Source organism: Dipodomys spectabilis, unplaced genomic scaffold, assembly GCF_019054845.1.
Source record: "Dipodomys spectabilis isolate Male_0828 unplaced genomic scaffold, ASM1905484v1 ptg000436l, whole genome shotgun sequence".
Classification (NCBI taxonomy): Eukaryota; Metazoa; Chordata; class Mammalia; order Rodentia; family Heteromyidae; genus Dipodomys; species Dipodomys spectabilis.
This window is the reverse complement of record NW_024871113.1, coordinates 10435497-10507585: the sequence shown is the minus strand read 5'-3', so window position 1 is coordinate 10507585 and position 72089 is coordinate 10435497.

The following is a 72089-nucleotide window of genomic DNA, read 5'->3' as shown; positions in this document are numbered from 1 at the left end:
AGCACAAACAAAAATAATTTCAGAAATAAAAGAAAACAAGACCCTAAATGAAATTGTTATAGGAACATATATTTTTCCTCAAAGCCTCTTATGATTAGATTAATGAAGGGCCATATTTTCAGAGGGCATTTGGTCTTTTATTTTGAAATTCTCAAGAATTTCTTTCTCAGATATTTATATGTATCTGTTTCCTGACAGGAAGCCCAAAGCTAACCCCTAAAGAGGTGCACATTCTCAAAATACTGTTAGATTTATTACTAATAGCATTCTCTTTCATTGTCTGTCTTAAATACTACAGCTGCTACAATGTAAATGTAGTACTTTTGTAAGAATTCCAACAGTGATTCCTTCACTCTTCCTACAATCTCTGTTTCAGTTTTGAATTGCCTGCTGACACTGGATATGCAAATTTCTGTCTCATTTCTTCTAAGAGTAACTTTCAAGCTATCTTCTCATAAAGGTAAAGTGTAGATAGAATCATTCATAACACTCATCAATTATATAAGGTGAGTGGATTATTCAAATCTCACCATTAGTTTTCTCTTTTCTTGCTCCACAATCCACCAAAACTTGAGAGACTTGCTAATGTCAAGACTTAAAAGTGATAGTCATGTGGGTAAAGCAAAAGATGAAAAGCAGTAAATTTACACTTAATGCTATCCCAGTTTTTCATATGTGATATGTATCTATTACATATGGTTTTATGCAAACACTAGGAATATAAAAATCCCAGGAAAATTGACTGATGTTCTCTGCATTTTGCTGAAATATTCCAATAATATCGCATTACAGTTTTCAAACCTTTTTTTACCCAGTCAGATTTAAAATATTGCTCTTGTCTGCCTTTATTTATCTTAAGTGACACCTCGAAAGTGCTGCTATGTGTATTATTAGAGATGAGCTAAAAGTAGATTCAATAAACTGTCTAATTTCAGCTCACAAAGCATAATCTGAGGAAGGTAAAAGGAGAAAGTAGCCTGGCTCCTGGCTACAGTATGTTAGCTATTTGTGTCTCAGCTTCAGAAACTTGCTAGATTTTAAGTCTCTCCCTTATCTCCTACAACTTCTAGTGTACTACCAAATTCTCCTTAGAATATCGGCTATTAAATGTTAACTAGATTACTTCCCAATTTTTATATATGTCATGGATTTAGTAAACAACTTACTTTTTTCTCTTTTTAACATAGCATCCTCTATAATTATTGTTTTACTTTTTTTACCCAAATCACTTTCCAAGCTGGGTCCTGGTGCCTAACTTAGGAGGCAGAGATATGAGGATTACAATTCAAAGCCAGATGGAACAGGAAGAGTCTGTGAGAATTTATCTTCAATTAGTCAACAAAAAAGCTAGAAGTGGAGCTGTGGCTTATGTGGGTGAACACTAGCCCTGAGTAAATATCTAAGGGACAGTGCCCCGCAGATGTAATTTCTTTGAAAGGTTAACAAAATGATTACTAGAAAGCTTAAACCTACATTTGGGGATGATAATATGAGTTGAGTAGAGAGATGGAGTGAAGAAAGGTGAGCAAATATATGCATAATATTCAAAGAAACAGGTAACTTGTGTGGTTGGGCATGCTTTGGAAAGATGAAGAATAATGGAAGTGGCAACAATAATCAAGACATAATGTACTTATAAACTTAAAAACCTTTGTACAATTACTTAATGATAATAAAACAAAAAATAAATCACTGGTTATTCCTAACTCCTTAATCCTCTCAACAACATGTACTGATTCCAACCTTAGGGAAAGAATATTAGAAGGTTGTGACTAGTTAAGGTTAGTATAACCTACTAAGTAACAAAGGCATTTACAAAATAATTTCAGGCCAGCCACTAGTGGCTCACACCTATAATCCTAACTGCTCAAGAAAATGAGATCTGAAAATCTTAATTCAAAGTCAGCCAGGACCAAAAAAGTCAGTAAGACTCTTATCTCCAACAAAGCACTACAAAAATTCCAGAAGTGGAGCTGTGGTTCATGTGATAGAGGACTCACCTTGAGCAAAAATTCAGAGACACTTGGCCCTGAGTTCAAGCCCCAGGACTGGCATCCACACAATAATAATAATAATTTCAAGAAGGAATTCAGCTAAATACTTGGCATTTGTTTCCTGAGCATATTAATTAAACAAATATACATAGCAAAAATAATGAAAATATAAAGTAACAAACTATTGTAAAAGTATTAATATTTTATTGAGACATACACTCTTTACACAAATGAAATGCTACATTTTCAACTAGAATGCCATCAAGCAATTTTGATCTTTGTTTAATATTTAGATTACAAAGAATCTAATATGTAAAGAGTATATTCCTTGGTATTTCAGGGATTTACATTGAGTTATAAATCTGCCCTTTCTGTTTGGATGAGAAATGCTTTATGATGTTCATTTTCACCTTCTGATACCTGAGCTGAAGCCATAAAATGGAATAGAACCTTAGCCCTCCAGTAAATGTCATATTTCATGGCCACATTTTCAGATGATAGTAAAGATACTGCAAAGCAAATGGTACAAAATGTTAAGGACTACACTTAGTTTCATAATAAGCTTAAACCATGATTCAGTGTTGTGCTCTTTAACTGAGACACCAATCAAAGATAGAGCAAAATTGAAAATATCTTAAATATGCATCCATATCTCTAGGGAAAGAAAAATATTTCTAAAATGTTCTAAAAATAAAATTCCCTTAGAAATTGACTTATTGAAACTGAATTAAACTATGTATCAATTTATTATTTTTACAAAATTAATGAGTGCTTAAATTTTTTAAATTTCAAGTCAAGATCTCAGCTGAGTGTGGTTGCTCATAGCTATAGTCCCAGACTTTGGTGGGCCAGCCTTAACTATAAAGCATGATCATGTCTGAAACTCATAGACATACACACATGCACACATGCATACATACTTACACATATGAACACATACTCACATTGAACATACATATCTCACTGACCTAATTTTTCTTTTTGTCGGTTGTGGGGGCTGAACTCAGCCTAAGCGCTGTCCCTCAGCTCTTCAGCTCAAGGCTAGCTCCCTACCACTTGAGCCACAATCCACTTCCGGTTATTTTCTGCTTATGTGGTGCTGAGAAATCGATTCCAGGGCCTCATGCATGCAAGGCAAGCACTCTACCACTGAGCTAACTTCCCAGCCCTGACCTAAACATTCTGAACTAACCTTCATAAAAATAATGCAACTTTATGAATGCCATAGGATTAATTTTATCTGATATAGTCCCTTCTACCCTAATGATGATGAGGTCTTTCCCTGGTTTTGAAGTAAATCAGTTGAAGCTACTGTCAGCTTGTTGTAAATGGAATAGTATAGAAACATAGATTTTTTTTTTTTTCCTCTTTGGATGGTAATGTGGCTTGAACTCAGGATCTTATACTCTCACTTGACTTTTTCACTCAAGGCAGGTGCTCTGCCATTTGAGCTACACCTCCAGTCTATGCTGGTGGTTCTTTGCAATCACTATTAAGGAATGTCCCATGTCTCAATTTCTCTCTTTGTTATTGCTTGCAACTAGCAAAGCATAATTGTGGCTCAGCACAATTTGTTTTTTTTTTTTAATTTTAATTTTAAATTTTTGTGAACATACTGTACAGAGGGGTTACAATTACATGGGCAAGATAATGAGTACATTTCTTATCAAGCATTGCAGCCTCCTCCTTTGTTTACCCTTCACATCCCTTCCCATCCCCCCCCCCCCCCCCGCCCCCACCTAATCCTCCCTGCCCCCCCTCCGCACCAAAGTTGTAAAGTTCGTTTTCGACATGACAACTTGTACTTCTCATTGTTGCAACAGGTCCACCTGTATGGCTATGTAGTAAATTGAATTCTGGGACATGTAGTCGCAGCAACCAAAGTGAACTCAAATCTGGAACAGTAAGTTATTGTCTATTGTGGGCATTCAACATTTACACTCCTTCCAGAGCAATAATATATGAGGAAGTTCTCTGTTCATGAGATATAGCACATTTTCTTATATTTATGCTCTGAACTCAGGATTTCTTTTGAATCAGAAACTAGTGACATTTTATTAGCTATCTTTCCTTCACTATAACAATATATCTGAGATAATCAGTTTATTAAGAGCAAATGTATATTTTGGCTCATATTTTTGGATGGTCCCAGACCTTGATAAGTTAGGTCACAGCTTTAGGGTATAGTTATGTTACAGTGCTTCATGGTGGAAGTGCATCATGAAGGAAGCATCTTACCACATTCCCAGCAAACAAGAAAAGATCAATGATCTACAAATCCCAAAATTTCTAAAAGGACACACCCCTAATGACCTTAGGTCATTACACCAATCCCCATCTATCAAAGACTCCACCACCTGATAGTATCTTGATAGGGTATCTATGAGCTGAGTAAAGACATTCCTGGAATGGAAAGAACAGAGTGAATCATCAAGAACCTGACTAATTTATTGGACCTTGCAGTAGCAACAATTAAAACAACATATTTTGCTGCCAAGAGTTCCATGTTTATAACAGCAGAAATAAAATATGCTGGTGTTTTTATCAAACACCAGCATATTTTCATGCAACCTGCTTTCACTGAGAAATCAAAACCAATTCTAAGAACCACAAGCACATACAAAAGGCTATGAGTATGATTATTCCTTCAGTAGGTACTATCAGCTCTGAATAGCAGAACATGGAGGAGCCCAAGCTTGTAACACACTGGCTTTTTATATAAAGATGTAAATTATTGCAACTGATACTTGTGACATTTTTCTTTATCTTTCTCCACAGAGGATGAGAATGTTATTCTCACTTCTCTTGATGTTCAAATTTGCTAATATAGGTATCTAGATATATATTATTTATTTATTATATTGTATAAATTATTTATATTCTTCATTTCTAAAATAACATATTACAGTTTATGACATCATAGAAATCATTGTATATAAAATCTTTAGAAGCTCATGTGATTATATATGTTTTTTTGTTCTACAAATATTTATTAGATGACTGAATACATGCATACAAATCACTACATGTATGACAACAGTATCTTCAAACATTAAAATTTTTCTAATCAGATATATTTTAGAAGCCACTAAATGAACAATAATGTTAATAGATATGTGGAAGAAATGAATGGTACATATACTTTAATAAGATCTTCTAAAGTTACCTGAAAACAATTTCTTTTTTTTTTTTTTTTTTTTTAATTTAATTTTATTTTATTTGAGAACATACTGTACAGAGGGGTTACAATTACATGGGCAGGATAATGCATACATTTCTTACCAAGCATTGCAGCCTCCTCCTTTGTTTACCCTTCACCTCCCTTCCCAGCCTCCCCCCTCCCCCCCACCCAATCATACCCCCCCACCCCCCACCGACATTGTAAAGCTGGTTTTGACATGACATTTTGTACTTCTCATTGTTGCAATAGGTCCACCTGAATCCTTAAATGACTTGTTTGTCCCCATCTCCTCCACATGTTATACTGACATCAAATATAGTGAAAGCAGGGGTTACACTGTGGGGGAGGGACATACAAAGCAACAAAGAAATAATCTTATAAATGCGTTAGAAACACATGCATGAAAGAAACAAAAACATTAAAATATATATTTGAGGTTTCGTTTTCCTAACATCACATTATCTGTCTTTTTCCGCTTGACTCATACCTATACTAGATATTGCAAAAAAGGGAAACCATGGGACCTATGTTTCTTTGGGCCTGGCTTACTTCACTTAATATAATTTTTTCCAAACCTTTCCATTTCCTAACAAATGGGGAAATGTCATTCTTTCTGATGGAGGCATAGAATTCCATTGTGTATATATACCACATCTTCTTGATCCATTCATCTACTGAGGGGCATCTGGGTTGGTTCCATGTCTTAGCTATGGTAAATAATGCTGCAATAAACATAGTTGTGCTGGTAGCTTTAGTGTGGCCTTGTTTGTGATCATTTGGGTAAATGCCCAAAAGTGGGATTGCTGGGTCATTGGGGAGCTCTATGTGGAGTCTTTTGAGGAACCTCCATACTGCTTTCCAAAGTGGTTGAACAAGTTTACATTCCCACCAACAATGAAGTAAGGTTCCTTTCTGTCCACATCCCCTCCAGCATCTGTTGTTGTTAGAGTTCTTGATTTTTGCTGTTCTAACTGGAGTGAGGTGATATCTCAATGTTGTTTTGATTTGCATTTCTTTTATGGCTAGGGATGTTGAACATTTCTTCATGTGTCTATTGGCCATCCTTCTTTCTTCTTCAGAGAAGCTTCTCTTTAAGTCTTTCGCCCACTTACTTATTGGGCAGTTGTTTCTTTGAGGATTTGTTGTTGGGTGGTTTAATTTTTTGAGTTCCAAGTATATTTTAGATATGAGACCCTTGTCCGTTGTATGGCTAGTAAAGATCTTCTCCCAGTCCGTGGGCTTTCTATTGATCTTGCTAGCTATGTCATTTGCCCTGCAAAAGCTCTGCAACCTTATACAATCCCATTTGTCCAGCCATTCTTTGATTTGTTGTGTTTCCGGGTCTCTATTCAGAAAATTTCGGCCTGAGCCAAGGAGACCCAGGGTTTCTCCTATTCCATCCTGTAATGTTTTCAGAGTGTCTGCTTTGACTTCAAGGTCTTTGATCCATTTGGAGTTGATTCTGGTGCAGGGTGATATATAAGGATCTAGCTTTAGTTTTCTACATGTAGTTAACCAGTTTTGCCAGCACCATTTACTGAAGAGGCTGTCTGTCTTCCATTCTATTGTTTTAGCTCCCTTATCGAAGATTAGATGGCTATAGGTCTGTAGGTTCATTTCTGGGTTTTCAATTCTATTCCATTGGTCCTGAGGTCTGTTCTTATGCCAATACCAAGCTATTTTGATTACTATGGCTTTATAGTAGAGTTTGAAATTTGGTATTGATATTCCTCCAGCAGTGTTCTTTCCGTTGAGGAGCATTTTTGCTATTCTGGGTCTTTTATTGTTCCATATGAATTTTTGGATTGCCTCTTCTATTTCCTTGAAGAATGAGGGTGGAATTTTGATAGGTATTGCGTTGAATTTGTAGATAGCCTTGGGAAGTATTGCCATTTTCACGATGTTAATCTTTCCAATCCAGGAGCATGGGAGGTTTTGCCATTTTTTAAGTTCTGTGTTGATTTCCTTTTTCAGGATTTTAAAGTTTTCATCATAGAGGTCCTTCACTTCTTTAGTTAAGTTAATTCCGAGGTATTTTATTTTTTGTGGGGCTATTACAAATGGAGTTGCTTTCCTAATTTCAGCCACACTTTTCTCATTGTTGGCATACAGAAAAGCCATTGATTTTTGGGGGTTAATTTTATAACCTGCTACTTTGCCAAAGTTTTGAATCAGCTTGAGTAATTTGGGAGTGGAGTCTATGGGATTCTTTAAATACAAGATCATGTCATCTGCAAAGAGGGAGAGTTTTATTTCTTCTTTCCCTATTTGGATCCCCTTTATGTCTGCATCTTGTCTTATTGCTGTAGCTAGGCATTCTAATACTAGATTGAAGAGAAGTGGAGAGAGTGGGCATCCTTGTCTTGTTCCTGAGTTAAGAGGAAATGGCTTTAGTTTTTCACCATTGAGTATAATGCTGGCTGTAGGGTTGTCATATACAGACTTTATTGTATTGAGGAATGTTCCATGGATTCCTAATTTTTCCAAAACCTTCATCATAAAGGGGTGTTGGATCTTGTCGAATGCTTTTTCTGCGTCTATTGAGATAACCATGTGGTTCTTATTCTTGCTCCTGTTGATGTGATGAATAATATTAATTGATTTGCGTATATTGAAACAGCTTTGCATCCCTGAAATGAATCCTGTTTGATCGTGGTGTATGATTTTTTGGATGAATTGTTGAAGTCGGTTGGCCAAAATTTTGTTGAGAAGTTTTGCATCAATGTTCATCAAAGAAATGGGTCTATAGTTCTCTTTCTTTGATGAGTCCCTGCCTGGTTTTGGGATGAGGGTTATGATGGCTTCATAGAATGTGTTCGGTAGTGAGCTTTCTCTTTCAATTTCATTGAAGAGTTGGAGGAGAATTGGTGTGAGCTCTGCTTTGAAGGCCTTGTAAAATTCCTCTGTGAAACCATCTGGTCCTGGACTTTTCTTAGCTGGGAGGTCTCTTATTGCTGTTTCTATTTCAATGCTTGATATGGGCCTGTTAAGATAGTTTGCCTCATCTTGGTTTAGTTTTGGCATGTCAATATTTGCTAGGAAGAGGTCCATTTCTGTCAAGTTCTCAAACTTATTAGCATAAAGTTTTGAGAAGTATTCCCTTATAATTTTCTGAATCTTGGTTGTTTCCGTGGTGATGTTTCCATTCTCATCTCTGAGTTTATTAATTTGGGTGTGTTCTCTTCTTTTTCTGATAAGATTTGCTAAGGGTCTGTCAATTTTGTTAAGTTTTTCGAAGAACCAACTCTTTGTTTTGTTGATTCTTTCTATAGTTTTTTTGGATTCTAATTCATTTAATTCTGATTTAATTTTGATTATTTCTTTCCGTCTACTGGATTGTGGTTTATCTTGCTGCTCTTTTTCAAGGAGGTTTAGATGTGTCATTAAATTGTTAGTTTCAGATCTCTACAATTTGTTGATGTAGGAGCTCAGAGCTATAAACTTGCCTCTGCGTACTGCCTTTGCTGTGTCCCAGAGGAGCTGGTATTTTGTGTGTTCATTTTTGTTGAATAGCATGAACATTTGAATTTCCTTTCTAATCTCTTCCATGACCCACTCATGATTCAGCAGTGTGTTGTTCAGCCTCCATGTGATACCGGACTTTCTTTGGTGGCTTTTGGTGTTGAGTTCTAACTTTATTCCCTTGTGGTCAGAGAGAATGCAAGGTATAACTTCAATGTTTCTGAATTTAGACAAGTTTGCTTTGTGGCCTAAAATGTGGTCTATTTTAGAAAACGTTCCATGTGCTGCTGAGAAAAACGTGTATTCTGATGCTGCTGGGTGAAATGTTCGGTAAATGTCTGTTAAGTCTAGTTGATCTATGCAGCTGTTTAGATCTGCGGTTTCTCTGTTGAGTTTTTGCCGAGTTGATCTATCTAGTGGGGAGAGTGGTGTGTTAAAATCACCAACAATTAATGTCTTTGGATCTATATGGGATTTGAGGGAAAGTAGTGTTTCTTTGATAAATTTGGGTGCTCCATTGTTTGGCGAATAGATATTTAGAATTGTAATATCCTCCTGAAGGAGAGATCCTTTAATTAGTATGTAGCGACCTTCTTTATCTCTTTTCACGAATTTTAATTTGAAGTCTATTTTATCTGATATTAGGATTGCAACTCCCGCCTGTTTATGGGGACCGTTTGCTTGGTAGATTTTGTTCCAGCCTTTAACATTGAAAATGTGTTTGTTTTTACGGGCAAGATGTGACTCCTGCAGGCAGCAGATAGAAGGGTCTTGTTTTTTAATCCAACTAGACAGTCTATGTCGCTTAATTGGAGAGTTCAGTCCGTTCACATTAAGAGATAGGACTGAGAGGTATTTGGGAGTTCCTGCCATGTTATCTACCTTCTTGGGGGCTGCGAAAACTGGGTTCTTCCTATGGTTCTTGAATTCTCAGTTTGGGTGCAGTTTCTTGGCCTTTATTGCGGTCTTGTTGGTTTTCTATGTGTAGGACATCTTTAAGAACCTTTTGTAGGGCTGGTTTGGTGGAGATGTATTGTTTCAATTTTTCTTTGCTATGGAAGGTTTTTATTTGGCCTTCAGTTATGAAGGAGAGTTTATCTGGGTACAGTATTCTTGGTTGATAGTTGTTTGTTTTTAGGGCATGGCATACATCATTCCATGCTCTTCTTGCTTTGATTGTCTCTGCTGAGAAATCTGAGGTGATTCTAATTGGTTTCCCTTTATAAGTGATTACCCTTTTCTCTCTGACAGCTTTAAGGATCTTTTCCTTGTTCTGAGTTGATCCTGTGTGGATTATAATGTGACGGTGGGATGTCCTATTCTGGTATGGTCTATTTGGGGTTCTAAAGGCTTCTTGTATCTGGACAGGCCTATCTTTTTGCATGTTTGGGAAGTTCTCTGCTAGGATCCTGTTAAACAGATTTCCTAGACCATTAACTTCTGTTTCTAGGTGCTCCTCTACACCCATAATCCTTAGATTAGGCCTTCTGATGGTGTCTTCCAGGTGTTGGATAGATCTATCATATTTCTTGGACTTGTCTTGGATGGTTGTATGTTCTTTCTCTATAATATCTAGGCTGTCTTCAATCCCTGAGATTCGATCTTCTGCATGGTCTAACCTGCTGTCAAGACTCTCTACTTTGTTTTTTATCTCTTTTCCTTCTAGTTGGTCAGCTTTGATGGCTTCAAGTTCTTTGTTGAAGCTCTGTTTTAGGTCTTGTATGAATTTCTTTACTTCCTTAATTTGGTGTTCAGTGTTTGTCCTCAAATCACTTAGTTGATTGGTTATGGTTTCTTTGGGCTCCCATTCCTTCTGTTGGGTTCCATTCAGCATTCCCTTTGTGGTCTCCCTGACTTCCTTCAGCTCTTTGTTAATGGATTCCATGAATGCCTTTAGTGATCTTTGTGTGTTCTCTACCTGGTCTCTCAATTCCTGTATTACTCTTTGATTAGCTTCCTCCCGTTCGTGGGATTCCTGCAGATCTCTTTGAGTGTTCTCAGCCTGCTCACGCCATTCCTCTCTTTCTCTTTGAGTATTCTCAAGTTGTTCACGCAAATCCTGTATCAGTTTTTGAGTAGCTTCCTCACGCTTATGATATTCCTGTATAAACTTCTGGGATGCCTCCTCTCTCTCCCTATCACGCTCATACAGAGTCCTTTGTACGTTGTCAAACTTTTCATTTATCATGTTTGCCAGCAGTGTTTGTAGAGCTGTTTGGGAACTCTCCTCTGGATTATTCATTATCTGTTCTAACCCCTGATTATCAGGATTGGGAATTGAGATACCCGAATTTGCCATTTTTCTTGTGTTTTTCCGGCTTACTCTGCCCATTTGAGATGAAGATAGCACCAGTTTTGTGCTAGAACACTATCTTAAGGCAACCATCAACCAAAGTTTGCATTTGTACAGTCAATAGTCTACAGATACAATCTAGTTCAACAGATACATCTATTCGACTTCAAACAACTTTATGTTAAAGGACTTCGAACCGCAGAGAAGAATTTGGAAAATCAGAAATTATTAGGGTTAGGGAGAGATGTGGGTAAAAAATAGGAATAGATTGGTGTGGGGAGGCACAGGGAGAGTTAACTATGTCCTAATCACAATGCAGGAAATAGGTTGGGTAGGATGTAAGTAGAGAGAGAGAGAAAAAGAAGAAAGGGAAAGGGGAATGAAAAGAGACCAGAAAATAAGATAGAAACGTAAAAATTAATGTTATTTTAGAGATTAAAGGACCATCTATTTATAGAGGAATATGAATATGTTGAGAGAAAGGGAGGGACATAGAGGAGATCAGAAAAACTTTAAAAAAATGCTTAAAATATTACATAGGTATAAAGAGGTAGTACTGCTATTAATGAATTTAAGTCTCAGAGGTTTTGAATTGAGTAATAAGTTTGTGGATTAAGTGTGTACACAATGGGGGATAGGGTCTACTGGTTAACTACGGGTTTATCTGAGGATGTGCAGGACAAGAGTTAAGTCACATAAAGATGAACAAAGAGGAAAAGATGGAAAGGATAGGAAAGTGAGAAGAAAAGATCAGAAGTTCAGTAGAGCTAGAAAAAAAACAAAAAGATAATTAAGAATGAAAGAAAAAGAGAAAGAAGACAAGGAAAGAAAAGAAAACACACATTCACGTATTCCTAAAATAAAAATTATAAGAGGAGAAAAAAAAAAAAGTTAATGGAAAACAATTATTTTTTCAGAAGAGGCAAAAATTAAAGATTAATAAAAGTTTTAGAAAAGCAAAAAAAAATTTTATATATATATAAGGTAACAAAAAAATGAAAAAAAAAAACAAAACAATAAAAAGAAAAAAAAGAAAAGAAGAAGAAGAAAAAAAAAGTTCTTTGATTTTTTTTTTTTTTTTTTTTTTTTTTGGGAGGGGTGGGAAGAGTCCTGTATCTCCCTTTTGTCTGTAATCAGAGTCTGGTTGGAGTCTCTGGTCAGCTTGAGGTCCTGTGGCTTGATTGGTTTCTTAAGTCAGTTTGTTGGAACAGGCAGAAAAATGCTCTGCTTTACCCAAGATTTTGAGATCCCCCTCCCAGGTTAGTTTACTGGGAGGGTGATCTGCTTTGAGAATCACAAAAGAGGGGGATGCAGTGATGAGGCTAGGTTCTGGGTAGAGTTGAGGCCTTTCAAGGAAAGGCCCAGCTTTTCCCTGGGGCTATTTTGTGAAAAAAAAACTCACAGCACCCAGCCTGGAGCCATTCTCAGGGTTTCTGTTTTTCAATTGATTGTGGTGTCTGCTAGAGGGCGGGGCAGCCTCTGGCTCTGGTTACCAGGTGAGGAGAGCCACTCCAATGGCTGGCGCCTGAGCTGGGTGACTTTTCCCTGGATGGAACTGAGTCTGTGAGTTCACTTCGCCGTTAAGTTCTTGTGACCTGCTAAATGATTCGTTTTATTCCAAGGCCTGAGCTGGAGCTAGCCGCTCCTCTGAGCTTTGTCGGTATCCAAGATGGAGATCACCGGTGCTGGGGGGGGAGGGGTGGCCTTCCCTCCTCTGCTCGCAGAGAAGGAGTGAGGAAGTGGGGCCTCTACTCACGCGGAGTCTTGGATACCGGGTTGCCTCTGGTCTGCAAAGTGCAGGATGAAGTTGTCCGCTCCTTGTCGGTTCTTGCTGGTGTTGAGTAGAATCCGCTTGTCCGCTACGTCTGGCTCCTTCGTCCCGGACTGCGTCTCAGGTATGCCTCCGCGGCGGTGGTCGCCGCTGCGACCCTGCCGCCGCAGCGGCAGCTGCTCAGATGTGTCTGCTTGGCTTCCCCTCTCTTGACTAACTCTCTGTCCTGTGATGGCACACTTGGTGTGATTCTCTGGCTTGGAACTGTTCACTGGAACTCTGAAACTGTTTTCTATGCAAGAGCTTGTTCAGATTCCAGCTTCTCCTCCGCCATCTTCCCGGAACTCCAACAATTTCTTTTTTAATTAAGTTTTTATTGTGAAATGCTGTACAAAGTGGTTACAGTTACATGAGCAAGGTAATGAGTACATTTCTTATCCAGCATTGTTGCCTCCTCCTTTGTTTTTCCCCTACCATCCCTTCCCTCACACCTCCTCAGCTATGCCCCTCGCAAGATCTCATTGTTGCAATGGATCAATAAAGCAGAAAAGGTCAGATGAGATGATGTTTATCAAAATGAACCCAAGATGGGGACACAAGTATTTTTTTCTTCCTTGCTATTGTTTCTAACATATTTTTAAAGTGCCATGTGATTTTTTTTGTTGCTTTGTATGTCCCTCCCTCACTGTTTAACCCCATTTTCCCTATATTTGGTGTTGGTATAATTTGGGGAGGGGAAGGGAAGAAAAAAATTGTTCATATGTTATATTTTCTACATTTTAAAATAAGGCAGATGATTTTATTTTGTTTTTTGAATTTTGCTATCTTAGTTAACTCTGATATTTGACCAATCTGAATTCTTGGATTTATTCTTGACAATAGAGAATAACTGCTCAAATCATTAAGGCTCTCAAGTTTTTCTCTTAAAGTTTGCTGATTTCTCTTCCTCCTCCTTATCCTCATGCAATTTTGTACGCAGTCATAGATTCCTGCTCACGCCCATGATAAAATGGCTACAAAAGTAAGATTATCTGAGACTTTTCCAACTCTAGTTCAATAGGACCTACAACATCTAATGACTAGTATATTCTGATAACTTTACACCAACAAAATTTTTCTTGTTCAGCATTTCTAGTTATTGCTGACTAGAATCCTAGAATGCCATAAAATACTTCAGATCATTGAGGAATTAAGCACCACATTTAGAGAACTCTTAATATCAAATTTTAGAGCCAACTTGTTCTCATACCTAAATCACAACTTAGCTGTGTTTTGGAGAAAGATATTATAACATTTAAAAAAACTATGACTTACACTACAGATAAATTTGATTCATAGACCACATTCCATCTGCTTTCAAAATATATTTTCAGACAGATTTGGATATCCTCAAGACATTTTGAAAGTGAATAATAAAATAAGATTAAAATATAATATAATTTCAGGTTTTTATACGCTATCTTGCCTCCAAGATCACAATAAGTAAAAGTTATGACTAAACACTCCAAATTTCAACAAAAATTTTGCTCTTTAAAATTCATTCTCTTCTTGAAGATAAAGGTTAAGCTTATTATATTTCTTTTCAAGCAGCAACATCATGACTTTTAGAATCTTAACTTCTGGGAAAGGATTACTATATAAAAAGATCTTTCTTTTCTTAATAGTCTTACTATTATTTCAATTTACTGTTTCCAACTTTTTATATCTACCACTAATTTCTACAGATTTTTAGTGACATAAACTTCTATAATTTTGTTATTCAGATTGAAAAATAGAAACATGTATTTGCTTAAACAATTGAAACTATAACTTTATGCATACAATAAAATATTAATTTTAGACTCTTCATTTGTAATTATTGAAATATTTTTTATTAGAAAATAGACTCTAATTCTTGTTTCTACACCAACAAGGTAAGAATCTACTCTTAATTATTTTCTTTAACTCAAGTTTGGACATTCACGTAAAACACAAAATGTTATTTCCTGCCAACTATGTAGGGTCATGACCTTCCTTCCATATTTCTCCTAAACTAAAATATGGGTGATATAGAACCCTTTGACTTTGTTGTTGGTAAAATGCCTTGTTTTATCAATGAGATTTCTGTCTTATTTCTATCTCTAGAATTCAACAACTCTTTGGAAGAAATATAAATCAAGTCTTTAAGCTGTCCCCAAATTCTGTCTCAAGTTTTGTATGTTTGTGTCTGTATGTGTGCCTAAATTTCTTTCTTCTCTTTCTCTCCATTTCCCTCATCTTCTCTTTCACTCCCTCTCTTCTTTCCCCCTTCCCTCTATCATTCTATTCTCTCATCCTTTCCTACTCCCTCTTCTTTCCTTTTGTAAATCTATTCTTCATCTCTTTCTTGCTTCATGTAACTAAAGAAGGCACTGGCTGTGTTTTTCTTTAAAAGGTATTAAGTGGGAGAAATTTTAGCAACCAAAGCCTGACAAGAAAAATGATAGCTTATGAAAAATATAAGTGAACAATCACATTAGTGTAAGAAAACTCAGACTATCTATCTCTCTCAGAGACACATATTGAGCAACAATATTTGGGCTAGTTTAGTTTGTGGGAGTTTCAGAAACAAAGTAAGGGGATTCTGTATTCTACAGTTACACATAATAAATTTAATCACAGCTGGTAGGACATTTCATGACACTTGTTCATTTTGCCCTTTATCTTGGCTCAGAATTGGACCTATCTTCTTCTTCTCATGGAATGTAAGGGAAAAGTATAGCATGCATTCAATAGTGCAGCATCTTAAAAGCTACCCAAACAATTACATTCTGTCTTGCCTGTTTTAAAACACTGATGGGATCCACATATCTCTGTATGAAGACCACTACAAAGGAAACAGAGCTAGATAGTTTCTACTCCTAAAGATAGCCTGTCACTAAACATAGAAAATGTTAAAACTTACTAGCTTCCCCTTCAACAGGAAAGAAAAAGGGAATTCCAGTGTATCCAGGTGGTGTTCTAAGGAACATGTTTCTGTGTTTCTTGTGTTAAAGCCTTGGTGAAAATAAGTACATGCCTGGGGATTTCTGGGAGCAAAACTGATATGAGAGGAAGACAGCAGATTCAGAGAACTTATGTGCCACAGACAAGAGGAAAGCAAGAAATATGAACACTTACAAAAAGAAAAAAGGAATCCTTCTGTAATGAGGAATTCACACACATCGACACAAACCTGGAGAAAATGTAAGCACAGAAAGGCTGAGTGGCTAGAGAACAGAAAGAGAACTTATAAAATAACAAAATACAAAAGTGTTTCAAATTCAAAATAATCTTTCACTTAAAAGTAATGTGTCATTGTTCATCTTGGCTTACCAAATGCCATATGACTCCTATGTATTCATTATTTGAGGAGCGGTTCTATGAATTTTGACCATGTTATTTGACGTTCTATCAGTATATATTCAATCTTGTTCTAGCCAAGGTTTTCCTTTCTGAAGGCAAATGCTAAGACCAGTTCAACTAGGGCAACACTGGGAATATTATTTCGGCAATCCATCTAAATAAAGATATGTTCAAAAATTATTCCATGTCAATGAGTTTAAAAGCTAATGTTTCATTTAAAATTAGCTATGCTGTTGAATGGTTCCAAAATATTTTCACTACTTATGCTAAGTACATGTTTGTAATCAGTACCAAGTCTTGGATAGAAATTTCTAGAAATTATATTTTTTCCTGAAACAGTCATAAAAAAGATTATTACCTAAGTAAATGTGTTAAATTAATATTTAGAAATTAATATTTGTAATCTTTCTAAATTAAATTTGTCTGGAATATTTGCAATATTGGATACTACTAATTATGTTTATACAATACTTACTGGTGCAAATATTTTGATCAAAATTGTATGCTTTACCATACTACAGAAATGCTAATCCTCACAGCAGTGAGGATGAGAAAAGGGAGCTCTTCTAAGCCAGTCCCTGTTTTCTACCACACTCTTGTCCTGATAAGAATCAGATTTTTCCATAGAAATGAGTACAAGTTGTTAATGATGATCATAGTTCTGGACCTGGAACCCAGCATATTATAACCTCTTTCCCTATTCTGTTACCCTAAGCTACATATGATAAAGCTCAAAACCAATGAAATAGAGAATTGTTCTTTGTCCCTAAAAAGATGAGAAAATTAGAAATTATCTGTTATAGTTTTCATTAAGTATAATTAATGTGACTGAGACACACTCACCCTTCAAAAGAGATGAAAATGATGTTTTGACACTGAAACACTATCACAGATGTGTGTGTGTGTATGTGTGTGTGTGAGTGTGTGTGGGTGCGCATCCCTGTACTGGGGCTTGGATTCAGTGCCTTGTCACTAACCCTCAGCTTTTTTACCTTAAGACTGATATTCTACCACTTGAGCCAAGCTCAACTTGAGCACTCTCATCTTTATTCTGGTTATCTGGAGATATAAGTCTCACGATTTTCTTCCAAGGCTGGTTGTGAAGTATGATCCTCAGATATCAGCCTCTGAGTAGTGAAGATTATAGGTATGAGCCACTGGCACATGGCAGTATGTATTTTTAATTCCTTATCTAAGCCACACTAATGAAAGTCAGTCTTTTCAAATTAATTTAGTTTATGAAATAAACTTCATATTTTAATAGTTAAAAGTAGAATAAATCACCTTTTTTAGAAGAAAATACTTTAGGTAATAATATTATAAGACTTAATTCCAAGCTGAACGTGGAGACTCAAGCCTCTAATTCTAGATACCTGGGAAAAAATAGGGTGATTGTCATTAAAAGCCAACACAAGCAAAAAGAAATTAATGCTACTTTTTCATAACCAATGTCTAGGCAAGGTATTCTGACAATCAAGCTAGGGAAGTGCAATGGCTGGGCCCAATGGTGTACACCTATCAACTCCAGCAACATGGGAATGTGTATTAAAAGGGTGACAGCCCAAATGGAGAGGGGCTTAAAATGAGAACCTACCTCCAAAATAGCCAATGCAAAAGTGTGGTGTGATAGAGTACCTGCCTAGTGTGAGACCGTAAATTCAGTGTTCAGTGTCCCTCCAAACAAAAAAGAAAGAAAGGAAAAGAAAGGAAGAGAGAAAAAGGGCATAATTACAAAATTAAATACTCAAAATAATTATACTTAATTTGCAATGAAAAATGCAATTTCAGTTATACAACATACAGACAAGCCCTAAAAGAATGACAGATTCATGATAGTTTTAAATTATCCCCTCTCATTAAATATCTAATGAGAAGTGAAATCGTGACATTGCTGACTTTGCTTTTGAGGAAAAAAATGAATCAAAGTTTATATTCAGCATAGTATATTCAATCACAGGGTCTTACTTTACTGTTCTTAGCAGATGAGAGAATATATGCCTGAGGCTGATTCTCTGAGTCTTGAGAAGCCTGAAAGACCACGCAAATGACAGGAATGTGTTTATACCATTAACTTTTCCATTTGTATGAACGTTGTTAAACATTTGGTCTATGATAGTTTCATTGTGCAGATGAGATGAACAACTATATATTAGCATGTGGTCCTCTCACCTCGTAAATATCTATTAAACTATCATTAAGCATTTCTTTTGGCATTCTCTGTGTAATTCAGTTACCTATATTCTTTGTGGGAATCATTTTCCTTAATCTAGTTGCATTATAGTACAAATGGTAAAAACAAATTACTGAAAGTTTTATCAATTATATTTCTACAAAATTACATTTTAAAGACTTTTGTCAAGACAATAAATCAACTATATAGTTCTTCAATAGACCAAAGGAACTTTCTCATACATATGAATTGAGACTCCAGGCTCCTTTCTTCATGTTTCAATTTTAGTTATTTTAAACAACCTAATGTAGACTTTTTCAGCTGGATTATATAAAAATTGCCATTGTATTATATCTGTCAGAAGAAAGGAATAGAATTCAACTTCTAAAGCATAGAAATAAATTTCTCTCTCCCTCTAATGCATAGAAATAATTATTTTCCTCTTCTCTTTCTTCACCTCAATTCTCTTCCTCTCTCTTTTCCTTCCTTGTCACACTTTTATTTTCTTCTTTTCTTTTTTTTCCTTTCTTAACTTTTTGCAATAATAGAGGCAGAACTCAGGGTCTTGTGAGTATTACTCTTAGTCTTTTTCTTGTCACTTACTTTTCAGATAGATTCTTTAATAACTTTGTTCAGGCTGGTCTCCAAATAGGATTCTTATGTTGTGGCCTTCTAACATTTGAAATTATAGGCATGCATTATACTCAGGCTTTGTAAATTTATAAAATGTTAGGATAATCAAGTTCAAGTACATCAGAAGCCATAGTTATTTTATACTTACCATAAAACTGTCCAATGGCTTTCAAAGTCACTCAGATTGAAAATCTAATTCCTCTACATTTTCCTACCCTGTTATTATAATTAGACTCTTTCTGACCCACACCATCACCATCTCCATGTTCTCATTTTAGCTCAATCCATCTTAGCATTTCTTACTTTCTTTTTTAACCATTGAAGCATATTAACTCCCAGATGCCAGTTGCTCATGCCTGTAATCCTAGTTATTCAGGAAGTTGAAAGCTGTTGATCGTACTTTGAATCCAGACAAAGCAGGAAAGTCCATAAGACTCTCATCTCTATATTTCTTATCTCCTTTCCAAACAAAAATAATTCCAGTAGTGACCCTGAGGCTCAAGTAGTAGAGCGCTAGACCAGCACAAATGCTCTAAGGTAGAGCCCCAGTTCTGTTTCCAATCACCAAGACAAGAAAAAACAAAACAAAAAATAAAAGTACCCCTTAATTTATTGAGAATAAGTAATTTTCAAATACCTTCCTTAATTCTATTAGATTTTTGATGTATTATCAATTTCTGGAGAGACATTCTCCCCTTACTTTATTTCTAACTTCAAGTATTCTCAACATTTACCTTTCATGTTCTCTGCTTTATTTTAATTATTTTTTATTATTGTACTAAGCTCTTTCTTGCTGTATCAGAATGCAAGCACGTTGAGAGCAAAGACTATTTGTTTTAGTAATTTATTTTATAAATACGTTTTTATTGTAAAAATATTGTACAGAGGGGTTACAGTTACATGAGCAAAGTCATGAGTTCACTTTCTATCAAGCATTATTACCTCCTCCCTTGTTTTTCCCCTACCATCCCTTCCCTCCCACCTCCACAACTACACTCCTCCCTCACCCTCTGCCCCACCTAAATTGTAAAGTTTATTTTTCAACAGTCTTGTACATCTCATTGTTACAATGGGTCAACCTGTATCCCTGTTTAAGCATTTTTTTTTTCCCTTCCCCTCCCCAAGCTAGAGAAGTGTATATACAAGATGCAGGGCACCGACATCAAATATAGTGAAAACAATGGGAGGAGCAGACAAAGAAACAAAAAAATCACGTGGTACATTATATATACATTAGGAACAATAGCAAGAAAGAAAAAAAAAACCACTTGTGTCCCTATCTTGAGGTTCATTTCACTTAACATCATTTTATCTGGTCACATATACACAGCTTTTGACCTTTTCTGTTTATCAAAACATTGAGATTCCACCTCACCCCAGTTAGATTGTCTATAATCAAGAAATCTAATGACAAGAGATGCTGGAGGGGATGTGGCCAGAAGAGAATCCTACTGCATTGTTGGTGGGAGTGTAAACTTGTTCAACCACTTTGGAAAGCAGTATGGAGGTTCCTCAAAAGACTCCACATAGAGCTCCCCTAGGACCCAGCAATCCCACTTTTGGGCATTTACCAGAATGATCACAAACAAGACCACACTAAAACTACCAGCACAACTATATTTATTGCAACATTATTTACCATAGCTAAGATATGGATCCAACCCAGATGCCCCTCAGTAGATGAAGGATCAAGAAAATGTGATACATATGTGTGTGTGTGTGTGTGTGTGTGTGTGTGTGTGTGTGTGTGTGCAATGGAATATATATATATAAAATGGAATTCTATGCCTCCATCAAAAAGAATGTCATTGCCCCATTTGTTAGAAAATGAAAAAACTTGGAAAAAATTAGATTAAGTGAAGTAAGCGAGGCCCAAAGAAAAGTAAGTCCTATGGTTTCCCTTATTTTCAATAACTAGTATATATTTTAGTAATTTATTACCTGCTCTCCATGCTGAATGACAAATGTTGCTTACTAAAATTATCGAATGAATAAATAGATGAATGTGTATAGTTTATCTCAAATATTCCCTAATATAATATTTATGTATTTCACATAATATTTGTACTTTCAGAGTAATTTTCCTTAAATCATTGGTCAACCTGTTTGTCACTGGTTAAGCCTGGTTGAATAAAGTAGACAAACATATCATTAACTAGTAATTTAATGGAATTGGAAAGTAGTTATTTTTAATTTTTAATAAATGATTGTAAGTAGAAACACATGATAGCTTACAGTTTTTTAATTGTCTTTTAAAAAATATTTTATTTTATTTTATTCTAAGAATGACATCAAAGGGGTTACAGCTTCATAAGTAAAGTAATGAGTATATTTCTTGTTGAACATTGTTCCCCCTTCCCTTGTTTTTTCCCACTTTTCCTCCCCTGCCAACTCCCCTCCTCCCAAGTTGTAAAGTTCATTTTCAACATATTGTTTTTTGAATATCACTGTTGTATTGGATCAACCTTGGTCTTTTGTCTCATCATTTTGATATTCCTTGTCCCTGTCTCAACTCAGAGAAATGTATATACAAGACAGAGGGTACCAAAATAAAATTAAAATAAAAAAAGCAGTGACAACAGGGGATAAACCAAAGGGAAAAAAAATAAAGTAAAAAAATAAAGTAAAAGAAATAACCTCATACAGTACATATAAAAAAAAAACCAAAAGCATCTCATGCATCATTATATGAAAGAATCTTTAGTCTTTGGTTTCACTTAATGTCATACTCTCATCTGTAGAATATGTTTTCTCAAAGCAAGGCAAATATATATAAAGATAGATAGATATAAAACTTTATATTCTATCTATCTATCTATCTATCTATCTATCTATCTATCTATCTATCTATCTATCTATCTATCTATCTATCTATCCATCTATCTATATTCCTGCCATACCCCCAGCTTTTAGCACCTTTCCCAGCATGGAAAAAGTGGTAGATTAATAGCTGCTAAATGAATGTACCCTTCCTCTTGCTTTCTGATATGTATGTGGAAGGCCAAGCGTTCTGGAGACTCTGGTGGCAAAGATATGACTAGATTTCATAAATGACTCTTATCCAGAACACAGAAAAAAAGTCCAGAACTCATCTCAGTGGGAGACTAGCTTTAAGAAGAATGAAGTATGGCTGGAAAGTTAAGAAACATGGATTATGCTGAAAAAGAGAATACAGAAGTTAGAGAATAGTTGTGAAGCAATGCTGTGTTGAATTGTCTTGTCATATGAACAGAACAATCTGGGTAATTTTGGTTCCATAAAGATGTACTTATTAAGTCATTGTTGCGTTGTTCTAAGATAATTTCCCTAAGTCCCTCATTAATGTAAATGAATGTATAAATAATGTTCTTGTTAATCATTTAGCACAACCCATGAACTCATAGATTTTACACAAAGAACTTGTACCTGTGTACAAGTATACCTATTGTACCTACATAAATATTGAAGATAAGATAAAATAAAGATGCTTGGACCTTCATAGAATGAAGATATACATTAAACATTATCAGTATTGATGTTTATGTTTTATTTATTATTTGGAAAGAAATGTACTCACTACCTTATGTATGTAACTGTAACCCCTATGTACATCACTTTGAAAATTATTATTTTTTTTTGTCGGTCATGGGGCTTGAACTCTGAGCTTAGGCGCTGTCCCTGTGCTCTTCAGCTAAGGCAAGCGCTCTACTGCTTGAGCCACTGCTCCACTTTCAGTTTTCTAGTGGTTTTTATTGGAGATAAGAGTCTCACAGACTTTCCTGCCCCGGCTGGCTTTGAACCGTGATCCTCAGATCTCAGCCACCTGAGTAGCTAGGATTATAGGCGTGAGACACCTGCATCCAGCTTTGAAAATTAAATTAAATTTAAAAAAAGTTGTACAACCATGAAGTACTTTGTTCATATTTCCCATTCCATTATTCTGTGTTAATACTCTAAACTATGCATGCAGAATCACCTTTCCATTTCTAATTGCATTAATATATTTCTTTTAGGGAATGTGTATTTACTTATGGTTTTTATTACTTATGAGAGAACCCAGAAAATCTTTTCTTTCCTCAGTTGCAATGAGTCTGTGTTTTTATTCTATTGTAGTTAAACTTATTCAAGATTTTTTATAAAATGAGTCATTCATAGAACAGATTTACTATGTTTTAATCTCATTCTTTCCCTTGATTTTCATTTGTAAGAGGAAATTACATCTAATTACAGAGGAGGTAGGTGCTGTGTTTCCTGTTTGTTCTTTCATAATAAACCTACAACACTAATTTTCATTTCAGACTGAAGAGTACAGTTCTCACTCAATTGAAGTACTAGTGAAAAAAAAATGAGTTTATGTTGTAAACATCGTTACTTCCATCAGTAAAATGAAAGAAACAATTTAAAAAGTAGTTCCTATGGAAAAACACAATTAAACAAAAACTGCTGGTAATTGTTCAGGCCAATGCAGGTACTAGATCAGAAGTAGCTCTTTTCAATTGAGGTAGACCATATTAACTGGGCCTACTATAATAGTTTAGTGCTTCAATCATAGTTTGGCACATTGTTCCAGAACTAATTATCTTCACTTATCAAAAATGAATTTATATCCCAATACCATTTCCACATGGCACTTAGTAAATCCTAATCACATTGTCTTCTGCTATGTAGACACATGTTCATGTGCATTCAAACTATTATCTGCATATTTCTTCATATCCATCCTCCCAGTTCAAAAGGTGCCATATGCATCAAATAGCATTTGAACACAAAGTCTAATACTGAGGGGTTGATGTGCTTGCCAAATCCATAGGAGATGAGAGTTTGTTCCCCTTCCTGCATCTAGTAAAATAATTAGACAAAAGAAGAATAAATACAACTGCCATACTCCAGATCAAGCAAGTCAGTTTCCTGGTGAACTAAAAAATTTAAACCTCATTCCTTCTCAGTACATAGTCTTCTGTTATCTTCAGTAACAGTTCAAGTTTGATTTTGTAGATTCAGAGGTAAGATTAAAGTGGTACATATTATTGTTTTTCTGTTGGAAAATATATAGACCATTGTTAAATCTGTTGGATATAAACTAGGCTACAGATTTTGAATTTGTGAGGCAGTCTTTATTAGGCTTCTACCTCTCACATTCATGTTCCTCAAATGATGTCTTACTGAGTTACAGAACAAAATATTGCCAAACGCTAATGTCAGATCTGATGACTAAACAAACCTTCACATTATCATGTTAGTTACACAGAGTTCCTTTCAAGTCAGGTTTATTATGCATACATAGAAAACAGTGAGAAAAATGGACTGGCATTATTTTCCCTCTTTCATTTATTTCACTTTTGAACTTTGTTTGATATCTTTATATGACCATTAGTCCACAATTCTGATTTTGTTGTGATTTTTTTTAATTTCCAGCAGCTGTTCTGTGCTCCATCAGTGAGCCTGTCATTCTTTGTGTTTCTTTCTCTTTGTAGTATACTTGCCAGTTATAACCAGAATGGCAAATACGGGGCATAGTAAGTACTGGCATTCTTTCAAACTTATAAACTTTTGTTCTTTTATCATTCATATTTCTCTTCACACCAAGATTCTCCCTATTTGCTCAGCCATCTCTAAATTCCTCCAAGTATATTTATTTTTACTAGGGTTTGATTAATTAGTTACTGCATTCTTAATTGGGTTGTTTAACCAATTAAATTATTTGTATGTGTTAGCCCCAGAGCTTGAACACAGGGGTCTTGGCACTCTGCTTTAGAATTTTTGTCGAAGTTAGTGCTCTACCAGTTAAGCCAGACATTCACCTCTGGCTTTTTAGTGGTTAATTGGCTCAGAACTGATCCTCAGATATCAGCTTTCTGAGTAACTAAAATTACAAGGGTGATCTCAGGCACCTAAATAAACATTAGAATTCTTAAATTTTATTATCTTTTAATTTTAGCATTGCATTACTTCCCCACTCAAAGGAATAATAGGAATAAAAACAAAGATGGAATATTGGGATGATTTTTTGTTTCCCAAATCTTTCCTACAAGTGAATCTACAAATCACAATGAAGACTCAGTTATGGTTTAAAAACCATTTCTCTGGATCTTACTCCAGACAATTTACTTTTCAGTAAGTTTGAAATGTGAAATTCAAAATCTCTTCAGGTTTGACAGGCTCTTTTTTCTTAATTTAATTTTACTGTCAAGGTGATGTACAGAGTGGATATAGTTACATACATAAGGTAATGAGTATATTTCTTGTCCACCATTGTTAACTCTGTAAGGTATATTAAATAGGTAAGTTTCATTAGGTAGCCAATGAAGAGAACACCACGTGTTATTCAGTCAGGAAAAGTTTATTTACTGAACTGCTGCTCCTACCATGCATGGTGGAGAAACATGGCTGAAAAGGAAAGGGGGAGGAGTGACCCACCTCTGGGCCAGGACTTATCTAGGCTAGGGACAGGAAGAGGTGTGGCCAGGTGGGGGAAAAGTTTGGCCACACTGGATCTGGATGTGACCTCAGGGTCACATCAGTTTGTCATCACCTTCTCTTCCCTAAGTCAGATAAATGTATATATAAGACACAGGGTACCAAAATCAAATACAGTGACAAAAGGCTATAAGTCTAGGGGAAAAATGAAAGAAAAAGATAACTTGACACAGTACATGAGAAATAACAACGATAAAGAGAAATCACTAGTTTCCATGTCTTGGGAGTTCATTTCACTTATTAGCATCATCTTATATGCTCATAATGTACATAGCTATTGAGCTCTTCTGCTCATCTGCTAGGGCTATCCTAGGTAGTCCTATATAGATAGATATATCCTAGATAGTCCTATATAGATAGATATATACTATATAGATAGATATATCCTATATAGATAGATATATCCTAGATAGTCCTATATAGAAAGATATATACTAATTATTACAAATGAGGGAAACCATGGAATCTATGTTTCTTTGGGTCTGGCTTAAATCACTTTATATGATTTTTTTTCCAAGCTGTTTCATTTCCTTATGAATGGGGCAATGCCATTCTTTTGATAGAAGCATAGAATTCCATTGTGTATATGTACCATTAATCTACTAATGATCCATTAATCTACTAAGGGGCATCTGGGTTGGTTCCATATTTTAGCTGTGGTAAATAATGCTACAATGAACATAGTTGTGTTGGTACCTTTAGAATGGCCTTGTTTGTGGTTATTTAGGTAAATGCCCAGAAGTAGGATTGCTGGGACATAGGGGAGTTTAGTCTTTTGAGAAACCTCCACACTTCTTTCCACAATGGTTGAACTAGTTTACATTCCCATAAGTAGTGTAGTAGCATTCCCTTTTGGTCACCAGTATCTGTTGTTATTAGATTTCTTGTTAATGTCTATTCCAAATGGGTTGAGGAATCTCAATGTTGTTTTGATTTGCATTTCTTTTATGGCCAGTTCTTCATTGATCTATAGGCCATTCTTATTTCCTCTTCAGAGAAGTCTTGCTTTAAGGGTTTTGCCCACTGTTAATGGAGTGGTTGTTTCTTTGAGGATTTGTTTTGGGGGGATTTATTTTTTTGAGCTCTATGTATATTTTAGATATAAGGCCCTTGTCTGTTGTATGGCTAGTAATGATCTTCCCCCAAACAGTGTGCTTTCTATTTATCTTATTAGCTATGTCCTTTGCCATTCAGAAGTTCTGCACTTTTATGCAATCTTATTTATCCAACCTTTCTTTGATTTGGAGTTTCTGGGTCTTTATTAAGAAAGTTTTCACCTGTGGCAAGGAGCTATCTGCTTTTACTTTGAGGTCTTTGGTTCACTTGAAATTGATTCTGGTACAGGGTGATACATAAGGATCTAACTTAATTTCCTACACAGGCTCCTTTTTTGAGAGTTGATTTTGCATATCAACTGGGCCACAAATTGCCCTAGTAAAGGGGAAGTGACTGTGATGTTGTTTCCCAATGACATTAGCCTTTGAATCAATGAATGAGGAAAGTAAACAGTGCCCTTCTAGGGAGGTTGATATATTGCTATCCCTGGAACAGGAAGGAAGGAAAAGCTTTTCACTTCCATAATTCTTCACACACTGATCTGGGATATCTTATCTCATCTCATCTCAACCTGACCTTGGCATATCACTTACTCTTATTAGATTTCCTGAATTTCAGGCTTTGAACTCAAGGCACACTATCACACCAACTTGCAAAGGGCATAGTTTAGGATCCCAGATGTCTTTTAAGCCTGTATAAACACATCACACATGTGTCTTAGTTAATGTCCACATATACAGAGTATATATATAAAGGTATGTACAATATATTCTATATCAATATATAACATGTAGATATACACTCTGCTATTCACTTGTTATTTAATCTTGTGTAAGGTGATCATCTACACCTAGGGAAAATATATGGGTTAGAACTTGAAGAGTAGAACAGCCAAACATATAGCCAATTTAAATTTAAATTTAAATAATTCTTGGCAAAGGAAACAACATTTATTACACACACACACAAAAAAAATGGACTGGAAACATGATTCAGCACAGCCCTTGAGTTCAAACTTTAGTACAACCAAAAGAAACAAAAACACCAGCAACAAAACAAAGCAAACAAACAAAAGCAAGGAGGTATGCTTAAGAGTAGTTGGGGGTTTATTTATTCTTCTCTTGTCCCTCTGAATGCCTGATTTTTTTCTTCAATATATTTGAATGACATCTTTCATGTTTATTATGTATCTGAATCAGTATAAGTCTTCTGATTTTTCTTCTTCAATACTGTATTGGCTAGTTTGTTTCTTTTGTCTTCCCATACAACCTTTAGAATCAATTTGTTGATTTCCACAAAACTACTTGTAGAAATTATTAGTAGCATTATTGATCCATAAAACAAACTTCTAAGTACTAACCCCTTGATAATGATGAGACTTCCTATTCATAAAAAGGTATTATTATTACTTATATAGATATTGAAATTTTTGTTTTCTTAAGTTTTATAACTTTAATCATGGATTTTGTATGTTAACTATATATAACTGCTTTCTTGCTTATGGTAATGAAAATGTTATTGTGCTTTAAATTTCAAATTTAAGTTGTTTATTGCTGGTCTCCAAAAAACAATTCTCTATTGAATATGATTAATTTTGCTATAATTGGTCATTAATTCTGAGTGTTTTATGGTGATGGTGGTTGTTATTTTTTATTCTTTTGAATTTTTCTCCATAGGTAATACTGTTAATTCTTAATCAGCATACATTTTTCTCTTAGACTTGCCTTATTTTCTTATTGCACTCCATAGGACTTCTAGTATGATGTTGAAAAACAGGACTATGCTTGTCATTTCTTAAACACGGAGGGAAAGTATCTAGTTTCACACTTCTAAGAATGGTGTAATACTTTATGGAGTTTTTTAATCCAGTAAGTTACCTTCAGTTTTCTGATTTTCTATGAAAATGTTTGAAGTTTTTCTACTGCTTTGCCAGAAACTATGGCTGTAACCAAATTAGTTCTTCTTTATTTAGCTTGTTGATGTAACTTTAGATCTTTAAATATTGAACCATATTTTAGTATCTGTGTAGTTAAAAAATCTTCTTAATATTTTTCAAAGTTCATCATGAGTGTTTGTTACAGGTATTTGTTTGTACATTGTCTTTTGCTTTTTTGTAATTCCTTGGCCTGGTTTTGATATTACCATAATGCTACACTCAGGTAATGACTAGGGAAATGTGTTTCTTCCTTCTGTTTTCCAGAAGGGAATATAGAGTAATAGAGCAATTTCTGTATTGATGAAATTTCACTAGTAAATCTAAGCCTGGTTCTCTCTGTTTCAGAAGGTTTTCAATGTAATTTTCTTAGTTATATCAAATAAGTGGACTTAGTCATATCAAATAAGTGGACTTAGAATTATTTATTTTTTCTTTTTTCCTGTTAATAACTAGGATCTGAGGTTAAAAAAACCAGCCCTCTTTTATTTTTTATCTTTGTGTTTTCTTAGTTTTCATTTCCCTAGTTACCATAGAGTTTCATCAGTTTGTTGATATTTACCAAAAAACCTACCTTTTTGTTTTATTGATTTTTCTCTATTTATATTCTGTTTTCAATTGTACTTATTTATGCTCTATCTTTTACTTCATTTGCTAATTTTGCAATTTTTACACTTCTTCATTTTTAATGTCCTCATTTTTAAATATATACATATAAAACTAATTTTCACTCAATTTCTTATTTTTGTTGAATATCATAAGAACTAGTAAGTTATATTTCTATTTTCATTTGAAAATAGCTCAAGATGTTTCTCTTGAGACCTCCTCCCTAATTTATATAGAAATATGATTTTAACCATTGATTTTACAATTTTTCTAGGATGTTTCTGTTCTTTGTTTCTAGTTTAATTCTCATATGTTCTGAGATTAAACTTCATAATTAAAAATATATTAGGTATGGCTCAATGTAATCAGTCGTGTTGAATATTCAGTGTGAGTTACAGAAGAATGTTTATATTTTTGTTCATATTACCTACCAGCCAATCAGATTTATTTAATTGTTAGTAAGGTTTATTCAATTTTGTTTTCATTGGTTTTATGACTAAATCATTTCATAATTGCTAGTAGAGGTGTTTTACTAATAAAACAATTCTTTGATAATATTTTGTCAAATTATTTCAACTAAAATATCACACTATACTATAACAAAATAATATTTCCAAATATTATTCTGTCTTCTCTATGCAATAATGTGAATAATAGACACTGTGTTGACTAGGAGATTAAGAAATTTGAATAATCTAATTTAGAAGAAACAATCATATCTGGGTCTGTGATAAATATTACAGAGAAAGAGTGATGGTGAATGTGTTTTGATTAATTCTGGAGTTGATACTGATAATACTTGCTGATGAGTTAGATGTGAAATATAAGGGATGGAAGGAAATGAAGAATACTTTCACACCTTTGTCTATTCAACTAAAGTTATTACAAGGGACATACCCTTGTCTACTCACCTAATGTTATTACAAAGGTCTGAAAAGATGAGATATAGAAAATTTTGAGAGAAAAGAGTTTAAATACTAGACACATTTAGGACATATGCTTCAAAAATGGTACTGTGAGCAAACAATCACCAAAAAGGCCAGAGGAGGCAGAAAAGGCAAAAACACAAATCACTCACTGTTGAGTATAGTACTGATAGAGTTAAAGAGGAGGAGTAAGAGAATAAGATTGAAAGCAATGTTTAGTAGGGAAAATAAAGCCAAAAAAGGTCTAGGTACCAGTGGCTCATGCCTGTTATCTTAGTTACTCAGAAGGCTGAGATCTGGGGATCATGGTTCAAAGTCCAACCAGGCAAGAAAGACTTTGAGACTCTTATTTCCAGTTCATCACTAAAAAGCCAGAAATGGAACTGTGAATACTAGCTTTGAGTACAAAAGCTCAGGTACAGAGCCCAGACCCTGAGTTCAGCCCTAGGACCAGAAAAAAAAATAGGATGAGGAGGAAGGAGAAGGAGGAGGAGGGGGAGAGAGAGGGGGAGGGGAAGGGGGAAGGCGGAAGGGGGAGGAAAAGGAGGAGGAGGAGAAATAGGAGGAGGAGCAGAAGGAGAAGTAGAAGGAAGGGGAGGAGAGGAAGGACAGGAAGGAGAGGAAGAAAAGGAAGAATAGAAGAAAAAGATGATTTGGAGGTGGGACTATTGAGAGGTGTTTGGATCTCAGGTACTCAGCTCTCCAACAAATAAATAGACAGATAAGTTCATAGCTTAATAACTATTCAGAAGCAAGTGCTAGTCGGAGATCATAGGCCTATTTTTGGTCCCTTCTTGTCTCTTTTTCTGTCTTCCTGGTTACCATTAAGTGAGCAGTCACATCAGTACTCCCTAATGTGATTCCAGACAAAGGTGATCCAGGACTTAAAGCCTCTGAAACCATGGGCTAAAATAAGTCTTTACACCATTTTGTTTTCTTTTAGTTATTTCAAAACAGTGACAGAAACATGATGAACATAGGTGAAATAACTTTTCTTTAATGCTGGCAAAATTGTCAAAACTCTGTCAAATTCTTATCCTAAAGCCCATAGCCAATTCCTCAGACGTCCAACTCACTTGGCTATGTATTAATAAAATAGAGATTAATTTAAATGTTTACAGGTGACACCGTTATTTCATCTGGACTCTTACAAGAAAAGGAGGAGGTACCCAGGCTCTAAATACAAGAAAGGGCAACTATGTGAAGAGCCAGAAACAGCGAAGTCATTGCAAAATAACATAAGAGATTCTGAAGTGACCAAACATGAAATCTTTGAATGTGAAATTTTAATCTTCTTGGGTAAGCCACCAAGTAAGTGGCAGTTGGTGATGAAAGCTTTGAAAAAATTAATGCACATGTGTATGTGTATGTACATATTGATTTTATGGTACCTTATTTTTAATTGTTTCCCAAATATATTATTTCTGTCATTAGCAGCTCTGATAAATTAACTCTCTGGAACACAGAATAATGAAGAAATTACAAGAAGCAGACATCTACAAAGTTTAATAATTGCACTACGGAGAAATTAAATAATGTAATGTTTGACAAATGCCCATGTCATGTACAAAGTTGTCAGCTATTGGACATCTGGGCATTAAAGTGATAAAAGAAAGAAAATTCAAAGGAATAACATAATAGATCTTTTGAAAGAAAATCAGTTAGCAAGTAGATTAGTAACAGAGACCTTTGGGAAGATAATTACACCTTAAAATATTTTTTACAAAATTGAACCTTTTGTGTTCACACTATAAAACTTAAATTTGAAGTGAAGATAGATTTGTCCTATTAGTGGTTAAATAAAGCTTGTAAAAAATAAGCTACTGATTTTTTTGTTCATTTAATAATTAGTCTTATTACCAGGAAATGCAATAAATTTGCAGGGTATTCATAAACATTTTCCTATTATTTTATTTTTCCTTATAAATTCTTTCTGAAACTTTCACTTTCACTTTCTGAGTGATTTTTTTTTTCCAGATAGCCTTTTAAAAATCATAGTTAGCTGCTTGTGTGTCCTACATATGTAAGGTTCTCTACAGCTTCTCCCAAGAAATCTTCTATTCAATGTAATTTTGTATTTCATAATGGAAAAAGGGACATGCAATTAGTCACATACTTGTCAATTTCTATATTTATCATGTAGGCTGAATTGGAAATATAGGTCTATTTATGGCATTATCAAATACTTATTAAAAATATAACCTCAAATATCAAACTACTTCATGTATAAATATAAGTTGTGGCCAATATATATTTAAAATAATACAATTTTCACACTAAATCAAAATTACTCTTATCATGTTAGTTATTTGGTGGAATAAAATACAAGCTTAAGATTGTGATAGAAGATCAGTTTCTTTATGAGGATTTTGGGTAAGTTCTATAAGACCTGACTCAAAATTTACCGTTTTTCATGTCCAATTTATTGTCAGCTCATAAACTCATTATGATGGATTTCTTCTAAATTTTTAGGGGGCCAGTGCTGGGACTTAAACTGAGGTCTCAGAGCTGGTGTTCTACCACTTGAAACATACTTCCAGCCTGGTTCTTCTTAGTTTATGAATGCCCTTGATTAAAAAAGAGACACCACTACTTGTTGCAACATGTAAAAGAAAATTTCAAGCACCCAATAAAATTGTGACATATCATCAATTATAAAGATGCATTCATATTACAGATGGCAAATATGAAAATGTTAGTCATAAAAGTATAAAGTTTGTCAGTATTATATTCTCCTTCATAAACAACAAATGAGCAGAATAGCTCAATAGCTATGTACCTATGACCATAGAAGATGATGCTAAGTGAAATGAACTCCAAGACATGGAAAAAATAACAAATGAAAATATGCCAATATAGTTTTAGTGAAATATACAAACTTCTCTAAGTGTAAGCTATGATAACATTCATGCTGTGATATAAACAACTTTTACATGAATAGAACATTTACAGCAATAGAAATTATTTTAAAATATTTGAATGTAGGGCATGTTCTTCATAATTGTTCCATAGGCAATTTGCATTTTTCTTTTTTCTTTTTGTTGATTGTGAGGCTTGAACTCTGGGGTTGAACACTGTCCCTGAGCTCTTCAGCTCAAGCCAAGCATTCTACCACTTGAGCCACAGAGCCACTTCTGGTTTTCTAGGGGGTTATTGGAGATAAGAGTCTCAGGGACTTTCCTGCCTGGGCTGGCTTTGAACCGTGATCCTCGGATCTCAGCCTCCTGAGTAGCTAGGATTACAGGCATGGGCCACTGATGCCATGTGAGAATTTCTATTTTTCATAGAATAATCCTCCACATAACATGTTTCATTTCTTATTTAGGATTTGAAAAAAAATGGAATTAATCCATTGACTAATTACTTGTATTTAAATTTTCAAAGGCTGATGTTTGATTTGGGTATAATAACTAATTTTTACAGATTATTATACATCTAGTTGAATGACACCAACTAATTTTCCTATCCTACATTCTTTTATTTTAAGTAAATATATTTTTCAAAAAAATCCCTGAATCTCATTTTTTAAGTTATTTTAGGCACAGAATTCCTATTTAGTTGATAGCAAAAGATTGTTTCTGTTGTTACTTTCAGTCTGGCAATTACTAAATCACTGAATAAACCCTATAACTATTTTTCAAGTTGAAATGGGAAGGTAATAAAAAAAATGAGATAAAAATAGTATTTGATCATCTCTCTGCCCATCAGCAGGCAATTTTTCACTTAAGACCCTTTTCTGGCATGTATGTTTTAGTTAATATCTCTGAGAAAGATGAATATAGGACAAAGTTACATCTCAGATAGTTCCAGGGCGAAGATAAATAGGTATGTTTACCTGTATGAACATCATTTTTTTTCCACATTCCTCAGTAAACAAACTGTTGGGTCTTCGTCCCTTCCACGAAAGAAGGATGGGGTCCGAGGAAAGGTAAGTGTGGCCCTCGTCTGTTCCCCAGCCTCCCTCAGCCCAGGAGATAATCAGACACAGCAGGGAGCCAAATCCAGCAGGTAGAAAAACTAGTTTATTGACAGAGAGCAGCCCTTTTTAAAGCCAAAAAGGGCGGGTGGCATGGCAAGGGAGGAAGAGGAACCGATCACTGTCAAGGTCACACCCTATCATGCACCTGAGCCTTCACGGGCTGGTTAAGCACTGATCGAAGATCAGCTGGACTCTGCCCACTTTACTCTCTCCCAGCGCCATCTTGGCTCCCCATGTGCTCTACAGTAAATTGGGCTCTGCCCACTCAACCCCCTCTCAGCGTCATCTTTGCTGCCCATGTGCTCTACAAATTCCCCCTTTTTTTTTGTTTTAATGGCAGACCCACCTCCCAGTTAGTTATCCTTTTCCCTCCTCTGTAAAAGTTGTTTTAACAGGATTACATTCATAAAATAGCATTGGCCACACAGGGGGTTCGAGGCAAGTCTGGGGGTCAAGATTCGCCAGACTAGGATAGGGAGGGCCCTTGTGCATGATCCAAGAGCCTGTCCCAGTTACCTCACATCCCCATCTAGCACAGTAATAAACATCAGTCCCACCACAGTTAGAAATGTCCGAAACAGTTCAATTGATTCCTGGGTACCTGGTGTCTTTTAAGTAAGCCAGTTCCTTGTACTTGCCTTTAAGCTAGCACAGGGGTCAAGATGACCTTTGAGCTATACTGTCAGCTCCCAATGGCTCCCAACATCATCTCCCTCCCCCTCTTCACCCCCCCCCCCCGTCTTTGTTTAAAGAAGTGAACCCGCCTGTCTTAGGTTGGGTGGATGGCCTTGTCTGCCTTACCCGTCATTGGGAACTTCTTCAGAGTGAAGCTGAAGGCCCTGTCTTAGGTTGGTCAGACTGACACCCCCTCTTACCCATCTCTGGCTGTGACTCCTCTGGGGGGGGGGGGAATTCATTCATTTGGAGCTTGATAACTGGCTGGCTAAGCTCATAAGCATTTTGCAGGGCACGTATAATGCAAGGAAGGCATAGAAAAAAACATCAGCAAAAGCATTACCAGGCAAGGAAATGTCACTACTAGTCCTTTAACCTTAGTGAAGGATGGGATAGCAGTCTTTGCCACTTTAGAGTCCAGAGGTGGGGATTGTTCTAATCCAGCTATTTGCCTGTGGGGTTGAAAAAGACCTAAACTGGAAGCATAACAAAAGGTGGTTGTTTAACAATAAGTATGGATTCAAAGTCGCTATACAAGCAATTAGTAAAAGAACAATTAAAGCAGGTAACATTAAAATAATTAACTCCTACAAAAATATTAAACAGTCCATAGGGTTGTGATAAAAATGAAGGTCAGGCCACCAGGGACAGCTTCTCTTGTGGTGCTATTGACGATTTCTGCATGGCCAGCCTTGATCACTGCCCAGGTCACCAGTTGAGGTTGATGCAGATTCCATAGGGCCTTTCACAGGATTGGGGGAGTCAGGACAGCCAACAACTGAAGTATCACCATCTGCAATTGTTAGAGAACACAAGAGCTTCTCAAGGGCTGATTGCCCTTGGGGATGGTTAGTAATTGTCTTTCTAGCTTCTGTCTTTAAAACACAAGCCTCAGCCATGGCCGTTTTTTGTTTTTTTGTTTTTTTTTCTTGTTGGTTAGCTTATTCTTGGGCATCCTCCTGTATAGAGGAAATGGGTAAAAACTTAAGGTTTCTGACAAGGATCCAAATGGGAGCAGGCTCCCCTATGGGGAAAACGCATCCAAATCCCCTGCCCATAGTAACTGGGGGTCAGGTCCTCTCCATTGTTGTGTCAGGGGGTCCTTCCGCCTGACTTTCACTTGGGGCTTAGGATTTAGTTGTCCCCAGTGCTTCTGAAATCTGGATTCAGTTGCCCCTTTTGAAAAATTTAAAATGTTAATGGTAAACAAAGCTATCTGTAACTGTATATGGGGGCTAACTCCCCCTTTTTTGTTTTATTGGCTATCAAAATACAAATTAAAGGTTTTTTTAATGTCCTGAAGGGCCATAATTACGGCCAGCATTTCCTTATATTGTAATTGTAATAACTTCTTGTGGCGTCCTGTCTTTTAGTAGTGCAAATAAGGGCACAAGACTATCTTTAGGGACAGAAACCCATGGCAACAGCCAATTGATTTCTCCTAAAAGACTCTGAAGTTGGGTTAAGGTTAGAGAGGCTGGAATATCCAGCAAAGGCTTAAGGGGACTGGCCTGAGTCAAGGTAAGATGGGTCTCCAGCACCTTAAAAGGAGCTACCTTTTGAATTTTATTAAGGGCTATGGTAAAACCCCCCTTTTTAATGTGGTGAAAACCTGGGCCAGAAGGTCCTCCAGGCAGCTTGGGTCTCAGTGCCCCAGAATTATATCATCCATGTAGGCATAGACAAGGGAGGTATCTGAACCCAGCAGAGGCCCTAAAAGTGTGGCCAAGTATTGTTGGCAGAAGGCCGGGCTATTGGTCATACCCTGTGGCAGCACCGTCCATTCAAACCTCCAATCAGGCTGGGAAAAATTAAGAGAAGGTATAGAGAAAGCAAAGTTCTCGCAGTCATCTGGATGCAGAGGGATAGAAAAAAAAATCTTTAATATCAATCACAACCAAGGTATATTCTGAAGGTATAGCAGGAGTCCAGGGCATGCCTCTTAGGGGGGTTCCTACTAGCTCCATCCTTTCATTTCCCTTATGTAGGTCTTGGAACATACACTAAGCCCTGGAGGCTTTTTGAATAACAAATACGGGTGTGTTCCAAGGACTTATAGAAGGGTGAATATGCCCTAGGTTTATCTGTTCCTCCACCAGAAGGTGGAGGGCTTCAAGTTTAGGTTTGGTCAATGGTCATTGCTCCACCCAGATTGGGCTTCCCGGCTTCCAACTAATAGGAGGTACTCGGGGAGCAGTGGCCTTTAGGATTGGGGGTGCACCCAAGCGGATCCCCTATGTTCTTCTTTGTAATTATGAAAGTTAAAAAAATCCCTTTCCGACAGCCTCTTCAGTAAATGGTGCTGGCAAAATTGGTTAACTACTTGCAGAAAACTAAAACTAGATCCTTATATATCACCCTGCACCAGAATCAACTCCAAATGGATCAAAGACCTCGAAATCAAAGCAGACACTCTGAAAACATTACAGGATGGAATAGGAGAAACCCTAGGCCTCCTTGGCTCAGGCCGAAATTTTCTTAATAGAGACCCAGAAACACAACAAATCAAAGAAAGGTTGGACAAATGGGATTGCATGAAGTTGCAGAGCTTCTGCATGGCAAAGGACATAGCTAGCAAGATCAATAGAAAGCCCACAGATTGGGAAAAGATCTTCACTAGCCATACAAAGGACAAGGGTCTCATATCTAAAATATACTTGGAGCTCAAAAACTTAAATCCCTCAACAAGAAATCCTCAAAGAAACAACTGCCCAATAAATAAGTGGGCTCAAGACTTGAAGAGAAACTTCTCTGAAGAAGAAAGAAGGATGGCCAACAGAGACATGAAGAAATGCTCAACCTCCCTAGCCATAAAAGAAATGCAAATCAAAACAACATTGAGATACCACCTCACCCCAGCTAGAATGGCTATAATCAAGAACTCTAACAACAACAGATGCTGGAGGGGATGTGGACAGAAGGGAACCTTACTTCATTGTTGGTGGAAGTGTAAACTTGTTCAACCACTTTGGAAAGCAATATGGAGGTTCCTGAAAAGACTTCACATAGACCTCCCCTATGACTCAGCAATCCCACTTTTGGGCATTTACTGAAATGTTTACAAGCAAGACCACAATAAAGTTACTAACACAACTATGTTTATTGCAGCATTATTTACCATAGCTAAGATATGGAACCAACCCAGATGCCCCTCAGTAGATGAATGGATCAAGAAAATGTGGTATATATACACAATGGAATTCTATGCCTCCATCAGAAAGAATGACATTGACCCATTCGTTAGGAAATGGAAAGGCTTGGAAAAAATTATATTAAGTGAAGTAAGCCAAGCCCAAAGAAACAAAGGTCCCATGGTTTTTCTTATTTGCAATATCTAGTTTATGTATTAGTCAAGCAGGAAAGATCAGATAATGTGATGTTAGGAAAATGAACCCTTAGATAAGTATTTAAATGTTTTTTTTTCTTTCATGCATTTGTTTCTAACTCATTTATAAGATTATTTCTTTGTAGCTTTGTATGTCCCTCCCCCACAGGACAACCCCTGCATTCACTATATTTGATGTTGGTATAATTTGTGGAGGAGATGGGGAAAAACAAGTCGTTTAAGGATACAGGTGGACCCGATGCAACTATGAGAAGTATAAGTCCTCATGTCAAAAACGAACTTTACAACTTTGGTGTGGAGGGGGACGGGATTGGGTGGGGGGCAGGGGGAGGCTGGGAAGGGATGTGAAGGGTAAACAAAGGAGGAGGCTACAATGCTTGATAAGAAATGTACTCATTATCTTGCCCATGTAATTGTAACCCCTCTGTACAGTATGTTCACAAAAAATAAAAATTCAAATTAAAAAAAAAAAATCCCTTTCCTTAACTCCTTCTAGATCCTGTTTAAGCCTTTGTTCTTCTTCCCCGTCCAGGATATAATCATATGATGCTTGACGGTCTGTAGTGACCACGACATCCATTTGTCTTAGCATATCTTGCCCTAGTAAATTGGCAGTGAGGTTCTTTGCCACTAAAGGGCATATCTTTCCCTGTTCTCCATCCAGTCTAGTCCATGTCATAAGGGCAACCATCTCTTTGGACTGGGAGTTGCCCCCTATCCCCAATATCGGGGGCCCAGGTGCAAGCTTCCAATCCAAGGGCACTTCCTCCTCCCTAAGTATGGTTCGGTCTGCTCCAGTGTCAATTAAGCAGTGAAACCTCTTCCCGCCTATGAGAATACTCATTTTAGGGTGGAGTCCGTCCACCAGGGGGATGATCCAATGGGCCTGGGTCACCTTGCCACGAGGCTGCCTGGGCCTCACAGCAGAGGGGTCTCCTCCTTGAGTTAATGGGGCTAGAGGATGCCCCTCCCCAAGTTTAAAGACTTCCCATCTAAATAAAACTTGGATTGACAATCCTTTTTCCAATGGTATCCCTTCCTGCACCTGGGGCAATGGTATCCCTTCCTGCACCTAGGGCAGGGTGTAGGGGGCCGGTTGGCAGGGGATTGTTGTATACAGTCCCTCTTAAAGTGCCCCTCCTGCCCGCATTTAAAATAAGTCCCTCTCCCCGGTGGTCTTGGGATTCCTCGGCCCTGGGCTGCCAGCGCCTGGGTGATAGCCTCAGTCATTGCAGATGTCTGAGCTTGTAAAGCTAACAGTAGTGATTGGGAAATCAGTAACTTTACAAACTGATCTCCGAGGTTCCCTGCCGGCAACTTGCGGTGAACCCTCTGCTGGACTCGGTCTATGAAATCAGGTAGAGGCTCACCCGGTTTTTGTCTCACTCCTGCCATGGGTGACTCAGTGGGTCCATCATCTAGTTTGTACCACGCAGCAAGACTTGCCTGCCTCACCTGGTCATGGTACGGGCCAGGTATTGCGGCCTGTTGGATGCCGGTGGAGTAGGCTCCCCCCGTCCCTGCTAACATGGCATAAGTAATAGGTATTGCAGGTTGAGCCTGCCGGTTACTCTCCGCTAGCATTCTGTATTCATCCTTAAAGAAAGCACACCATTTAATAAACTGAGAACTAGTAAGAATGGCTTTGGACACATCCATCCAGTCCTTAGGGACACACGGGTGATAGGCAACATCTTGTAATAGGGTCTGGGCCCAGGGAGAGTTTGGGCCATCCTCCGCCACCGCCTTGGGGAGCTCTTTAAGATCCTTAGCTTCCCATGGATAACATTCCAAGGGCCTGTTAGCCCCTGGTGCCAGGTTGACCGGATACACTTGGGGAAGCGAATCCTCTGGCCTAGAGTCTGGGCTCTCGAGTGTCCCTTCCTTTCCAGAGGAGGTCTCCAAGTAGGTTACTTTCCCAGCCCTCTGCCCCTCCATGGAAAGTAGGTAGGGGTCTGGGTCTTGCAAGTCCCTCTCGCAGGTCTCATAGGGTGCCGTACTTCCCCTCCAATCGGGGGAATAGGGAGGGGACCTAGGACCATCAGTATCAGCTGGGTCAAAGGGTGTAACTTTCACCCTTGTTTTGACTTCCACTGTGCATGTTTCAGTGCGTTCTCGATCGAATTTGACCCATTCCTTTTTCTTCTCACTCCCCAAGTCCTCCTGTACTCCTTCTAGGCCTAATGTTGCCTCTTCTTCCTTCTTCTGTGATATAGCATTACCCATATTTAAGGTTTCACTTACCCTGAGAGACCGCTTAGCCTCGGCCGGTATCTTTTCCTTTCTTGCCCCATGTTGGGCTCCAGATGTTGGGTCTTTGTCTGTCCCACGAAAGAAGGATGGGATCCAAGGAAAGGTAAGTGTGGCCCTCGTCCGTTCCCCAGCCAACCTCAGCCCAGGAGACAATCAGACACAGCAGGGATCCAAATCCAGCAGGTAGAAAAACTTGTTTATTAACAGAGGGCAGCCCTTTTTAAAGCCAAAAAGGGCGGGTGGCATGGCAAGGGAGGAAGAGGAACCAATCACTGTCAAAGTCACACCCTATCATGCACCTGAGCCTTCACAGGCTGGTTAGGCACTGATCAGAAGATCAGTTGGGCTCTGCCCACTCTACTCTCTCCCAGCACCATCTTGGCTCCCCATGTGCTCTACAGTAAATTGGGCTCTGCCCACTCAACCCCCTCTCAGCGCCATCTTTGCTGGCCATGTGCTCTACAAACAAACCACCTGGAAAGTGACCCAACTAGCATTTCAGAATTAGCTGTTCAAATCAATGTTTTTTTGCCTTCCTGCAGGCAGAGCTGGGAAATTCCCTTAATAGGGATAGGGGCATGGAAATTCCATTAATGTTTATGCTTTTCCTAGCAAGTGCTAGAGATATATTTTTTAAACCCTTAAATTAACAAACAGATTGCAATTACAAGACATAGAAATTTAATGAATTAGAAATCCCATCCCTCAGATCTACTTAAAAATTTCCAACAGAATAAAAATTCTTCCAAATATACCTAGTGTAAGAGAAATTAATTTTCCACAATGTGAATTATATTTGTAACACACATTTTTTCTGGTGGTCATCCAGAAAATTCATTATTAATATTGCATTCTGTTTTACAGAAGCAATTAAATCTGTTGTGAAATAATGCACATAGATACATAATCAAATACATAGGTATGGTATGCAGATATAAGTAGGTATTTGGTATAAGCAGGTGGGAGAAAGATAGACAACCCCCCAAGTTCACTAATAACAAAGCAGTCAAGAAATAGCAAAGGTTTTACCATGTATTTTATCATGTACTTCTCATTCACTTAAACATTATACCAAAGCAGAAAGGAAATGAGCAGCATTTTTTATTTTAATTTATAAGTAGTTTCACAAAGGGGTTTCAATTCAACATGGAGCTTATGAGTACATTGCATTCTGATCAACATCACTCCTTCCATCATTGCCCCCATCTTTCTCAATCCCACCTATCCCCTCAAAGTTACTCAATTCCATTTTCATATACACATATTGAATATTATGGCTGTAATTTCCTCTCACCATTCATCTGCCCTCCTCTCTTTCACTTCTCAAACCTCTGTCTAAACATGCTGCTTCTGTAATGGTACAACTTTTTTTTATCTGAAATACAAATTAAAGAGTTTAGGGCCAGATGTAGAGGCACATATCTGAAAACCCAGAACATAGGGGACTATGAAAATGAATATTAAAAATGGTTCAGCCTTGGCTGAATAAAGTCTCCTTAAAAAACAAAATAAAACAATAAAAGGTTATCAGTAACTCTGATTTATGTAGAGAGCTGCAGAAATTGGCCAGTCTTAACAGAGTCAAATGATTAATTTCCATTATTGCCAGGTAAGAAATTTAAAGCAAATAAAGCAAGGTTAAATATAAGATAATGAATAATTATAACCTCCAGTTAACTTGATGACATGTAATTGTCCATCTGAGAATTCACAATGATTTTATTCAGAAATTGTACCTATCACGTGATTGAGTCCAATCAATCTATAATAAAATGAAGAGAGGTAATTTCAATCTTATATTTGTAGCATCCCCTAAAAATGATGAAAAGCAAAAATCAGTGGATGTATATTTAATTGGACAACAAGTAGTACATTTACCTTTATTACACAAATGGTAATTGATCATATATAATCTCTTTGGTCAATTATTAAACAAACACACACACACACACACAAACACACACACACCACTTTGCTAAGGAATTTATTTATATACATGCTATATCTCTGTCACTATTCCATAAGAGTCATGAATGTCTTTTTCTAATAAGAGAAAACAGTTCTACTTAAATAAGTAGCATGCCTAAACAGATACTATAGTACACAAACTATATGTGTCTACACATAATTTAATTGAGGTTATCTCTGAAAGAGCCAACAACATTTGCCACTCTGTCACAAGTAGTTTTCTCAATAGAAAGAGTGTCTCTTCAAGTTTCAGAGTCTAAATGGAGTAAATGAAGACAAAGCACTTCCAAATGAACTAAGGTGCAGGTTGGAGTGATAGGACAGTTTATAAGGACTTTCTTATAGTTTTTTGTCAATTTAAAAGCTACCTTCTACTGTTTTCAATTATTGCTGTCTACTTTCTGAAGGATTGAAATTGGGGGAAATTCCAGGTGACAATATGATACTTTGATATTTTGCAAGTTGAGAGTGTATTCCAGAAAAGTGTGAGACTGTAAATGCTATTGAAGATAATATTCAGATTTATTAATTAGAATGAAATGAGATACTACAATATACACACAAAAGTGCTCATAATTGTAACTACAGGAAGCAGAAAATATTTGTAAAATTTCAGAGCCAAGTAAGTTTTATCTACTACTGATGTTAAATGTGACAACCTTTCTAAGAAAGATATAGAAATTTCTCATCAGTTAAATACACAATTACTCTATTGCCCAACAATTCTACCTATAGTTATTTTTCCGACAACAAGGACACCATCTGTCCACACATAGGTTTGCATATCGAGAATGTGCTAGCAAACTTGGTTCCTCTTAAGCTTAACTTGGACACAATACACATTTGAATAAAATGCTCATTCTTTTTTTTTATTTTTAGCATATTTTTTATTGTAAAGATATTGTACAGAGGGGGTAGAGATAAATGAGTGAGGTAATGAGTACATTTCATGTTGAGCATTGTTAACCTCTCCTTTGTTTTTCCCCTACTATCCCTTCCTGCCTCACCTCCCCAATTCCTCCCTCCCCTCCAAGTTGTAAAGTCCATTTTCAACATAGTATCTTGTACATTTCATGTTACAATGGGCCAACCTATATCTTTCTTTCAACATTTTGTTATTTCTCTTCCTCTTCCCAAATTAAAAAAAAATGTATACACAAGATACAGTGACAACAGGAGTTAGACCATGGGCAAAGAACATACAAAATATACCAAAAAAATTATGTAGTACCTTAAAAACAACATCGACAAAGATAAAACCTCTTGTGTTCCTACCTTGGGGTTCATTTCCCTTAGCATCATATTATATGGTCATATGTACATACCTTTTGCACTTTTCTGCTTGTCTGGTCAGATTATCCTAGATGTATACTAGTTATTGCAAATAAGGGAAACCATAGGACCTACGTTTCTTTGGGCCTGGCTTACTTCATTTAATATAATTTTTTCCCAAATCTTTTCATTTCCTAACAAATGGGGTGGTGTCATTCTCTCTGATGGAGGCATAGAATCCCATTTTCGATGTATATATACGTGTATTCATACACTGAGGGGCATCTGGGTTGGTTTCATATATTAGCTATGGTGAATAATGCTGCAATAAGCATAGGTGGGATTTATTATTATTAATATTTGAAATATAAACATATTTTAGTAAGTAAATAGTAAGAGAGAAGGGTAACTATAGAAAGGAATTACTGAACACTTGCAGAAAGTCATTGGGTAGATATAGATGGGTAAAATCTGGTCAAGGACAAAGTTGAAAGTAGATAGCCAGGAATAAAGGTGACAATGTAGAAAATATATTCAAGGAGTCCCAGGTGAAAAGTTAATTTGTCTCTTACCTCAACAATTCTAGATTTACACATTCTTTGGTTTGAAGGTGCCTAATGAGTTAATCTACCACATATCCATTAATTGCTTAGGGCTGCTATAACAAAGGATCACAAAGTGAATGGCTGAGAGCAGCAGAAATTGGTTGTCTTACATTTGGGAGCTAAAAGTTTGTAATCAAGTGTTGGCTCAGCCTTTATCTACTGAAGGTAGTGAAGTGATCTGTGCAAGAATCTGTATCTCAGTCCCTAATCAAAATTCTGTCTCAGCTTTGGGTCTCCTGAATACAGTGAAAGGATCTGTATCTCAATTGCTAATCAAACTGTTGGCTCAGTCTTGGATCCCTGAAGACAGTGAAAATATGTGTATCTCAGTCCATAATCAAAGTGTTGGTTCAGTCTTGGTCCCCTGAAGAGTAAAAGCATCTGTATTTGGCTCCTCTTGGGGCCATACAATGTGTAAGTGTTGTTCCCAGTCTTCCAATTATCTTTCTTCTGTGGATGTGTGTCTCTTGGTCTGTTCCCCACTTAATTTTTACAGCATAAGTGGAGAAACTAGGTGAGGGATACTGGTCAGGTGAATCTTGGTGATGGATCCATTTCAACTAAAGAGTGGATATGCAAAAGGAAGAAAATGAATTTTTTTCTATTTTTTTATTGTGAAAACACTGTACAGAGGGGTTACAATTACATGGGCATGATAGTGAGTACACTTCTTATCAAGCATTGTAGCCTTCTCCTTTGTTTACCCTTCCCATCCCTTCCTATCCACCCTGCCCCCCACATAATCCTCCCCACCAAGTTGTAAAGTTCGTTTATGACATGACAACTTATACTTCTCATTGTTGCAACAGGTCCACCTGTATCCTTATTTAAACGACTTGATTTTCCCCTTCCCCTCCACAAATTATACCGACATCAAATACAGTGAAAGCAGAGGTTATACTGTGGGGGAGGGACATACAAAACAACAAAGAAATAATTTTATAATTGCGTTAGAAACAAATGTATGAAAGAAAAAAAACATTTAAAATACATATCTTAGGGTTCATTTTCCTAACATCACCTTATCTGACCTTTTCTGCTTGACTCATACATATACCAGATATTGCAAATAAGAGATATCATGGGACCTATGTTTCTTTGGGCTTGGCTTATTTCACTTAATACAGTTTTTTCCAAGTCTTTCCATTTCTTAACAAATGGGTCAATGTCATTCTTTCTGATGGAGGCATAGAATTCCATTATGTATATATACCACATTTTCTTGATCCATTCATCTACTGAGGGGCATCTGGGTTGGTTCCATATCTTAGCTATGGTAAATAATACTGCAATAAACATAGTTGTGTTAGTAGCTTTATTGTGGTCTTGTTTGTAAACATTTCGGTAAATGCCCAAAAGTGGGATTGCTGAGTCATAGGGGAGCTCTATGTGGAGTCTTTTGAGGAACCCCCATACTACTTTCCAAAGTGGTTGAACAAGTTTACACTCCCACCAACAATGAAGTAAGATTCCCTTCTATCCACATCCCCTCCAGCATCTGTTGTTATTAGACTTCTTGATTTTTGCCATTCTAACTGGGGTGAGGTGGTATCTCAATGTTGTTTTGGTTTGCATTTCTTTTATGGCTACAGAGGTTGAGCATTTCTTCATGTGTCTATTGGCCATCCTTCTTTCTTCTTCAGAGAAGTTTCTCTTTAAGTCATTAGCCCACTTATTTATTGGGCAGTTGTTTCTTTGAGGATTTCTTGTTGGGGGATTTAATTTTTTGAATTCTAAGTATATTTTAGGTATGATACCTTTGTCTGTTGTATGGCTAGTGAAGATCTTCTCCCAATCCGTGGGCTTTCTATTGATCTTGCTAGGTATGTCCTTTGCCATGCAGAAGCTCTGCAACTTCATGCAATCCCATTTGTCCAACCTTTCTTTGATTTGTTGTGTTTCCGGGTCTCTATTAAGAAAATTTCGGCCTGTGCCAAGGAGACCTAGGGTTTCTCCTATTCCATCCTGTAATGTTTTCAGAGTGTCTGTTTGACTTCGAGGTCTTTGATCCATTTGGAGTTGATTCTGGTGCAGGGTGATATATAAGGATCTAGCTTTAGTTTTCTGTAAATAGTTAACCAATTTTGGCAGCACCATTTACTGAAGAGGCTGTCTTTCTTCCATTCAATTTTTTTAGCCCCCCTTTCAAAGATTAGATGGCTATAGGTCTGTAGGTTCATTTCTGAGTTTTCAATTCTATTCCATTGGTCCTGAGGTCTGTTCTTGTGCCAGTACCAACCTGTTTTGATTACTATGGCTTTATAGTAGAGTTTGAAATTAGGTATTGGTATTCCTCCAGCAGTGATCTTTCTGTTGAGGAGCGTTTTTCCTATTTGGGGTCTTTTATTGTTCCATATGAATTTTTGGATTGCCTCTTCTATTTCCTTGAAGAATGAGGTTGGAATTTTGATAGGTATGGCGTTGAATTTGTAGATAGCCTTGGGAAGTATTGCCATTTTCACGATGTTAATCTTTCCAATCCAGGAGCATGGGAGTTTTTCCCATTATCTAAGTTCTGTTTTGATTTCCTTTTTCAAGTTTTTAAAGTTTTCATCACAGAGGTTCTTCACTTCTTTGGTTAAGTTAATTCCTAGGTATTTTATTTTTTGTGGGGCTATTACAAATGGAGTTGTTTTCCTAATTTCAGCCCCACTTTTCTCATTGTTGGCATATAGAAAAGCCATTGATTTTTGAGGGTTAATTTTATACCCTGCTACTTTGTCAAAGTTTTGAATCAGCTTGAGTAATTTGGGAGTGGAGTCTATGGGATTCTTTAAGTACAAGATTATGTCATCTGCAAAGAGGGAGAGTTTTATTTCTTCTTTCCCTTCTTGGATCCCCTTTATGTCTGCATCTTGTCTTATTGCTATAGCTAGACATTCTAATACTAGGTTGAAGAGAAGTGGAGAGAGTGAACAGCCTTGTCTTGTTCCTGAGTTAAGAGGAAATGGCTTTAGTTTTTCACCATTAAGTGTAATGCTGGCTGTAAGTTTGTCATATACAGCCTTTATTGTATTGAGGAATGTTCCATGGATTCCTAAATTTCCAAGACCTTCATCATAAAGGAGTGTTGGTTCTTGTCAAAAGCTTTTTCTGCATCTATTGAGATAACCATGTGGTTCTTATTCTTGCTCCTGTTGATGTGATGAATAATATTAATTGATTTGCGTATATTGAACCAGCTTTGCATCCCTGAAATGAATCCTGTTTGATCATGGTTTATGATTTTTTGGATGAATTGTTGAAGTCGATTGGCCAAAATTTTGTTGAGAAGTTTTGCATCAATGTTCATCAAAGAAATGGGTCTATAGTTCTCTTTTTGATGAGTCCCTGCCTAGTTTTGGGATGAGGGTTATGATGGCTTCATAGAATGTGTTCGGTAGTGAACTTTCTCTTTCAATTTTATTGAAGAGTTGGAGGAGTATTGGTGTGAGCTCAGCTTTGAAGGCCTTGTAGAATTCCGCTGTAAAACCATCTGGTCCTGGACTTTTCTTAGCTGGAAGGTCTCTTACTGTTGTTTCTATTTCAATGCTTGATATGGGCCTGTTAAGATGGTTTAACTCATCTTGGTTTAGTTTTGGCATGTCAATATTTGCTAGGAAAAGGTCCATTTCTGCCAAGTTCTCAAACTTATTAGCATAAAGTTTTGAGAAGTATTCCCTTAAAACGTTCTGAATCTTGGTTGTTTCCGTGGTGATATTTCCATTCTGCTCTCTGAGTTTATTTATTTGGGTGTGTTCTCTTCTCTTTCTGATAAGATTTGCTAAGGGTCTGTCAATGTTGTTATTTTTTTCGAAGAACCAACTCTTTGTTTTGTTGATTCTTTCTATAGTTTTTTTGGATTCTAATTCATTCAATTCTGATTTAATTTTAATTATTTCTTCCCGTCTACTGGATTGGGGTTTATCTTGCTGCTCTTTTTCAAGGAGGTTCAGATGTGTCATTAAATTGTCAGTTTCAGATCTCTCCAATTTGTTGATGTAGTAACTCAGAGCTATAATCTTCTCTCTGAGTACTTCCTTTCCTGTGTCCCAGAGGAGCTGGTAATTTGTTGTGCTCATTTTTGTTGAATAGCATGAACATTTGAATTTCCTTTCTAATCTCTTCCATGACCCACTCGTGATTCAGCAGTGTGTTGTTCAGCCTCCATGTGATACCGGACTTTCTTTGGTGGCTTTTGGTGTTGAGTTCTAATTTTATTCCCTTGTTGTCAGAGAGAATGCAAGGTATAACTTCAATGTTTCTGAATTTAGACAAGTTTGCTTTGTGGCCTAAAATGTGGTCTATTTTAGAAAACATTCCATGTGCTGTTGAGAAAAACGTGTATTCTGATGCTGCTGGGTGAAATATTCGGTAGATATCTGTTAAATCTAGTTGATCTATGTAGTTGTTTAGATCTGCGTTTTCTCTGTTGAGTTTTTGCCGAGTTGAGCTATCTAGTGGGGAGAGTGGTGTGTTAAAATCCCCAGCTATTAATGTCTTTGGATCTATGTGGGATTTGAGGGAAAGTAGTGTTTCCTGGATAAATTTGGATGCTCTGTTGTTTGGCGAATAGATATTTAGAACTGTATTATCCTCCTGAAGGAGAGATCCCTTAATTAGTATGTAGCAACCTTCTTTATCTCTTCTCACGAATTTTAAGTTGAATTCTATTTTATCTGATATTAGGATTGCAACTCCCGCCTGTTTATGGGGGCCGTTTGCTTGGTAGATTTTGTTCCAGCCTTTAACATTGAAAATGTGTTTTTTTTATGGGCAAGATGTGACTCCAGAATGCAGCAGATAGAAGGATGTTGTTTTTTAATCCAACTAGACAGTAGAAAATGAATTTTTTTAAGGATAAGCCAAGTTGACCTTTTGTTACAGACTGACAAGGCAGAAGAATTAGATTGTAGTAAAAGGTGACACAATGAATAGGCTGGATGTAAATGGTCGGAGGGAATGATTAGCACTAAAAGTTAAGAGAGAGAGAGAAAGAGAGAAAGAGGGAGGAAGGTACAGAGAGAGAGAGAGAGAAAAAGAGAGAGGAAGACACACAGAGAGAGCAATAGGACTGGGTTACCATGAAGGCCTGGGCTCTGCTCTGATTGAATACTTTTCCGTTACTGCCCTCCCCATGTTGATTTAACCTGATATTATGCTTTCTGTGCTTTGGCAATTAAAAGAAAAAAGCCAAACTTTTTTCTTCAAAAGATTTAGCTTCTTTCCCCTCTGCTTCAAACATGATATTTGCATGCCTGGGTCATTAATGTCATCCATCTCTCAGCTGAAATGTCACCAGTTCAGAATAGCTTTCCAGCTGATGCAGTAAAAAATGGCTACTGAGTTAGTATCTATTGCGTGGTACCTGATTTTAGCTATTTCTAAGCTGATATTTTGTCTGCTTCATCATGCCATAATGTAATCTTGAAATGAAAAAGATCTTTAACTCTCAATCACACATTCTCAAAAATGAGTGTAACTGACATAGGGAAAAGAAAAAAGCAACTGTTGTGTGAAGCTTCATGTCTGTTTGGTTTACCATTTTGGTCCTGTGAACATACACAGACCCACATAATGTAGCATGAATCTAATACATAATGTGACTGGATGGGTTAATTAATTAATGTTAATCAAGCAAATGCAGTTACTATGAGGGGTGGTGCATATTGAGAGACATAAAAAATCTAGCTGTAAATTTACAGAATAAATAACTTTAAATAAGGTCTGGAAAATACAGATGGTTATAACCCAGGCTCAATAATGGCTCAGATATATTGTCTTATTTCTCAGAACTTCTGTATAAGTAACCTCCTGTGGTAAAAGATCTTGGCACTTGTGATTAAATTAAGGGACTTGAGATGTGCCCAGTGGTAACCACAGGGACCTTATAAAGAAGAAAAGGGAGCTCTAGACAGACAGTGCTGTGAAGAAAGATGGATTGGTAGCAATTCAGCCTGAAATTTGAATATAATTCTGTCATGAGAAACTGGGGAAAAGTCACAAGTCGAGGACTTTTAAGTAGCTTTTTAAAGGGGGAAAGAAATAGGGTCTGTCTTCATTTTCCACACAGAATGCTGTCCTATAATTGTTTTAAGTTTCTTCCCTACAGAATGTAAGAGAATAAGTGCATGTTTTATGTGATGAAATTTCTTATAATTTGTCACAACAGTGATAGGAATCCGGTGAGCTGGGTAAAGTGTGAAAGTGGAAGGTGTGAATTCATGGGCTTACTAAACATCTGAAAAGATTTGTTAAAGCTTATGTTTATTCACCCTATTGTAATTAGAATATATATTATAGTAATAAATTATGTAATAAATCTATGTCATTTATATATGTATGGCACACAGATCTCTTAATACTTTTCTAGAGTAAAATGAAATTATAGATTTTAAATTATGTATTTGTACGTGAACTGATATTTTCGTAGTCAGACACGTATTCTCACTTTGGTTTACCTTCTTTCTTCTCTACTCCTTAAACAACATCTAATTATCTTTGAGAGAAGCAACCATCCCTTAAATGGAATTTGCACATTATAACCTAAATCTCTGTCAATCTTGGCTATCAAATGGCAGAGGGATGGCTGAACTCAAAGATCAGAAAATTTTCCAGTTGACTATATGGCTCATAAATCAACAGAATATACAGTATGATCAACTCTGGAAAATTAGAAGTCAGACTTCAGTTAATCCAACATGTTTTTATACACACTAAATTTTGAAAATAAAACCTTGAAAGTATTTCTTTTAAAATAAAATCCTAGAAAATTAAAATGTGTGCTCTAATAAACTAAAATAAATTTAAATGGATTTAATTTTGAAATAAAGGATTGGATTTACTGAATCAAATTTTATTTTTTAACTAAAAATTTATTTCTAAAAATATTAAAAATCAGTGCCAGCACAAAAATTCCAGTCTAAATTGTATTATAGGGGAACATTTTCTGCTACTCTTTCTTATTCCTGTTTTGGCTTCCATGATATATTCTTTAAAATATTATTTAAAAATAACTTTATTTTCAGAGATTAAGTTACATTTTATGTATTTTTGAAAACATACAGAAGTCATTATTGTAGTCAATTTCTATTGGAAACATGATGTTATTGTATTAATAATAATTATCCCTCAAAACTGAAACATAGGTCCCATGGTTTCCCTTATTTGCAATAACTAGTATATGTCTGAGACAAACAGAAACAGTCAGATAAGTTGATGTTAGGCAAAATGAACCCCAAGATAAGGACTCAAATGTTTGTTCATTCTCAATATTGTTTCTAACTATAAAATAATTTCTTTGTTGCTTTGTATGTCCTTCCCCCACGTTATAACCCCTGTTTTCACTGTATTTGATGTTGGTATAATTTGCAGAGGGGAAGGGAAAAATTTTGTTTAAATAGGGATACAGATAGACCCATTGCAACAATGAGATGTACAAGACGTTATGTAGAAAAATGAACTTTACAACTTTGGTGCGGGGATAGGGGTGGGGGCAGCAGGGAGGGGGGCGGAGATGGGAAGGGTTGGTAAGGGGAAACAAAGGAGGAGGCAACAATGCTTGATAAGAAATGTACTCATTACCTTGCTCATGTAATTGTAACCCCTCTGTATGGTATTTTCACAATAAAAAAAACTGAAAACATTTATTATTACTTTTGACTAAATATTTTATCTTTAGTTGTGAAGACCATTTTAGGGCTGAGGACAGGGTGAAACATCACTAAACCCCAGTCTTTCATCTGGTAGACGGTGATTTTAGTCTCATTTCTAGGATCATTTGACTATAAGTCAGCCTTTAGAAAATCCGCGAAATTAATTTTCTCTACCTCAACTAAGGAGGAAAGGTTAAAACAAATGGAAGATGAGGCCATAAGACCCTGAAGAACATATTAGCAAAGGGAACAACCCAATACTCTACCCTATAAAAGCAAGAAAAAATGATGGAAGGTTGATTTGCTTATATTCTAAACTAAAGATATGGTTGGCACCATATCTTAGCTAAGGTGAAAAATGCTGCAATAAACATAGTTGTGCTGGTAGCTTTAGTATAGCCTAGTTTGTGGTCATTTGGGTAAAATGCCCAGAAATGGGATTGCTGGGTCATAGGGGCAGTCTTTTGAGGAACCTCCATACTGCTTTCTAAAGTGATTGAAGAAGTTTACACTGCAACCAACGGTGCAGTAGCATTGCCTTTTGACCACACCCCTTACAGCATCTGTTGTTATTAGATTTCATGATTCTAGCCATTCTAACTGGGGTGAGGTGGAATCTCAATTTGTTGTTGTTGTTGTGGTTTGGTTTAATTTGGTTTTTGTTTGGCTTGAACTGAGGGTCTGGGCACTTTCCCTGAGTTCTTCAGCTCACGGCAAGCCACAGCACCACTTCTGGTTTTCTGGTGGTTAATTGGAGATAAGAATCCCATGGCTTTTCCTCCCTGGGCTTGCTTTGAACTGTGATCTTCAGAGCTCAACCTACTGAGTAGTTAAGATTAGAGGCACAAGCCACTGGCACCTGGCTCAATGTTGTTTTGATTTGCATTTCTTTTATGGCTAGATAAGTTGAGCATTTCTTCATGTGTCTATTGACCATTCTTATTTCCTCTTCAGAGAAGTCTCTCTTCAAGTCTTTAGCCCACTTATTAATTGGGTCATTGTTTCTTTGAGGCTTTGTTGGTGAGGTATTTAATTTTTGAGTTCTGAGTATATTTTAGATATGAGGACCTTGTCTGTTGTATGGCTAGTGAAGATCTTCTCCCAATCCGTGGGCTTTCTATTGATCTTGCTAGCTATGTCCTTTGCCATGAAGAAGCCCTGCAGTTTCATGCAATCCCAATTGTCCAACCTTTCTTTGATTTGTTGTATTTCTGGGTTTTTTTTATTAAGAAAGTTTTGTCTTGTGCCAATGAGCCTAGTCCTTCTTGTCTCCTATTCCTTCCTATAATGTTTTCAGTGTGTCTGCTTTGACTCCAAGGTCTTTGATCCAATTAGAGTTGATTCTGGCGTAGGATGATATATTAGCTGGTGTGAAGTAACATAAAAATCTAAAATCAGAACCCAAGACATGGACACAAGAAGTTTTTCTTTGTTGTTATTTTTAATAATATACGTTGAGATTTGTTGTTTCTTTTGCATGTTCTTCCGACTATGGTATATCCCCTTTTGTCACTGTATTTGATTTTGTACCTGGTTGTTATTGATATATATATATATATATATATACATATATATGTTTATCTGAATTATGGAAGGGAAGGAGAACCTCAGAATGGTGTGACAAAGGACAAGGGGGCAACCAATGCAAAGTAGTTTTCACAAGGCTTTATGTGGGAAATGATCTGTACAACTTGGGGGGAGGTTGGAGGGAGGGAAAGGAGAAAAATGAAGAAAGGGTTAACAAGTTTGATAATAAATGTACTTATTACCTTATTTATGTAATTCTAACCCCTCTGTACATCACCCTGATAAAAATGCAAAAAATTAAAAAAGAAAATTGTAAAAAAATTAAAGGAATTAAATAATAGATTTATATGAAGGAAGTTTTTTATTATAATAATTCTATGGATTTTTCTAGACAGAGAAAGTCTGTAAGTTTTCTACTGGAGAAAATGACTTATTTTATGCAACTAACACTTTATAGTATTATTTATACTATTATAATTAACTTGACATTAGAGGGTTTTTTTGGCAATCTTAGAATGATATACATTAACTTTCTATATTTTTTATTTTCTTTCTTTTTGCAGTTTCTCCCTTAACAGTTCAAATTAGTCTCAAATATATACTACACAATATCATTGCTTAAGGGTCAAAACATTTCCAGAAATGACTATACTCAGTTGGCATCATAGTTTTCTTTGTTGTTAAGTGCATTAAGACAGCAACTGGTTTCTTTTTTCTTTTTTTTTGCAACTGGTTTCTTTTTGATTAAGTAGCAATGAGTTGCTTTACACATCCTCAATAAGATGAAAATGAGTGATATTAGATGTATTAGGAGGGCTTGATTTTTCTACACTAAAGCATAAAAATTAAAATAAAATATTTTAAAAATCAAGTTATATGATCTACATCTTAAGGTTATTCCTATTAATAAGAAATAGATTTTTTGATTGATAAAGAGATTTACATGAAAGATGGAGAGATGACTAACATTTACAAAACAGAAAATATTTTATTATTTGTAGAAAATGACTGTAATGATTGACCAATGATTAAAAATGGTGATAAACTGTATGTTCTGGGTCAGATATGTGACATACTCCTTGCTATGTTAGGGAAAACACCTTGTATCACTTACTAGTTTTAAGAAAGCCTTGAACTTCCAAGTCTTTTTCCCTCTGGTTACTGGTATAGTTGTATTAGTTTACCTTCCAGAAATAAAGCTGAATAAATCTATTAACATTTGATACTTGAATAAATGAAATGTAACTCTAAGAAATGAGTAGAATTGTGGAATGTTTTGATTTTTCAGTGTATAAGAAATTTATCAGTATAATCAGTAAAAAAAATATGCACAGGTCTATTTTTTTAATTTTTTATAATTTTTATTGAAAAGGTGATTCACAGAGTGATCAATTTCAGAAGTCAGATAGTGACCATTTTATTCATACTTAGAGTACCCAAAATGTAGATGTATTTTCCCTTTACCTAATTGATCAGACAATTCTGAAAAGCTTGTTATTCCATTCTTGATTTTCTTGTGAAAGTTATATATTTGACATAAGATATAAAATAGTTTATGACTCAGAAAGAGTTGCAAAAATACAGAACTCTTAGCTTACTTTTCATCCATCTTCCCCCAAACCCAAGTCATGTTACAGTACCACAGAGCATTCACAATATATGTATGACATTACCAACTCACACACAGAGCTCAATCATGTTTCACTGGTTTTTAAATGTTCTGATATTTGATGTGTAATCCTATGTTGTTGTATCACATGTGCATATTCAATAATGAATATCACAAACAGGAAATAAAATGGTTCTAGCACTACAAGGAAACTCCTTATGCTAGTCCATTAAAGTCACACTTTTTCTCAAACCTAATTCTTATAACCTCTAATACATTTATGTAAGTTTGTCACTTAGATCTGTTTAAAAGAAACCAAATCCTATACAGGGATTGGCCTCTTTCACTCCCAAGATGCTCTTGAGATTTATTGAAGTCATCAAATATAGAAAATTTATTCTTATTACCATTTATTTATTAGTAGTATTCCAGTTTTTTAAAAATAATAAAGCAAAGGTCTATTTTTAATTTAAAAATTATACTGCCAAAGTGACAAATTAATGAACCAAGTAGTTGATCATACTTTCATATTAAACTTTTTTTCCCCTAATGTCTTTTTTCTTTTTGTGGTCAGTCATGGAGCTTGAACTCTGGGCTTGGGTGCTGTCCCTCAGCTCTTCAGCTCAAGGCAAGCGCTCTACCGCTTGAGCCACATTGCCACTTCCGGTTTTCTAGTGGTTTATTGGAGATAAGAGTCTCACAGACTTTCCTGCCCCGGGTGGCTTTGAACGGCGATCCTCAGATCTCGGCCTCCTGTGCAGCTAGGATTACAGGCGTGAGCCACCTGCACCTGGCTTGCCTAATGTCTTTTATGAAGGATGTTAAATGTACATTTCCACTAACTGTGTATTAGATTTCTATTTTGGCCACATCCTTATGAACATCTATTATGAATTGTTGCTCTTTTATTCCCTAGGAACAACTAGGAAACAACAAATCTAAACTAAAAGACATTAGCTCTTAGAATCAATATTATAGTGCATATATAAGAGATCATAAGAAAGACATACTCATTTCTTAATGCATATTTGTATTTCAGAAAAATAATACAAAATTTTCTATTATGTGTAGAAACTGATTCTCACAAATTTAAAATTAAATTTCCTTTAAAAAATATTATCAAGCTGGGCACCAGTGGCTCATGCCTGTAATCCTAGCTACTCAGGAGGGTGAGATCTGAGGATAGCAGTTCAAAGCCAGAACAAGAAGGAAAGTCTATGAGACTATTATCTCTAATTAACCACCAAGAAACCAGAAGTGGTTTTGTGACTCAAGTGGTAGGGTGCTCACCTTGAGCTGAAGAGTTCAGAGATAGTGCCCAGGCCCAGAGTTCAAGCCCCACGACTGACAAAAAAATCATTATTAATTGTACAAGAGATTTTTTTATGAGAATAATTTCACCCTATCATTACTTTGTACATATGTCTCTTTTTGTAGTTAAGGATTATTGAAGACAGAAAAAAGTTATTTTCTTCTTGACGAATATCAAGTAAGTATGCAAAACACTAAGAGACTAAAGAAGAGGACAGAGACAAATCTGTCTTCCCCTAAGAGTCTTGAATTTTGTCTTATCAAGACATGAAACACGCTAAAGGAAGTATGTTCAGTGTCAGATATGAATTGGTGCCCATGGGCAAATGACAAGCAACGGATAAAAAGAGAAGCAAAAGAAAAGCTCACAAGAACCTGGAGACCAGCTTTGTTATGAACATGACCATTTCTTTGCTGTGGTCAGGAAAGAAATGTACCTTTATTATAAACTGTCTAAATAGAGGCTGTGAAGGACTTTGTTCCTGCCTATATGCAGGAACAAAGCTTCCACCACCAGACAACCGTGCACTAAAAACGTAGAAAAGCACTCAGGTATAATCTCATAATTGGATGGGTCAGAAGTTTGAAGTGGCTCAATGCGTTTCTGCTTCAGCCTCCCTAGCTGAGTGTAGCAGTGGTTTTGTTGTAAATGATGTACTTCCATGCCCTTTCAGTTTGTTAATAGAATCTTCTGAGATCACTAGTTTTTCTTGATGTTAGCCAGAGAATCCCCTTAAATCCAAGTCTGATACTAATGTCCTACCATATGGTCCCTACACCGATATGTCAGAAGACACTGTGGTTTGCTTTTTCAGGTCTCCAGGATGATCTTTTTGACCCCAGGTGGTGCCTGACACTCATTCAGGGCTTTAACCTAATTAAATGAGGACCATAAAATTTCCTTCTAATCATCTAAATCATCTGGCACTGATTAATTATTTTAAAGTGCTTTAATCTGTTTCTTGTTCTATAAGCTAACCATTAATCAGATTCCAGAAGCCCCCAAGCAGAGAAGACTCACTGCAATATTCCTCAAACTTCAATGAAATTGAAAGCAAAGATCACTACCAAATTTGTTCTGTGAGCCTAGCATAAGCTTAATCCTCAAACCAGGCAGTGACCCATCAAAGAACGAGAACTATAGACCTATTTCTTTAATGAACATTGATGCAAAACTTCTTAAAATTCTGGCAAAATGACTTCAATAACTAAAAAAGAAGCAAACAAAAAATCATTCACCATGACCAAATGAAATTCATTCCAGAAGTGCAAAGCTGGTTCGATATATGCACATCAATTAATGAAATTCAACACATCAATGGGAGCAAGTACAAGAACCACATGATCATTTATGATGAAAACTCTGAAGAAGCTAGGAATCCATGGAACAATCCTCAATGTAATAAAGGTTGTGCATGACAAATCGACAGCTAGCATTATACTTAATCGTGAAAAGTTAAAAACATTTTCTCTAAAATCAGGAATTAGTTAAGTATGTCTGTTCTGTCTACTGCTCTTCAGTATAGTACTGGAATTCCTAGTGAGAGCAATAAGGCAAAAGACAAACATAAAGAGGATCCAAATGGGGGAAAAAACAAGTAAAACTACCCTTCTTTGCAAATGATATGGTCCTATAATTAAAGAAACCCATAAACCCCTCTCCCAAATTACTCAGGCTGATCCAAAATTTTGGCAAACTAGCAAAGCATAAAATTAACCCACAAAAATTAGAAGCTTTTTTGTATGCCAACTATGAGAAGAGCAAGGCTTAAATCAGAAAAGGAACTTCTTTTTTAGCCTCGGGGCGGGGGGAAACCTAGGACTTGTGAAAAGACCTCCCTGATAAAACTTCAAAAACTTGAAAAGGGAAATTAAAGCACATTTAAAGAAGTGGAAAAACCTCCATGCTCCTGTATTGGGAGACTTAACATCGTGAAAATGGCAATATTACCCAAAGCTATCTACAAGTTCAATGCAATGCCCATCAATATCCTAACAACATTCTTTAATGAAGTATAAGAAGAAATCCAAAAATTCACATGGAATAATAGAAGACCCTGAATAGCAGAAACAATCCTTAGCAGAAACAACAGTTCTGGAGGAATATCAATACCAAACATTAAGCTTTATTATAAAGCTTTAGTTATAAAAAACAGCTTGGTAGTGGCACAGGAACAGGCCTGAGGACCAATGGATAGAATTGAAGACCACAGACCTATGACCACCTAATCTTTGCTAAGAGAGCCAAAAATTACCAGATGAAAGAAAGACATCCTCTTCAGTAAATGGTGCTGGACCCATGTAGAAAACTGAAGTTAGATCCTTACATATCACCCTGAACCAGAATCAACTTCAAATGGATCAAAAATGTCAAGGTACGAGCAGATACCCTAAAAATATTACAGGAAGAGATAGGAGTACCATATGGCTCCCTGGCATAGGGACCCAGAAACAACAAATCAAATAAAAGCTGGATTAATGGGATCGCATTAAACTGCAGAGCTTCTGCATGGCAAAGAACATAGCTAGCAAGATAAAAGAAAGCAAACAGATTGGAAGATCTTCACTAGCTATACAATGACCTCATATCAAAAAATATAAATAGAGCTCAAAAAATTAATCCCCCTCCCCAAAAAACAAATCCTCAAAGATACAATCTTCCCATTAATAAATGGGCTAAAGAATTAAAAAGAGACTTCTCTGGAGAGGAAGTAAGTATAGTCAATAGATACATGAAGAAATGTTCAATATCTCTGGCCATAAAATCAAAGAGATGCAAATCAAAATTACATTGAGATTTCACCTCATACAAGTTAGAATGGCCATTATCAAGAAAAGTAATAACAGATGCTGGTGGGATGTGGCCAAAAGGGAATACTACTACATTGTTAGTGATAATGTAAACTTGTTCAAACACTTTGGAAAGCAATATGGAGGTTTCTCAAGAGACTAAACATAAAGCTCCCCTAAGATCCAGGCAATGCAACTTCTGGGCATTTGCCCAAGTGAATACAAACGAGTCTATACTAAAGCTACCAGCACAACCATGTTCTTTGCAGCATTATTTACCATAGCTAAGAAATGCAATCAATCCACATGCCCCTCAGTAGATGAATGGATCAAGAAAATGTGGTATATACACACAAGGAAATTCTGTGCTCTCAACAGAAAGAATGATAGCACCCTATGGATAAAGAAATGGAAAGAGTTGGAAAGAATCATATTAAATGAAGTAAGCCAGACCCAAAGAAACATAGGCACCATAGTTTCCCTCATTTGTAATAAATAGTATATATCTAGGATAGTCCTTGCTAGCAGAGGATGACAGTAGCTCAATAGCTATGTACATATGACCATATAAAATGATGCTAATTGAAAGTGAACTCTAAGATATGGAAACAAGAAGGTTTTTATGTGTCTTTGATTTTTTTAATGTATTATATGAAGTTACTGCTTTTTTCTTTCATTTTTCCCCTTTTGGTTTTATCCCCTGTTGTCACCGTTTTTGATTTTGGTACCCAGTGTCTTTTATATATGTTAATCTGATTTGGGTAAGGGAAGAGGGATCACAAAATGGTGAGACAAAAGATGAAGGGTGAACCAATGAAACAGCAATACTCACAATTTACTATGATGGAAATGAATTTTACAAGTTGGGGGAAGTAGAGTTGTGAGGGAAGGAAAGTGGGAGAAAACAAGGATGGGTAACAAAGGGTAACAAGGGTTCGAGAAGAAACATACTCAAGACATTACTTATGTAACTATAACCCCTCTGACATCATCCTCACAATTAAATTAAATTAATAAGAGAGAATACTAAACAGAAGTGGCTACTTGGCAAACCACATGAGTGCGTACAATATCTGTAGAGTAAACACTCATACTTTCAGAAAAGTGGGGGTGTGGTGTCAAGGAGAGGTCTGAACACTATGATAGACATAGAGCCATAGTTGTGTGCGTGTGTGTGTGTGTGTGTGTGTGTGTGTGAATGCCTTTGTGTAGATATATAGGAGAACCCATTCTTTTACACATTTTTATATTTCTAATGACCAGTCATCCCTGTAGCAGTATAAATTCAGAAATCATGTTTTCTTTTGTTGTTGTTTAGGCTTTGCATGATTGCTATTGTTGTTGTCTTTTATTTTTTTTAAATTATAAAGTCCTTGTGTCCTGAACAAGTTAGTACTTAGGTAAGTAGCTTACAAGCCCTAGTTTCACAGTGATTGCAGAGAAAACACTCAATGGTGATTTTCATTTTTTGTGGGGGTAGTCTCAGGGCTTGAAATCAGGGCCTGAGCACTATTCCTGAGCTTTTTCTGCTCTAGGCTAGTGATTGAACCAGGGCTACACTTCCATCTTTTTTACTGGATAATTGAAGAGATAAAAGTCTCACATACGTTACTGCTCAGTTGGTCTTGAGCTGCAATACCCACCCAAAGCTGATACTATTAAAAAAAATCATCAGGGGCTGGGAAGGTGGCTCAGTGGTAGAGCGCTTGCCTTGCATGCTCGAGGCTCTGGGTTCGATTCCTCAGCACAACATAAGCAAAAAGAAAAAAGCCGGAAGTAGCACTGTGGCTCAAGTGGTAGAGCGCTAGCCTTGAGCTGAAGAGCTGAGGGACAGTACCCAGGCCCAGAGTTCAGGCCCCACGACCGGACCCCAAAAAAAAAATCATCAGAAGGTATTAAAAAGCAACTAGTCACAAATTCTGGGTAGATGGGACTACTCTTCCTTGTAATTATTTGAAATGAAGACTATGAACAAGGTATTTGGTGAAAAAGATTTAAGTTTAGAGTATTAGGATTTCAATACTGATATAAATATACATCAAATGTTGAGAAAGCCTTGGACATGCACCATTATCAATGATGGTTGATACCTGAGTCTGTTAGCAAGCAATATATTAAAAATAGTTTTCAAAATGTTCATAAAAACCTTCCTATAGTAGTGATTCTTGCTTAGCTGTGTTTTGTTTTCTTTATTCATAGTTATCTTTTTAATAATTAGAACAGATAAAATTACAAGAAAACACCTCAGTTTTTGGAATAATTTTCTCTCTAATATTTTTGTATAGGCTACAGAATAAAATTCAAGTGTGTCTCCCTATTTCATTAAATATATTCAGATGCTAAGCATATTCAGGGAGTCTATTAACCTGAAGTCCCTGAGAAAAGAGAAAAGGCTGTCCTGCAAGTCTTTTACTAGAGAGCAATTGTACCTCCATGGCACAATTTGTTTTAAGAGTCAGGTTTACTTAGAGTAAGATGATCAGCCTGTTCTCATTTAATGGGTGAGGAAAATTGTGACTAAGTGATCTAAATATACAAGTGAAACTGATAACCCTACTAAAACAAAGCATTTTATTTGTACCTACCTAATAGTTGCTGAAAACTTTAAAGTGATTTCCTGTGTTTGGTGAGAAGGCTGAGAGGTACCACCACCAAATATCTAACTGGCAATTTTGAAGAGCATAGAAGAATAATGATGTGCTCATTTCCTGATTTTGATACCGCTGTTGTTCCTATCCTATTATTATGAAAGGCATGGTTCTCATCTAAACACTGAGTATCTAAAATGTCCATCAACATTGCAAATTCTAGTTATTCAAGATCTGGTCACTGAATAGATTAATATAAAAAAGGATATTATTCAGCCACTAAGATAATATTTTAGTATGACCAAATTGTTAAAGACAGGAAAACTCTCATTCAATTGTTTTTTTTTTTTTTAATTTCATTGTTCTAAGTCAAAAACTTAAAACAATAATTCAGGATTTCAAATTTGAAAGTTAAACAAGGGTAACCTAAGATGACCTAAGATAACCTAAACCTACTGGATAATACATGCTTATCTCTAACAATAGCGCTTTTAAATGTTTGGAATTCTGAAAGTGCATTATCACAAAGCATCCAGAGCATAGCTTCTCTAATGCTTTCATGTCATGCAACTGGGTCTTAAGCTCCATTTTTTTTGGTATTTAAGTTTTTGGTTGAAGGGTTGGTATATCTAGTTAAACAATATGATAATTCAAATTTTAATAAATGCCAAAATAGTGTGTCTATGACTATACATTGGACTAAAATAGGAACAGATTACAAAAATACAGAAAAGTCTACCTTTTGTTTTTCTTATTCTGGTATCTAGGCTTGAACTCAGAGCCTTATGCTTCTGATTGGCTATTTTAGTCCCTGTTGGCACTCTATTACTTGAAACATGCCCTCATTCCCATCTATCTTTCTAATGGAATGATAGTGACAGTTCTTAAGTATGTGTAAGTTTCTTTGAGTTCATTGCACAATTTCTGATTTATTTTCTAGGAAATTATTGATTTTCTAGGAAATTATTGATTACTTAATTCAACTAAAGGACATTTAAAAATGCCAATATGGTACAAAATCTTCATAATGGTGTTTCATGGTATTTTTGAGATATTTCCATCTACATGATTGCTTAAAAGCAAATTTCTGAACATTTTTCATCAGTCCCTTACAGAATCATCAAAATATTTGAAGGAAACAAAAATACAAATTCATAATTAGGATTTTTATGACAGGAAAATAAACATTGACAGCTACGCTCAACAAGTGTACATTATTTTTTTGTTTCACCTCAGATTTGACTCCACTTAATAATGATAATGACTCAATAAGTTCAATTGTAAGTTAATGGAGCTTAAGCACATGTTACCTGTGTAAATCATTTAGAGATAACAAGCACAAATGCTACAGTTCATTATTTTATTATATTTTATTCACTATATATTTTATTATATTACTTATTCATTCTAAGAATTTCCTGACATATTTAAGCAATGAAATATATATAATAGTGATGTGTTAAATATGGTAGCAAAATACCCAAAATAAATAAATTTATGCAGAAAGAGGATTTATTTGAGTTCATAATTTCATGATCACTTTCTGCTTAATGATGAAGCAGACTTTATACTGGGAGTGCTTATTGGCCCAAAGCTGCTCACCTCATGAAGGCTGGAAAGCAAACAAGAGAGGAAGTGGCAAAGGGTCAGTAACACATTCAAGGCACATTCCTGTGGTATAACTTCCTTAATGATGTCACTAGCTCTCCCCAAAGTCCATGAGGTGATAACCAGTCTTTTAACACATAAGAATTCAAAATCCAAATAATATATACAAACTAATCACATAGGGATAAAAATTCGTATTTTTTAGCCGAGTGATTTGCATCTCTACCACTGCTTTAATATCAATTTTAAACATTATCAATATAAAACACTTAACCCCATTTCTAAAAATTATAATTGAAGAACTCTCACTTATGTTCTAAGGAAATTTCTTAATATTCCATCATTTGTATGAACAACAAAAATCAACTATGTCTCACTGATTGGTAAGAAACACCTAATTGAAATAATTCTAAGCACATCTTAAAATTTTTCCTGAATCCCTAATGATTGTTTTTCATAATGATTATGATTGATGTATTGTATTTTTACAGCTCATTTTAAGAGTCTGATTTTTTGTGTTGAATACAATGAAAAAATATAGATCTTTAATAAAGCTTTAGTTTTAGGATAGATGAGGTTAGAAAACTTATCATAGAATTATGAAATGTAGTGAACAATCTTTCTTTAAGGCAAAAAGTGACTTATTGCAAAACTGAGTAAAAGACTTCCATTTGTAACCTAAAAAGCAAGCATTTAGAATCTTAGCTTTTACAGAAGAGATAAACAGGAGACATTACATTAACCAACTGAGAAATCAAGGTAATCTTACCTACAGGCCTATGCTCAGAGGTAGTTTCTGCCCAGAAGTAAGAGACAAAAGCCTCAGGATGCCATACAGTGTTAGTATTTAGGAAGAAACAGAAAAGGAAGTGTCAAGTGGCCAAGTGGATCATTCAAGTGGCCTTCTAATCTCTCCACCTCTTTACATTCTTTTGCCTCTAATTCAACTCATCATTCATTACTATAGTATTTCCTTACACATAGCTCTTACTCTGTCTAAATGACAAAGGAGTCTATGCTGAACTGATGTCTTCTTGTTAGCAAAACAGTTCTGGTATACAAAAAATAGAAAAGAAAAAATAGAAAAAGGTATTATATCACCTGGCTTAAATTTCTTTTCCCTTATATAGATGCATAATGCCTTTATTGGAAAAGTTTCCTCTTATTTTTCACCCTATACAATTTTTTTTTAATTTCTCATTTTATTCTTTGATTTTGCACATGAAGACATCTCTTATACTGATTCAATCTTCATATTATGAGAGATTATGTATTTCCACATATTTCTTCTTAAGAAAGCATTATGATCATAAGAAATGAATTTTACCTTTCTATGTGCATTACTGTTACACAAAATGTTATTGATCTCATATATACAAAACATCTATACTAGTCTATTTATTTTGTGTTATACATTTTATTAATCCTGTTATTCTACAAGAAACTTGGAGGTCAGAAGAATATAACGCAAATCACATTTAAAAGTTTTCTTCTTGATATAATCAGCTTTTTATAATTTTAATATTTAGGAATTTTAAATTTGGAGAGGGAGTCTTCAGTTTTGTGTGAAGACTGGCTTTGAGTTACTATTCTCTGGATCTTAGCCTCTTGAAAAGCTAGGATTACATATGTGAGGCAATGAAGCCTTGATTCATTATCTATCTATCTATCTATCTTTCTCTCTCTCTCTCTCTCTCTCTCTATATATATATATATATATATATACACACTTAAAATACATGGACTTTGCCCAATGTGTATGTGTATGATTTTTGAATGTATTTAAAACATGTAAACTATTTACTACCATTTACATTTAGTTGCATGTCTCTGTTCGAATATGTACATATATAATATTTTAATTCGCTTCAATCAAAAAAACTTGGGTTTGCCCACTCTGGAAAGCATAAAAAGGTTCTTCAAAGAACTAAACATAGAATTACCTTATAATCCAGCAATTCTACTCCTGGGCATTTATCCAAAAGACCAAAAATCAGGTGATAATGAAGTTACCAGCACAACTATATTCATTACAGCACTGAATAGTGCTGTATCCAGCTAGGGAATTAGCCCAGGTACCTGTCAATGAACAAATAGAACAAGAAAATGGGGCATCTATAAAGATGGAATTTTACTTATTTTACTTATCTATAAAGAATGGAAAGAATGATATTTTACTGTTAGTATAGATATGGAAAAATTAGGAAAAGAACCACAGGCTAGGTGTAGTGAGTCAGGCTCAGAGAGACAAAGCCTGCATATTTTCCTCATCTGTGGAAGCTAAATTAGTTTAAAAACTAAAAAGCAAAGAAATTAGTATGCAAATGTATACAAATGTATTAACTGAAAGATGGTAGACTCTAGGGAGAATTCCAATAGTGTAATTCCTTAGAAAGTCAAGGTCAAAGAGCAACAAAATGAATACCAAGAAACGAGTAATTGAAAGAGAGGGTATGGTCACAGGGAAAGGGGTAAACAAAGGGGAATAAGTGGAAGAATGCAATCAAGCATTCACTGTGTATCCTATAAAACTGAGAAAAGTGCAGGAAAGAAAATGATGGGAGGCACAAGTGAAAATGTTTAAAAATGAAACATTGATCAAGATGAATTGTAGGTTTTCATGTACTGCTTTGTAAAATGGCAGCTCCTTTCTACAACTACTTAATGATAGTAAAAATATTTTTTAAAAAGAAAATATAACAAAAAGACTTGGAATCCACGATTTTAAGAAATGTACTAACTACAGCTTAAAATACTGCAGATACCACCTTACCCCAGTTAGAATGGCTACAATCAAGACCTCTAATAACAACAGACGCTGGAGGGGACGTGGACAGAAGGGAACCCTACTGCATTGTTGGTAGGAGTGTCAACTTGCTCAACCACTTTGGAAAGTAGTATGGAGGTTCCTCAAAAGACTCCACATAGAGCTCCCTTATGACCCAGCAATCCCACTTTTGGGCATTTACCTAAATGTTCACAAACAAGACCATACTAGAGCTACCAGCACAATTATGTTTAATACAGCATTATTTACCATAGCTAAGATATGGAACCAACCCAGATGCCCCTCAGTAGATGAATGGATCAAGAAAATGTGGTATATATACACAATGGAATTCTATGCCTACATCAGAAAGAATGACATTGCCCCATTTGTTAGGAAAAGGAAAGACTTGGAAAAAATTATATTAAGTGAAGTAAGCCAAGCCCAAAGAAACATTGGTCCCTTGTTTTCCCTTATTTGCAATAACTAGTACATGTCTGAGACAAGCAGAAACGGTCAGAAAAGTTGATATTAGGCAAAATGAACCCCAAGATAAGGACTCAGTGGTTTTTTTATTTCTTGCTATTGTTTCTAACATATTAATAAGATTATTTCTTTGTTGCTTTGTATGTCCCTCCCCCATGTTATAACCCCTCTTTTCACTATATTTGATGTTGGTATAATTTGTGGAGTGGAAGAGAAAAACCAAATTGTTTAAATAGGGATATGGATGGACCCATTGCAACAATGAGATGTACAAGTCGTTCTGTAGAAAAATGAACTTTACAATTTGGCAGGAGGAGGATGGGAAGGCAGGGATGGTAAAAGGAAACAAAGGAGGAGGCAACAATGCTTGCTAAGAAATGTACTTATTACCTTGCTCATGTAATTGTAACCCCTCTGTACTGTATTTTCACAATAAAAATCTTATTAATTTAAAAAACTACAGAAATGTATTAAATCATGTTAAATTTTAAAATGTACATTCCATACAATTCAGCTTTTTCACCCATATCAATTATCAAAGTCTATCAAAGTCTAAATTACTCTTTCTGGAATTAGTTCATGTCCATGTCCATGTACCTTTTAACAGCATTTTTGTACCAGAAACAAAATCTAAGAGCCTGACTCTTGCACAATATCCTGACACTTTGGAAGAGATTGCTTGCAGGAAATGCTGGCTAGACTTGTAATTCTAGAATTTAGGAGTCTGAAGAAAGATAATTAACTTGTAGTCAACCTGCACTACATATTAAGACTGTCTCAAAGAAATTAGAAAAAAATTGAACTTCTTTACTTCTCTAGCTTCTACTGAGCAGAAAGTTACAGCAGAATGTTGCTAGATAAATGGTTTTTAGAATTTTCCAACAAAAGCAGCCATCCTTTGAGTTACTCAGGCTATGAATTCTTAGGACTAAAATTAAAATTGCTAACAGATTCAACAGCACCTATTTGTTTCCTATCTTCCCTCAAAAGACTACCATGATAAAAGTCACAAGCCTTGAATACCTCTTTATACTTTTAGACACTCATAGATCAAAAACCATAAATTTCTCATATCATTAAGATAAAGGTTTTGCTTGGTGATTTATTTTTTATATCTGTGATGTTTCCATCAATGTTGCCCAGGGTTGTATCAAAGCACTGTGCTCAAGTCACCCTCCCATCCCACTCTTAGTGTACATTGGATCAAAGATGAACAGCATTACACTCAGCTTCTAATACAACTTTAGAAACTAAAAATTCCAAATCCAACAACAATTCTGCTCATCTATTAGTCTGACATAATTTCTTACACTTCCAGTATCTTCTATACCATGTGACATTATGCTCACCAGCACCATTTATGATCAGCAATTTTCTCCAAGTTTTCAAATTACTCTCCATGTGCAATCTTCTCATGGTAACAGAAGTGCAATTGTATCCTGGCAATGCTCTCTGCAGCCCTCTTAAATGAACATGTTTCTGTTTTATTTTAATCACCACTGAAAATCAGAACTCAAAAATAGGTGAAAGCAAGCCACATAAAAAAACTTCTCAGTAAACATGATTTCCTATCATTCTAATGTAGTTTCTCTCTCACCAATATTTTGACTTGATTAAAAACTCTAGATCATTTTTCTAGTTTTTTTCTAAGCAATGTGTTAATATTCTACTCAACTTAGATTTCATGTTCCATAATTTTAATTATAGCAACACCCTTGCAAACACTTTTAACTCCCTTTCTCCTTCTCCATATGTTGTACTTACCTGGCAGTGTGATATCTAATTAAATTTAGTTTTCTACCTTCTCTCTTTCCATACATATCAGAACTGACTTTGTTTACCTTAAATGCAAGATTACAAATTTTAAAGGGTAATTTTGTTCTATGTAGAAATCTTCCTTATATATATTTACATTTTCTTTAATTTACTACTAGCAGATGTCTCCATTGTTCATTTCCATATCTTCTAATTCTTTCCCCCTGTACTTTCTTCATTATTAGTTAATGGCTTTAGCTCATGTTCACTGAGGAAACAGAAACAACCTGAAGACTCATTTTGTCTATGCAGGATGAAATACACATGTATGTAAGCCTATACGGCTTCTCTGAAGCTTGTACACTGCAAATTTCTGCAGTAGCCAGACAAAGGGTAAACCTATCCCATATCTCTCTGTCTGAAGCACCCTTTTCCTTTTCATAGAGTTTAATCTTGTTGTATGGATATGTGTATTTCCTGTCTGGTGGACAGGTACATAATGAATGCTGTCTGTGGCTTTCCCTCTGAACTTCTGACCTGCTGTTCTGCATCTCTTGTAGATTTCTGGGAGTGATCTCAAACTTAATCATGCCAAAAATCAGTGTTCATTGCTAACACTTTGATTACATCTTCTTTAGTCTTTCCTAGCACAGTAAAAATTGCTGCCTCAAATCAATTGCATAAAATATGAAACAAAGAATTTTCTTTGGCTCAAATTTTCCATTTAACTCCAATAGCCAATATATTAGTCTTGATTCTTTATATATATTGATTCTTAATATATATATTGTTTCAATATATATATAGTCTTGATTCTTTCTGTCTTTATAATATGACCTCTTAATTGGGTTGTTTCTAAGGAGTACAATTTTTGAGCTTTTAAAATATCAAGTAATCCCTTGTCAGATATATAGTTATGTTGTAGGCTCTCAGTCTAGTGCCTGTTTTCTTTTCTGTGCATAATATTTTAGTTTGATAAAGTCAAATTTACTCTTATTTTCTGAAATTGAAGAACCAATTTTCAAAAGAAGTACAAATGGCCAATAAATTCATAAATGAATATTAAACGTATCTGGCTGATAAGGAAGTTCAAATCAAAATGACACTGAGCTTTCATCTCACTCCTGTTGGAATGGTGATCATCAACAATACACAAAAATCCTGGGGCAGATGTGGGGATAATGAATCCTCATAGACCATTGGTATATGTACACTAGTACAACCACAATTGAAATTAGTATAGATGTTCATTAGAAATCTGAAAATATAGCTATTATAAAATCCATCTATATCACTCTTGGACATATATCCAAAAGACTGTGAATCATTATGTTCATTATAGCACTATTCACAATAGCTAAACTATGAAAACAGCCAAGAGTCCCTACAATTGACAGATTAATCAATAAAATGTGGTTCATACATACAATGGAGTATTATTCAACTGTAAAGAAGAATCAAATTATGTGTGTTTCAGAGAAATGGAAGGAACTGAAGATAACTATGTTAAGAAATCCTTATTCAATAGGACAAAATTCACATGCTTTCTCTCATATATGGATAGTAGAACAACTACTATACACACACACACATATATACATGAGTCATAAAGGTGATATATATGTAATATATATGTGCAATCATAATATTTTAACTACGTGTATGATTACTTTTTTGTAATTGTAGGTTGTATGAGGGGCATGGAATGGAGGAAATGTTAATATTTTGTTGAATGCTGGTGTCTCAAGTATATAATCCGTGATACTTAGAAGACTAACAATTGAATGACCAAAATTTGAAGTCAGATTGGGTAGGAAAGATCAAAAGGCTTCATCCCCAACTGTCAAAATGATGTAATGGAGGTGTGCCTAAATGATAGGGCACCAGCTAAGCAAACAAGCCAGAAAGCCTGAATATGAGCTCTGGTACTGACTGAGACAGAGGAAGGGAGAGACAGAGAAGCAGAGTGATAGAGATAGAAATAGAGACAGAGACAGAGAAAGACAGAGGTGGAGAGACAGTGAGAAAGGGAAAGACAAAGATAGAGATGAGAGAGAAAAAGAGTGGTCAATAACCAAATGCTTTTTATCTATGAATTAAAATAGTGAAAGGAGTTCATAGAAAACTGTTTAATAGATAGTGAGGATAGGGAAAGTGAGACAAAGCCAAGAGGCCAATAGAATGAAAATCCTGGTATATACACATATGAAAAATCAGGTTAAACTATTAGCACTCACTAAAAAAATGGATAAGGATATAAAATGCACCCTATTTTGAGGGTGGGTACTACTGGGAAGAGGAGATCAAACAAAGATGGTGAAGGAGGGTGAATATGATTAAAAAGATTACATATATGCATGAAAATGAAACAATGACGCTAATTGAAACTGGTTTTGGAAGGAGGAAAATGGATAAGGGAGAGTGACAGAGGGGTTGAAACAGATACATGAACATATATGAACAAAATGGAACATCCTTGTGCAATTAACTGATGCTTAATTAAATATATGGAAAATTTTAAAGTAAAAAGGTTACTGTTAGAAGATGGAAGACAGAAAGCCAGTTGGAGGTTAAGTCTAGTCTTGTTTTTGTGAGAGACTGTAAGAGAATTTGCTCTCACATATAAGGTGAAAATGTAATCCCTTTCCCAAACTCAGCATCAGCTTGAATGAACCAGTTAGGCAGCACCAGGTATTCATTTCTATTTGCCTTATCCACATACTGTTTTTGAGTATGAAGGCTATGATTTGAATTTGCTTTTCTTTCTGTCAACTGTGTTTCATTTCATGCATGCTGATTACAACAATAGAGATCTTTTGAAATTGCTAAAGCTAATCTGTGTACCATCACTTGCATAAAAACTGTCACTGCACCGCATTGTGATCAAAGTACAAAAGATGAGAAAGATCACTTGCTCAATATAAAGCTAGATGTGAAGGTTTTCTTTATGGAATAGCAAACTCTAGCTGATTTGAAATTTTAAAATGTTGATTTTTATCTGTCAGTTTACTTTTTAACTTCCCTAAAATATTATAGAAATACTAAATCAAAGAGATGCCATCTAATCAGTATGTGTAGATTATTTCAAATAAATATTTTTGCTAAATATATCCTCACCTATATTAGTAAATACTTTTAGTTAAAAAAAAATGTAAAACAACCAGGTCCCATTGGCTCATACCTATACTCATAGCTATTTAGGAGGCTGACATCTGAGGATCATAGTTCAAAGCCAGCTCAAGCAGGAAAAGTCTGTGAGACTCTTATTTCCAACTAACCACCAGAAAACCAGAAGTGGTGCTGTGGCTCAAGTGGTAGAGCACTAGCTTTGAGCTGAAGAGCTCAGGGACAGCACCCGTCCCCATGACCAACAACAACAACAAAAAAAAGTGTAAAAGATCACAAGCTTGTAAATTCTCTTAACTATAAATAGATTTCTTTGCAATTTTATAAATAATTCTTTAGTCTTTTTCATTCTGACAAATACAAAACTTTCATGGTTATGAGTCATCATTAATACTATTCGACTATGACTCACCTGTATTACAAAGGTTTTCTTAATTGATTTTTTAAATTAAGCCCAGTGAAATAGTTACTACTATACAAAATACTATAATATTCATAATCTACTTCAGAAATTATGTAAATAATCACTGGTTTGGGACCTTCTTTCAAAGATTGATGACAATTACAAATTTTGCTAAGTTGGGTCAATTTATACTTCTTGCTTTTAAATTATTTTTTATTGTGAAAATACTGTACAAAGGGGTTACAGTTACATGAGCAAGGTAATGAGTACATTTCTTATCCAGCATTGTTGCCTCTCCATTGTTTTTCACCTACCATCCTTTCCCTTCCACCTCCTCAGCTACACCCTCATGCCCCAGCCCCCACCCACCACCCACCCCCGCCTAAATAGTAAAGTTCATTTTTCTTTTTTTTTTTTTGATCATATAGAATGATATTTATTAAAATGAACTCCAAGTAAGAGAAATAAGAAGCTTTTTTGTCATTTTGCTTTTTTTCTCCTTTGTCACTGTTTTTAATTTCTATACCTCCATCCCTTTTTTTT